Raw genomic sequence first — 71,799 nt, forward strand, 5'->3', positions numbered from 1 at the left:
CCGTCCCCGTGGCCGCATCCGGTAACCGGAAACCTCTCAAGCTCATTCATCTGTACTAATCAACAATTCGTTCAAATGACTCCACAACACCAGTCACGCCAAAAATTCGCTTACCCTCCCCCGCGGATGGGTACCGGTTCCGGAAAGACAATGATCCCCGGTGTCCGTGTTCGTAAAATCATCCCTGAAAGTGGCATCCTTTCCCAGGGGTTTCCGGGTGGAACGCCACACAATGGCCCTCGAGAGAATGGGGTCTCGGCTCCGTTCGAGCTTGCCAACTGGAATGTTTGCCAGAAACCAAGTGGCCCAAGAACGACGCGAGAGCAAAAGCTACCTTTTGGGCTTACCGACTCATCCTACCGACGCGTGTACATCATATGCTGCCAGTCGCGGGTTTCCGGCATGCCGTCGCACGGTTGCGAACAACCGAGAACTGTCAGTCAGCCACCGGCCCCGCAGGACATTTACATAAACTGTGCTCCGTCTTACGGGGTTTTATCTTTTAATTAATATGCAATCATAAATTCCGAAAAACCGCTCGGCCTCGGTCGGCACCCAGCCTCAAGTCGTTGCCGCTGCCAGCGTCGTTTGTTTTATGCTGGCTGCGCACTGTCGGATGTTCCGGTGCGCTTCCGGTGTTCCGGTCCCCGCCTGCAGCACAAGACTCTGGGCGCTGCCGAAATCGTCTTCGGTTGCTGAGTTTTCCGGATCCGGTTTGCCCGCTAGCTTGCCTGTGTGTGTGTGTGTGTGTGTCTGTGTGTCGGAAACACTTGACGCTCGGGCTGGCGTGGGCTGAGATTCCGGAACGTCGAACGGAACGAGCGAAAGAGGGCCGCCGGCGGAAGGTGCTTCGGTTAGGTTAAGCTGACGCAAGACAAGACATTTGCCGACTGTAAGTGCTGTGTTTATGAATTTTTCACCCCGCCCCCAGGCTCCCGCCTCCCTCAAGCGGTTGCCGGGATCCGGATCCGATCCTCGAGGACGACACCGCAGTAGTTGGTTTCACTTCCTTCACCTGCGGGTGACTGCGTTTTCTTTGTTCTGCCGAAACGGATCTCGCTCGAACCGGCACATGGGTGTGTGTGCGTGCGGGGTGTGTGTGTGCCCGGCCGATCATTACGTCCCATTACGTTCGCATCCTGCTGTTTAGCCATTTTCTCATCGCCGGCCACCAGCAGCCTGCGTCAGCAGTCAGCTCTTGGGGCGGTCTTGTGAACCGAAGATGGGTTTTCGGATCCACAAGACATCGTCCGTGGCTCGAATCCTTTCGCAGGCAGGCAGGCAGGCAGGCAGGTGGCGGTCGGATGTTGTGATGCTTCAAGTGGCCTGATCCTTCGCCGTTGCGGGAGTCGCCACCGAGCGTGTTGGGAAACGTTGGGAAAACAGTCAGTCAGTCAGTCAGTCAGTCAGCCAACCAGCCGTTCATGTCCTTGCTGCCACCTAGACGGTTCTCGTGGTTATGCTCACAGATGATTTATGCTGCCCGTGGGTGGGAGCGCCCTCAGATCGCAGCAGGATGGCCCGTGGAAGGCATTTCTGGTTTTGGGACTCAAATATTGTGATTCTTACCCGGCTTAGCGGCTGCGGGAGCGAAAGGATCTAGTAGGTAAGGCACCGCAAGGCACTCCGCGGATCCCCTGGCGGGTCATTGGCACTCGAGGGCGGTGGTGTGCTTGATCCACCTTCGGTCGATTAGAATTTCAATTTCCCCACACGGGAAAGGTTACATGTTGACCAACATACATCAACCTTCCCACCCGCTCTGAGTTCTGACTTCCAAAGCCTACGCAACCGGGCGAGTCCCCGAGCGCGATGTAAAGCCACCCCATACTCGCCCACTACCGGCCCCCCACCCGGGGGGGATTGTCAAGAGTACCGTTCCGAGGTCGAAAGTCCTTGCGGGGACTTTGGCTCCGGTTGGTGGTTAGGAGGCACGGTTGAATGATTTAATGTTTTCAAAATATTTGCTCACCCTGTGAAACCCTCGGTTGGCGCAATTTCACCGCGGGCAGGCTGTGGTGTGGCCGGGGGGCCCTACACATTTATTACTTCCCCCAATACCCGCCACGACCCCGCCACGGTGCGTCACGACGATGTGGGACATTAAACTTAATTTTAAAGCACAAAACAAATTCATACATCCCGACCGGCCTGCCTGCCTCCTGGCGCTCTTCTGGTGCTTTTATGATTTATGCTGAGCCACACACACACACACGCGCGCGCGCGCGGGCCGTTTACGGGGTGAGACTCAATTCTGGTGACAACGCTGGTGCCAGACGGAGAGCGAGAGAGAGACCGGGAGCGAGTGAGGTGATGAATTGTTTGGGGCTGTTTTTGTGTGTTGTGTTGTCCCGACCAAGCCGACCTCCGTCACATACCCGGGGGCCGTTAAGTGGCGTAATACCACTTAACTGATGATGTGAGAGATGGAATTACAAGCAAATCAGTATCAACAGTTTGCCCGGGGTCTCCGGCGGGTGGTTCCGTGTCGGGCGGGGCATAACACCCTGGCTTCCCGAACCGGGCCGAACCCGGTTTTATGTTTTTCACCGAGAAGACGCACGCGCGCGCATGTGATGTGTTAATCTCGATGTTGAGGTTTCGCCGTGCGCCGTGCCGTTGTTTGTTTTTCCGCCCCGTGTGTTTGTTTGTTTCCACAGCCGCTGGGTGGGAAAACAGATTGAGATGCTTAATGTTTCGGGCGTTCGGGCGTTGTTTTTATGCGGCTCACCCGGCCGGCCCATTATGTTGGGCCTTAAACGAAACAAAACGAATCGAAAAAATGTGACAACCGAAGCTTTCGGGATGTCATTCGACCCGCGCATCGGTGTCGCAATCTACGGCGGTGTTTTTTCCCCATTTCCATCGCTGGCACAAAGAAACTCGGTGGAAAATAAATCAAATCAATCGCGCTGAGTGATGGAAAAGTAATTACTGGCGATTGTGACGATTTCGGTGCCCGGCACGCGCCCCTGTCACCGCAAATCATTCTCAATCGGTTAAGGAGTGGGAGCCAGACCCGGACCGTACCGATCCTTTTCCACCGAAGTTAATATGTTGAGGCAAAAAAATGGGGCCACCCCGTAAGAAAACCCAGGAGGTTTCGACCCTCTCGGGGCCTCGGGTGCCTCTCAGAAGTTATTCCGATCCCGTTTCGCCGGCCGCAATCAGTTCAACAGTTTACTTTCGCTCACCAAAACCCGGCCACCGGTAGCCGGGGTGGGTGGTGGTCCTTTTTGTCCCACCGCTCGGATCCCGCAGGGAGCAATTTTCTTCGAGCCCGGCCCACGTTGGAAACCGTTTCATTACCGGACCCGGGACGGACCTAACGCCATGCTCACTGCTCGAAATATCCTCGAGCACTTAGAGCCCGGCACGCCGGCACTTGAAAGTTTACAAAAGGAAAACCAAACCTTACTGTGGGCTCGAAAAGTTGATCGAAAACCGCAGTCGATGAATGGCACGGTGTCCTTTCACAAATCTCCGCAGCCAAAATTCTGACGACGACGACGACGACGAGGATCGGGGGGTTGAAGGAAAAACAAAGCACAGCGAGGGGCGAAATTTGTTTCCATCTTTTCCGAGTGTTGCTTCACGTCACGTTTGCGCACACGTCGGCTAGGCCCCCCGCAAAACCCCTGACGGGCCCCTGGGCGTTGGGCGTCCAATTAAGTGGGACCTCCGGTGGGCCACGACTTCCGGCGTGGGACGGGTGGGTCCCCGAAGAAAAAGGGTCCCCGAGGACCCCGGTGGCGGCGGACCAGGGGGTACTAAGTGGAAGAACTTTCCGTCCCCGGGTCCCCGGGCAAAGGCAATCGCCGCCGGGGACGAAATAAATCAAATAAGATTATAATACAAATCAGTTTAAAGGCGAGAAAAAGATTGCCGAACCGCCCCCTCCCCCGAAAAACACTGACGGCGGCATCGGGGGTGTCTGTCAAGTGTGACCCCGGAAATTGGATTAGAGTTTTATTGGAAAATTGATTTTGCCTGCTCCGGGTGGCGCCCCGATTCATTGGGTTAAATGGAGACGCCTGGTGGTTCGGTGAATCTTTCACTGTTTTCTCCCAATTTTCCGAAGTTTTTTTTTCTTGTTTGACGATGGCAGTCCCCGTTTATTTTTTGTTTCCGTTTTCGACTCCCCACATCATTCACGCTGTGCTCCATTGAGAAACATTTTATAGAGACCAGTCCGTTTTCGTTTCTTTTTATTGTTGGGTCCGCCACAGTGCCGATATTCATTCAGTGGCCCTTCGCCGAAGATTGATTGAGTGTTGCCAATCGGGAGCAGTCAGGGCCCGCCGAAAGCGATTTCCCTTCAACGCCGGGCCGACCGGCAGGGAGACAAAAATAAGTAATACATACATCACCGGACGGAACGAACCACACACAAAAACGGAGTGTATTTTTCGTACGATTCTCTACGGCCCACCCGCCCCACGGGTCGAATGCAAACATCGAACGGCCGTGCGGCGGACCGAACGTCCACCGAAAACACCGGTTCCTCTGGAAACAAACACGGACGGACCGGAGGAAATTCGTTGCTCGGGGTGGGCGACACGACTCATTTGATTGATTTCTCCGGTGGCCTCCAAGAAAACGGCCCCCAACCCAAACCCCAAACCCAAACGACTGCAGACAGCGTGAATAGTAATAAATATTCATAATAAGCATGACTTGACATTGACTTTGACGGGGGACACACAATAAGCGGAAGTTGATGAAATTCGAGGGAAATTCGATAGAACGCACAGCAAAAACCAACACCGTGTTTTGTGGGTGGCATTGGGCGCCGTTTTCCGTATTCGGGAGCCTGGCCCCCGGTGGCAACCAATCGATCGGCGGAAGTAGGCAATTTTTTGCCCCACCGACCGGTAGATGATTCGGACGAAAAGTGGATGATGATGAGTTATTTTTGTTTTGTGTTTTTTTCTTCCATTGCTTATGGTTTCCCTTTTTGGTTGTTTCGCCAACAACAACAACCCGGGCGGCCACCGGGCGGTGATAGTAATTGAAATTCGCTCCGTAAATTCAAATGCTTACGTACTGAGCGAAATAAGGACCTATAAGAGCTACGCTACGCGGCCATAATCGAATTCACTTCCATTCAACCATTGATCGGCCGGCGGTACTTTGCTCGGAAAATATTATTTGCAAAAAAAGGCACCCGGTGAGTCTGTTTGCAATGCTAAGCTCGGCGCAGTCCGTCCGTGTCCGGGCGCTGAGGCCGAGGCAGTATGAAAAGAAAATATTTGTTTTAAGCTCCGCCGTTCGGTTTGATGTTTGAAGATGCGATCAAATTTTGTTTCGCTTCTTTGTTGGAAAAATAATCTTCTCCGCCATTCTGGGACTTCAACTGAACAATGGCGCACCTGAAATTATCATCATTCCGATCCGATCCGATTCATTAAATACTGCGAAATGGGACACAGGGTTCGGGGTGCTTCGAGCAAACTTTCAACGGTCAGTTCTCGTTAGGATAACTTTGCCAGAAAAGGATGAAGTTGGTTCAATGCGTCGAATCTTTGTGACTTTCAACGAGAAGCTTAAGGTCTGTTCTATTTTCCTCACAGAAACAGCAACGATCGATGTAAGCTTTTAAGGGAAACAAAGTATCGGAAAAGTCGCTTTTTCCGGTTGAGAATGGTGTCGGTCGCCAAGTGGAGCGAAAGGACAAATGTTACTGTCTGTCGGCTTATTGGAATAGTTTTACCACCGAGGGAGCGTGGTGTGACCAACCTTGACTCGGTTGAGTGTCCCCGGTTTGGCCCATTCGACGGCGTCACCGTGGAGTGTCTACACGTGGAAAATATGTTAATAATTATGGACCCACGACACGTAATGCGATAATTTTAATCCGCTTATGCACCGCCCGCATGCTCTGCGTCATCGTTCTTGATCCCGAGCCGGTGGCCGGAGCTCATCCAGAACGGCGTCGAGTAGAGCACCGCAAATCGACGCCCTGGGAACGGCTCAAGAACGTGGCCCCCGGAGGACCAGCTGGCCGGTGACAGTAGCAGCGGAAGGAAGTGAACAATTTCACTAAACTCGCCGGCTCCTTACATAATTCTTACGAATCACTCCACAGGACCCTTGCCATCTGGACCTTGCCCGTCGTCCTGTTCTTGACCAACCGTACACTCACTGAAAACTATCCCCGTCATCGCCGACCAGTCGCCCCGTGTAGCCCGAAGTCGTTACCATAATTCTGATTTGCGTCCTTCAAGCCACGGCCGTCGGTATTTTATCGGTAGCCGCAATCTTTCTCTCCGCTCTGGGGGTTTCCGCCCACTTTCTGCCCCAAGCATCGCCCGCATCACGGCAACTGACCCACCGTTTGCGCCCGCTCACCGTACCGGCCAGATCAGCGGCATGATACCGTAATTTCTGTTCCATAATTCATGGCAGTTTTCTTGCCTTTGTCCTGCGCCCGTTCCCGCTGCCGGCAATTATGCTTCGCTGCGCGTCAAAGCGTGGCGTCTCCCGTGGCGGTGGTGATCCCCCCCCCCGTTGGGTGGGCGAGTGAAATGATTGGATCGAAATGATGCGAAATAAATGGATATGATTTGTTTGGCAACCACCCCGGGCCGGCCGGGAATTGGCGGAAAAATAATGACGGCCACGCGGGCGTGGGTCGACGGGGACGGAGACGTAAATTTGGGAAATTATTGGGCAATTTCGGTGAAAAATCAACACAACACCACACAACCGGTAGGCCGCGGGTGGCGTTGGCCTTCGATTCGTCGGTTTCGTTTGGCCCACCGTTTTGGTCGCCGGATTATGTCATCAGCGCGAAACGGAATCTCTCGGAAGGCCAACCTTGGGGCGGTTTACTGCTACCGACAGTGACACGTGTCACTATCGTTAGCCCGGGGGGCACCAAAAAGGATCGAAATGCACGTAACGTTGGTGCGGGACGAAACACTGTGAACCCGTGGCCGTGTAATACGATCGATGATTTTTGGGACGATTTGAAGGAAGCACAGATTTTTGGGAAGAAATGAAGTGAAAGTAGCACCAATAGTGCTAAAAAATAGGCTGAAGAGGCTTGTAGTCGATTAATCATAATTCAAAAGGAACGTTGGCATTCAAAACTTATTTTGCCCCTGAATGTAGGCAAACCTTCACTCACCAAAGTTCGCGCGTTTCCTTGCAACCATAATGGATCATTATCATCGCCGACAGATGCGTTTCCTGCGTGTTGTTGCGTAAATTTTATCACCGTTAAACAGAGCGTTCCATACGAAGCAACATTGTTGTGCCCTCGGTGGTGCGTTGGCCAACGGCATCCTTCACCCTTCACCCGGAAATAACTCCGCCACATTCCGGTAGGGCCATCGCGCCGACGAAAGTTTGTGGAATTGTGTGAAAATAAGGAGGGAACTTCGCGTAAAACCAACCGAAAGCCACACACAAAACGCCACAGCGCCACAGTACGGGAGGTGATAAAAAGTTTCGGTCCTTGCTTGCCCCCCGGAGGCACCAGACAGGCCGCGACGAACGGGTCGGGTAGTTGGGTGGGCGACTTTTTGCCGCCCCACCGGGGAGCCATTAAAGTCTTTGCTAGTTGCAAAATTAATTCCACCCATTCCACCGGTCCGGTCCGGTTGCTGCCGGCCAAAACTAATGAAATGTGTTCGCGTTGCTGATTTTATTTCTTTCGTTTACTTTCTTCCAGACCGAACCGGAGTGTGGCCGAACAACGCAGTTGGCACTACGCCGGGCAGCAGCAAAAAATTAAACTCCAGTTCCAGTAACTACGGCCACTCGCCTTCAAGCAAACAAACTACACCAGAAACGAAACGAAACGGCCCGCAAGAAAGCAATCGGCCAGGCGGCCAGAAAAACAGGAGCAATAATCGTAATCAACCACTTAAAACGAACCGTCCGCCGGGGCTGCTGACCTTTTGATATCTCTTTTTCGGAGCTCGGAACGCTCGGAACGTTTTTTATTCCACAAGTTGTTCCGTTCCAAGAAGCAGACTCGGTGGAAAACTCTCGCCAAGCTCGCTCTTGAAAATGGTGAAACGGAAAATTGCGCGTTTTCGTTTCCATTCAAATAAAGAGCAAAGCACCACTAAACTCTTCTTATCACCACCGGGTTGGGTGTGTGTGTTTCTGGCCAGCGAATTAGGTATTCTTGGCTGACCTATAAAATATGAAAACCCACCGCTGCCGTCACAAACGTTCGATTGCTCCTGGTGGCCGTCGCCGTCCCTTTCCCGTGCGTGCGTGCGTGCGTGCGTGCATGCTTGCGGTAACATTTTCGGGGGCCCTCTGCCCTCTCTCCTTCTCGAGGCCGTTCGAGTCGGCCCCCGGGGCAAGGAATGTAGAAGTCGTCGTAGAAAAGTTTTCCCCAAGGGCTCGCGTCGCGCCCTTTCGGCTCGCGGCGCTTTTCTTTGTTCGCCTCAAACGCCCTACTTTCCGTGGCCGGCGGCTCGCCGCGGCCAATCCGACGATGGGTTTTTAATTTTTAATCGACACCGCTTACGGTGCGTGCGTGTCGACTGTTTGCTGGGCTGGGTGAAAATTGTTATTTCGTAAACAATGCCACAAAGTTTTGCCGCTTTCCGAGAACCAAATGAGGACGCCCGAAAACTTTGGTAGGCTTCGTAGGTGGTGCGTGTTTTGTTTTTCGGGTGGAAAAGTTCGGAAGACGTCGAACGAAGTGACAAAAGAAAGTGAACTCGAAACAGATGCACACTCACCGCGACCTGCCGGAAGTGTGACAATTTCACTGAAATATTGTTAAATATTTACAACCGCGAGAAGGAGAGTGGACCGGGAGTGCCTGGGAACCGCCACACTTGGGAATGGTGTGATGGCCAGCGAAGTGATGTGCAATTGTAACCTATTTCTGTTCTTCCAACAGCCAACAACAGTCAGTGTTCGATAAACAAAGCGATCGGTCGGGTGCTGATAGCGCCAATAGCGTCGTACAAAAGAAGGATAATAAAACGCGAATAAAGTGCAGTGCTCGAGTGTGTGCGTGTGCGTGCGTGTTGGTATGTGTATCCGGCAGTAGTGCCCCCGTGTGTGTCCGTGTGCAGCAACATTCAGTGTTCGGATGCGGTCAGCGGATCACTCTGCACCGTTTCAATGTTGATTACATGAAACATAATGGATATCCTGGGACACTTACAATGGACCTCCATAGGCTGTTGAAGGTCTTCCCGGGCATAGCGTTAACATGGGTCTGCTTCCTGGTGGCGGTGTGCTGCGTTAGGCTGACGGAGGCGCGTATCGGTAAGTATCGGGCGTACGCCGCTCCATCTCGATTTGCTCCGACCATCGACAGTACCAATGTACCATCATTATGCGTGTAAACATAAGCCGCAGCCGCAGTTCAATGGGAGTCGTTAAAACATGGCCGTTCGAGGGCTTCTCCTCTAGTCGGTCGCACGGATAATAACCGCCAAATGGGTGCGGATGCGATGGGACGGCATCGATTTGCCTGCGATTGGAATCGATTGCTAAAAAATGCATCTACAAAACCCCTCCCGGGGGTCACTGCAATCAAAGCTCTGCTCGCGAGAGGCTTAAGGAGGTGCATCGAAATAGGGTTCATTAAAAATGTATTCGCATCGAATCGAATGATTTCGCACAGGAGATGGTGTGTGTTTTGTCGTCGCAAAGCCCACCGAAAGCACAATAGGAAAAGTTGGCCCCGACCGGCATCGACGACGACGATGGCGATCAATCGACTGGCATAAATCATTGATGGGCGCCGGGCCCCGGGCCCCCATCGGTGGTGGTGGCCGACAATTTTCCACTTTTCCTGGCCCGGGCGCGGCAAAAACATTATTCTGTCATCAGCGCGCGGTCGCCGTCGCGCTGATACCATTCCCGGTGGCTTTTTGATTTGTTCCCGTGGGATCGGCAGCATCTGAAAAGCGGTAAACATCCCCCGGGCACCGCAGCATCATCATATTTCCGCAGCACACACACACGAACGCCGGCTGATGTTTTCTCATCCATATTGCAGATGTCCTGGCCTGGTGGCTTGGCCTGGCCTGGGCTGAGAGGCTGTGGCTGATGGTGTCCTCTGTCACCGAGTGAGCGTTGTCGGCGTTGCGCTAATTCTGCTTCATAAATATTAAAGCGAAAAATTTCCCAACCATCCTTGCTCGGTGTGCGGCTTCTCCGGCGTAGGGAGGACGCCCGTGCTTCCGGCGTCTTTATGCAAAAGCGGGCTACACACCCCTTTGCGGGCCGCGAACATAAACCACAAACAACGTGATGGTTGCCGCATATCCGTTCTTTTCATAATTCTTTCTCTCTCGCTCTCTCTCGCTCTGGCATCGATTTTGCAACGAGCAGCAGTTTATTCCAAATAACGGCCACATAACAGCATCCAGCGCAACAAGGCAAAACGGCCGTTTGCCGTTTAGCGAGCGGCAACCGCGGAAGGATTGCGCAGTATTTATGAGAAGCGGAAATTAATTGTATTCGTCGCATAACTATTTGTCGAATAATGGCCGCTAGTTCCGGGCCTGGGCGGGTCGGGCCGGGAATAATAATTTCCATCTCTAATCGATTGCGAGATTGCTCCGGGATTGCTCCGGGATGCTAGAGCGAAGTGGAGAGACAACCGGGGCGAGCGCGCGCGAGAGAGAGAGACAGAGACCGGAAGTTAGAAAAGTCCCTTTCCCGGGTCGCGTTTCGTAATTTGTTCGCCTGTTTCGTCGAAACAGGCCGGGATCCGGGAAGCCCGTGTCGAGCCCGTGATGGAAGCCCAGCCCGGGAACACGTCAGCCGGACGGCGGCTTCGTGCTCAGTCATCGTTGGGCGGCGGCCGCGGAATGTTTCCATGAATTAATTTCCCTTCCGCGTGGAGGCCACTCGGAAGGAGTCAACGGAATCAATAGGCCGTTCAGATTCGATTGGCGCGGCTCACGGGCGGGCAACGGGGCCGGGGCTGTCGTGCCTCCATTTCCGTGCGCTATTTATCTCAACGACGTGATGACGATGAACAATTTCCCACATTTTCCATGTTTCGCGTAGGCCGCGGCGGCCGGGGGGTTTTTCTTTGGCCTCCTCGTTGCGTACCACGGGCATGCTTTTTCATACGTTCGGCTTTTCCGGCTTTTCTTGCCCATCGTCGTCGCCGTGATTAGGGCTCAATCGTTTTACTATGAAATTTTACGATAATTTCGCGATAAATGATTATGTGCGTACGTGCACAGAAATCGTTACAAAGTTCACCCGGGATTGACGCACGGGGTTTAAGTGGAGCCCAAATCATGGTTGCGCCAACTGGTGTCGTTTGGCCGGTTTATTGAAAATCAGAAAGTCAGCAGTGTATTTACCGTGGACCTTTCATTTTACGAGCAGTCGCATGCACTATTCCCATCAATCCAGCGCTAAGTTGGCTTAGTACCTTGTTTGGTTTACAGGAGGTTCCTTTACGTTTGAGACCCTTTTCGGTACACCTCGGTCGTCAATTGTTGCAATTAATTAATGTTTTAAAGTCATGAAGTCAAGGTCCTAGTTGACGTCATTCGCATCAGAACTGAGATTCTGACATTGGTAGTACAGTTTGTCTATCAAATCCAATAACATTTTAATTGGCTCTCGGATTCTCGGAGTCCTACTGCTGAACCTTAACCTGGCGTGACGTTTGGGAATGTTTGGCCTCGTCTAACAGTACACAGGATATTCGTTCCAGCTAATCCATACCACAAAAATAAACAATTTCTTGAGGAGGGATAATCTGTTCCCGCGAGGAGATTGACTGTACGTAAACAGCTCCACAAAAAGTGACCATCCGCAGACAGTGTCATCTGACTGACGGATGCGTTCAAATATGATTGATCCGTTGTTTGTTGCTTCCCGTTTTCCCGAACAGCTGGTTCGCTCGCTGCTCATTGATTTCGATGTCAAACAAACTGACAGCACTGCTGGAGGAGCCCATTTGTGACGCCATGTTGACAACGACATTGATTTTGCCGTGCTGCGTGATCCGTCAATGATTAATGGGCACCAAATGTAGGTCATGTGTCTATCGGCCCCTGGAGCTTGAATTTTTAAAGCCCGCTAAATTCATGGTCAGCACGTCGTGCTATGTGTCACTTTTGGGATACTGATTGCTTGCCATTCACAGCGAACGGAGGGGCACATTCGGACCTGCCAATTCCACCAACCCACCATTTTCTGGCGCTTGATTCGATGCAGCGACATGCAATCGGGCATCGGTCCTGCTAGATTCGCGCCGATGACAAACGGATCGATGTGATCATTTTCAGCCGAAACTATCGCATGACACCGTCAACCGAGCTTCGGACGCCGTGAATTTTCCTACGAACATCGTTTTTCGACGCGCCGTGCAACGGCCTTGTTTGAGAATGTATTATAGATTTTTAGATTTTTTTACGATCGGCCCGTGAACATGATTTTCGCAATGTTTCAAATCCACGCGACACACACAGTCAGCCCGTGGCACCGACGACAACGGTCGAGGATTATTTTGGGAAATCCTGGAAATGTTCGGCAGAAGAAGCAGAAGAACCTTGAAAAGCGCTCACAACACAAGCCGATCCGATCGGTGTCCTCTTTTCCTTCACCAACCGCGACTGTTTTGCATTTGTTTCGTGACAAAAATCGGTAAAATCGGTGATTATCGCCCGTCGTCGCCCGAGCTGTCAATTGCCGAGAGTGTCCAGCCCAACGTGCAGCGCTTGGTCCGGTCCCGAAATCGGCTTTCGTTGGCACCGTTTTCCAGCACGCGATTTGATTCATCCGACAAGGGACCCCACACGCATCGCGTTCCCATTTTCCAGGCCACTCGAGAAAGCATTACTTTTTTACCGCCCCATAATGGGGAAATCGTACCCGGCCCGGCTCGGTCTCGGGACAATCGTAAATTGTTTGACAGTTTGGCCAGACGACGCTGTCAAAACCGGTGAGCGGTGGGTGCGAAAGGTGGACCCGCGAATTCGCGTGATTCGGTTAAAAATAAATCATATTTTCGGCCCGGATATAAATGGATTTATTTTGTTCTTTCCCTGCTCCTTTTTGGGGGGGGATGCACTTTTCGGCACTGGCCACGGTCACCGGGCTGCCGGGTGCCTGATTGAGGTGTGAAAAATGATTTTCCAATGTTGCCCAATAGTGTTTCGGGAGGACAATAAAGAGGAGCGCCGATATTGCCGAAAAACAGTGGCGGACTGTGATTGATAACCTTGATTGATTACCGTGCGCATATATGCTAAGACCATAAAATGCAGATAATAGGATTAATATTTCAAACGTAAACCCGTTTCCGGTTCCGGTTCGAGGGGCTGGCTCAAGAACTGATGATGACAAATGGGCGACGTGTCTCGCAATTAAATTCGCTTTAAGGACAAAAGTTGGTGGGTAAAAACTCTCCTTTATTTCGTCACGGAAATACGATGCATGCAGTTGAGTGACTCGGATGGATTCGCCACGGATCACCGAGTCCCTGATTCGGGAGTCATCTCGAAAGCTCGGTTCCGAAAGCGAACCGTCTGATGACAGAGCTTTGTTTTATTGTGGCTCAGTGGAGGGTTCATCAATACAGTCGGATTGGGCGAAGACATAGGCCCTAGGCCATCGCAACATGCAGTTCCACGCCCGACAGTGGCTTCCCGTGGACCAAACGGCACCCTCAACGAACTAAACAAATACGAAAGATCCGAGGAACTCCCACCGGGGGCCCTGTGGTGCCGATATGGTAATGCGAAGGCTCAGCCTCAGTGGTATTGGCCCTCACACAAACACAGAACACGAATCGACCCGCAAACAAACCCGCAAAACAATAAAAAACCGAAACTAGTGGTACGAGCAGAAACCGAAAACGCTTCGGTTACGGCGGTCCATGGCGGCCTAAGTGGAGAGCCATCGGGACACCGACGACGACGACGACGACGACGATGGGCCCCGGGGAGCGGTTGTTTGTTCGCCGCCGACAGACTGGGGCGGGGGGAGCAGGAAACTGATTTAAATAACAATCTGCCCCATTGAACGACCTCTGCAATTTGCAGGGAAAATGAGTGTACCACCGGCACACTCGGAAAACACGGCCGGCAGGCAAACAAAATGGCCCCCAAAAATGCCTCGCATTGCTAGGGCATGTGGAAAACCGGTGCTTCCTCGCTGTCTCCCGACTGCGCCGACGGGGACCTCTGGGAATGTGTAAGTACCAGCGGGCGCAAGGGGAGACGGATGTCTCGAAGAGAGACGGTGACAGCAAGCGGCAAATCGATGATTTTCTGGACTCGTTTGCGTTCGTTTGTGACGGGAATGTGGGGAATTGTTTCTTGGGGAATTCTTCCTGTGACCTGTCGTACCGTGCAACGACGCGGCAGATTGTTCCTATTCAAGACGGTCACCAGCATTGCGGGAATGGCCCTCAGGAAGAAAAATAGCTTCGACAGTCCCAGTGGGTGCTTCCGGTTCGCTGTTCCCGGCCCCGGTACGATTATTGGATCAGCACAGGACTTACGAGACGTACCTGTGTGTGTGTGTGTGTTCGGCTGACTGTTTGTTGTTTGTTGCTGTGGGCGGCACACAGGCGGTGCCCCAAGTGCCGGCCATTCCAACAACTCAAACGACATCATCAAATTCTCATTTAGTAACCACAGCGTCCCAGCGTTCCCCGGCGGACTCCATCCGTGGCGCCGTACTGACAGAGAAAAATTATCCAGCAACGACCAGTGGACCAATAGTTGTGCCCACTCGAGGCCATCGCCTCGTTCCGGTCCATTATTGTCGCATCAGCTCGCAAGTCGGCCGGAGCCGGAGCGTGCCGTGGAGCCGACTTCGGAATAGACTTCGGCTGCTCTTCTTAAGCCACTAAGTGTCACTTGATACTCGATCAAACTAATAAACGGCCAGCCGCTCGGAGTCGTCCCGCTTCCAGTGGGCGAAGAAGTAGAGCCCAGGGCCTGGCTCTGGTGCTGATAATCCTCCATCATCTGGTTCGGAGAAATGCCCAAAATCTATCACCGAGTGAGAAGAAACTCAACTCCAAGCACTCGCCGAGTAATCCTCTCGGGCGAACCAGAGACACCAGACTCCGGTGGCCAACACTTGGCCGACGGGCGAACACGATTGATGTGCGCTTCTTAATTTATTCAAATTTGATTCTCTAATGTCGTTATTATTCAAATGCCCCGTTATTTATAGGCCCGAGCTCCGAGGGCCCTGCAACTCCGTCATTCTCCGGTATTCCCGGGTTGACGGTTCGTGTCGGTCGCTCTCGAAAGTCGGCCCACGCCGAGTCCTTGCGGGGCCTTGTTGGTACGGGCGTCGGCAGGGAAGCGACTTCGAGTGAGCCTCTGAATTTATGAGACCCGATTATTAATTGCGTAATTTGTTGGCTTCGATCGACATGCCTCTCGGCTGGGGCGCGCTGAGCAGAGTCGTGGCCCGTCGTTCCTATCGCACTGGGTTGATCTAAATCGTGACGGAATGCCCATAACTTTTGGCCCACAGACGCGCCCACGAACCCGAGCCGAGAAGACGAGACGAGAAGACAGAGGCGGCCTGCCAACGTGACCATCTCCCAAAAAGGCGGCCTTGGGCTTCCAGCCACGATAATTGGCGAACAACGGAAGGCAACGGCGAAAATGTTGCCAGCCGAAAAAAAAAAAAAAACAGAACACCACCGATGACATCGTCGACGATGACGACGATAATGATTCCCGACGGCCGACTGTGGCCCGGCGAAGCATGAAAAATGTTGGCATCATTTGAGGGTTGGAATTTGACAGCCATTTCCGAGAACACGCCGCGTACACGAGCGGAAACACTGTGCGAGCGAGCGGAAGTGATGGAGCCGTAGACGGGGACAAATATTTGGCGAATGGCAGGGCAAGAAAATGGCGGCGACTGGCAGTCGAACACACAGTCGGCTGTTTGATTGTCTGTTCCGGGCGACAGTGACATCCGGAGATTGTTGTTAAAGACTCACTTTAAACGCGAAAGATAGCGGAAGAAAGCTCAATCCATCCACTGGCCAAATATCCTTCAATCCACTTCTGAGACGGCATCCGGCAGCGGACGGAATGCAAAAGCTACTAACATGGCGCAACCGAGGGCATCGTACCGGAACACAGCGTTTACTGGCACCGCGCTGCAGCATAAAAAGCATTCATCAACTGGCGATGAACTGGACGGGGACAAAAAATGCCGGCAGCAGCAGCAGGAGCCCGAAGCCAGGCAAAGCGTTCCCTCAGGAACATGCGCCCTTAGGTCTGCCGCTGTCGTATCAATTAAATTGAGCATGAAAAGCCTGGCCACCTTCCTGGGCTGTAATGCTTACTGTGGGGCGTTTGGTGGGGTGCACTTTCCACCCTGGGAGCGTTTTCTCGGCCATCGGGAAAATGTGTGCCATTTCCTCATTACTCCGGCTCCGGAATGGTGTCCGTTCAAGGCCATTAGACTCGTCCGCTCCCTACAACTACACGACGGGAAGGCGCACACACACACACACTCTAGCACAGCGCCGCACAAATCCGTGACGGGTGTGGTGAGAAAACTCACCACTGAAGAGGATGAAAATTGGCTGTCCTGGCCTGGACAAAAAACAAAGCAAATTGGAGCAGAGCTCGAACAGAAGAAGAACAGAGAAATGGATGTTGGACTCTAAAATCTCTGCAGTCACTTTTCACCGGCGAACCTGGCGGATTGGTGGGGCCTTTGTGGTGTGAAGGCCTCGTTTTTGCGTTTCAATTTTTTATGCTCACTCTCTTCACACACATGGATATGGGCCAGTCTGGTATGCTGCTACGGGAACGGATATGTCTGGTGGATCCGCAGCGACCGGGCGCAGCGAGCAAGTCCGCCTAAAACCGGAAAGGATATGGGAAGCGAACATTCCGTCCGAGGCCGGCTTTCTGGTGCAGTGAAGCATCGCCAGCTAGCTGAGCCGATGCCAAGAAAGTCCTGGAGGCCCGATTTGATGGCACCCGAAAACCTTTTTGTGACTGGCTCGAGACAAAACTCAAGACCATACATGGCACGGTTTCGGGTGGCTGTAGACTTGAGAGAGAGTTCCGCCCGGACTCCGGAAGGCCCCACTCACTGTGGGCCGGCCGGAAACCGTGCAGGACAATTCTGTGGCATTAATTCGAGGTCAACGAGGAAACGATTGCCGCAGTGATTTATTCCGGATTCCGGCCCCACCCCCCCATTACAACCGGGAACCGCACACGCTTCGGGCTTTCGGGTTGAACTTTATGCGAATAATTGCGAACAGCAATTGAACTTCCAGCACACCCATTCCGGCAGGGGACCGCTTTCTCCGCTGTGCCGGTCTCGTTCCGAAATGGCTAAATTACTCCCAAGTTAGATTATTTTCGGTCAGCAAAGTTTATTGGACAAATTAGCCCACGGCCATAATTTACTGCTGCAATGGTTGGGCCGCCCGGTGCATACCGGTTGCCCCACCCAAGGGGGGACCGCCCGGAAATGTGGTCTTTCGGAAAATATATGTGTCCCCGCTACCCGTGCCCGGGGTGCGCCCTTGTCGTCCGTTGGCCGAAAATTGGGGGTTAAATTTTCGTCACAAACTGTGGATTATTTGAGCCAAATTAAGTTGGTCTTCGGTTCCAACTTCCTTTCACGGTCGCAAACGGCACCGACGGACCGATCTACTCGGAAGGTTTTTACGAGAAAAAATGGAGTATTAACACTTCCACAGGGGTGGTCCATGGTGAAACAACAAGCTGGCCGGTCCCGAGCGGATCGGTTCCATAAACTCAACTTTCAACATTTGGCCCAGCACGCTACCTGATATGGTAGCCGCCCGGGCCATATCAGATCTCAAAGATTAGACAGAGTGTGAGCGTGTGAGGGAGAGAGAGAGAGGGCGAGAGCGCACGAGAGAGCCATAAATAAGGACCTTAACTAAACGAAATGGTTGCATGAAACATCCTTCTACCTGGTCGTCGGGTATCAATCCATTACTCTCGCTTGCTTTCGACCAGCCACGATGTTGGTGCCACGAGCAAGACGATGCCATGGCCGTGTCCTACTACGCTCCATGTCCGCTTTTGCGCTCACCTGTGTGTGTGTGTGTGTGTGTGGAAATCCTATTCCGACATAACCAAGTTGCCGTTACCGTAAGCTCGTTACCGGTAGTCGGGTGTAGCATGTTCCGGTGAAGGGGCCCTGATGAAAAGTTGCCATTTTTACATACACCTCCTTTATTTATAGCCCTACATGTCACCGTGCGTGGGTCAGAGCCACAGCCAAGGATGCATTCTGTGCATCCAACGTTAACAGGTACCATGGGTATCACGCGATTCTCACGGTATTATCCGGGCGAGATCACGGGCGACCGTGAAGAAGCCGGGCCAAACTGTCAATTCAGAGCACCCCACGAAGAGCACCCCTTATTGCGCAAAGTCTCGCCATCTAAGCCCCTTCTTAGCGTTCGATCTTGTAACCGGCAACCCGGCGGAGAGATGAAGACAGTAATGATGGCCATGACGCCTGGCGATGATGATGATGGTGCGAAGCATCAGCCGGTTGACTTTCGCCAATTCGACGCCCATTTTACGACCGAAGACGCGAACACAAGGGTATTAAAGCGCCAATGTATTCATCAGGCGCTGCTGATGCGGCTGGTGGTGTCCTTTTTTGGGAGGGCACCACGGCCACGGGTCACACGGGTGTTGGAGTTTGATGAAAAAGTTATCTCTTTCACGGTGGATCAGCCCTTACACGGCAGCAAGCAATATCTGGACCTGTTTTTGCTGGTTCCTTTGCATTGTTTCATTAACCCAAACGAGTAATAATGGGTTCGCTCCGAAGACCGGTGTCTTCGCAAGTCCCACTGGTTCGCCAGGTTCGTAGCTTAAATTGAAAACGAAATGCAAACTACAAGCAGTGTCAGTGAAGGCGCTTACTTGGCAGCTTCTGCCTTCCTGCCTACAGTAATTATGGGACACAGTTCCTCACCAGCTGCGCCAGCCCACGAACCCCGAATGCCTCGTAAAAGCTGTCACTTTCTTCGCCTCGAAAAAGTGTGTCTCCTGCACTCGGTTCGACGCTTCCGAGGCTCGGTGTGAAGAAATAAACAGGATAATTAAAGGCCCTCCGGCGGGATTAGTTTTACGGCGTGCGCGCGTTCGTCCTGCTGAGACGCGTGATGGTAATCTCTCTCTCTCGCTGTCTCGCTGTCGGTCGGCCCAGCCTCTGGCCAGCGGTGATTACGACCTCGTTGACTGCCCCCCGCGATGGGTGGCTGGTTTATGTTTGCCGGAAGGCGCTACTATCACACGCCACACACACCATGCTGATGATGGCCCTTCCTTGTGTCGGGGCGAAACGTGATGATTTTTAATCTAAACTCCGGAAGCCACAGGCTGGCAGGCTGGAAGGTGCTCCCGTTCGTCCGTGTGCCTCGCCCGCAGTTGTTTAAATCAATGGAAAACTTTCGCCCCAACGAGTGTGCCACGTGGGGCACGTGTCAACTCACACTTCGCATTAGTGGAATTCGATTCGAAACGGAAACCGTTGGAAAACTGTGAAGATGAAAGTAAACCTCGGTCTTCTCGGGAAAACCCCGGGAGGCCAGCAAGTGTTCATTAGAACGTGTTTCGGGCTCGGATTGATGGCAGGGCGTGGCAGACCGTTACATGGCGCACCGAGCGCTCCGGCATGTATGCGTCTCGGGGTTTCTGCGAAATCCGAGCATCCGTTCCCCGACCCCAACCCAAATCGGTGGGCGCACATCGACCGCCGCAAGATTCCAGCGACTTCCGGTGGGTGCGTGCGCGCGCGCCAGTAATTCAATTAGACGGTGCGTAGGGCACAAAAACCCGCAACGGAAATGGTGACTCCACTTTCGGGCGGCGTAAGCGATATCCTTCACACGATGCGTCTCGTGCTCCGGGTTCAAAGAAAAGAAGCAAGCAAACCACTGGCGCCACCGTGCGGTGGGGGATTGAATTAGATTAATAAACGCCAAAGTTCAGCGCGCATTTAATATCGGCCGCCAGCCCCCCCTCGGGTGTCTCTCGTTCTGCGGCCGGAAGTTCGGCGAATCAGTCGGCGGGTGGGCGTCCGGGAATCGGGCTAGGATGGGCGCGGCACGGTTCGGTTCCACTACGTTTGCTTTTTCCGTGTGCGTGTGTGTGTTGTCTCTTTGTTTATTAGAAGGCCAGGCCGAGGGTGGATGATCCTTTTCGCACACCGTCGACTTCTGAAGATTCGTGGTGTTAGAACAAATGAATTTCTCTGACTCTTCAACACACGACGGCCATCATTAGAGGGTGGTTCCGGGTGCGGTCCGCAAGCCAGCGTGCCCCCGAAAAAAAACATCAAACAGCTTGAAGAAAGGCGATACTTTTCTTCGCGCGCCATCATTGCGCCATTGTTTGGGCTCGGCGCGCTAATGAAACCCGGTGCTTCGGTGTGTGTGTTTGTGCAGTACAACCTGGATTTCCGGGTGTGCAAACAAAGCACCAGGCAGGCGGCACCAGCCCGAAACGGGACTCGTTATCGGGTGATCCTTGGCGCTTGTGATTTGAATGATGATTGCAATGTGCTCGGGAAGATGGCTTCAAGAGAGAGAGAGAGACAACGAACAGATTGATCGTTCGCCTCGACAAACGGGGTGACAATAAACATTACAATAAAAGTACCCGAGATAAGCCTGAGAAGCGCGCCGATTTCACCCGCCCAGCTTTCTGGCGAACGCGGCCAAAAGTTTGTAAACACCGATTTTGACGTTTAGCGAAAGGTGTTTCATTTGACGGCAACTTTTGCGACCGGCTTTTTGGCTCCTCGTTATCGGTTGGCGCTGGATGAAAGAGTTTGTGACGAGGCAACAGGGCGGAAGCCATCGCTCGCACACTTTGCCCGTTAATATTTAATGCTGGGAATGGGACGGCAACCAAAACAAAGGAAGACCTCCTTCTCTTCGACCTCATTCGCGAGCCCGTGATCCCGTATCCTGATCGATTTGTGCGTTCAACCGGTACGTCGTGTGGCTTAATTTGCAACCATCAGCAGCAAACGTGCGAAACTTTACGCACTTGCGTTTCATTTGCGTACCAAACAAGGGACCCTCGGAACGAACCGCCTACAGCGCTACAATGGGGCGGATGCCAAGGAAAAAAACCACTCAAAAACATTCCGTCGTGTCGTCCCGGTCTCCACTTGGCTTCACTTCCGCCCAATCCGAAGCACCGGTTTGTGTGGAGATAAAGTAACGACGACTAGCACGCGACACCCCGTGTGCGAAAGGAAAACAAGGACCCGGCCCCATAATCTATGGCGCCCCCGTATCGGTGGCAGCCATAACCGGGGGGAGGATCTATTGGATGTACGGGACCCATATAAGTAACAGCAAATCACTCCATAAACATCGCCGTAGACGGCGACCGTCTCCAGCGTCGTCCTCGTCGTCGCTTGCTGCTCCTGTCAGTTGGAAGTGGGAAAGTTTCTCTCCTCTTCACGACAAACACAGAGACGCAGAGCGAAAAGTGTTGAATGCGATTCCGGTTCTGGAAATTTCGGATGAGCAAAAAAACTGAGCGCCCCCCCCCACTCCGGCCGGATTGTGTTGTGTTGTTGTGTGCCCCGTTTCGCCCGCTGCCGCAAAAATCGATCCACAAATTGGTATAGTCTTTATTTACATTTCACCTTGTCCACCCCGACCGGTGGCGGGCGGCGGGAATCGATCGCTAGTCGGTGTGTGTGTGTGTGTCAGTGAGAAAAGCGGAAAATGTTCAGGATAAACGATGCTGGAGAACGGGGGGACTGAGTGCACGATGTGTGTGACACTGTGGGTTGTCCTTCCTTTTTTTCTGTCCACGTCAACCACATCCCGGACCTCGTGCGCCACACTAGACTCGCTCGATTCAGGGCTTGGGGATGGGCAAAGAAAACGTCCTTTTCCGCGACATCCTGAGCGAATGACGATGGCCTCAGACACAGCGTACCACTCGGAGTGCGCTCAGAGTTTTTTTAACACATGGGTTGAAAAGTCTCGGGCCCGATACGTATCACTTATTTAGTTAGTACTAACCTTCAAAAGGAAGCTGTAAAATTTTTATAATATTCTTCTCATAAGTTTGTGAGTTGTGGTGCTAAGAGTGACACTACTTTTGTTATTTTCAAAACAATGGATCAAAAACAATTTCGTGTTTCAATTTCACACTATTTCTGGATGGGAAAAAATACCGTTCAAGTGAAGCAATGGTTTGAAAAAATTTATAAGGACACCGGTAAGAAATTTCGCTCGAATGAAACTGAGACCAAAAGGCAAAAGATAAATCGTTCAACAAAAGTTCTATTAAAATGTTAAAGCGGCGCTGGAATAACTGTGTGATTACGTTGATGAAATGAAGCCTATACAGAATAAAAAATACGTGTTTCTTATTAGCCCCGTGACTTTTCAACCCATGTATTATTTCCAACCATCCTGCCACGAGTCCTGCCGCTGGAAACTTAACGGTCCGACAATCCCGTGTTCGGTAGTCGCCGATTCCGATACCACTTTGGGAGCGAGGAGCTTTTCCCGGGAAGTTTTCCCGGGTTGCAAACTCAACTCGACCTTCGCCGTCGCTGTTGCGTTTGTCCCTGCCCTGCCTTCGCTTTCCCGTGAACGCTACTTCTCAACTTCGTGTCCTTCGCATCTACTACGATATTCTTCCACCATCCTTCAGCGCGATCCTGATCGTGGGAGCCTCGGAATCGAATTTACTCCCCACCGGAATGCTGTTATCAGTGGATATGGCGAACCAATTATTGTGCGCTCGCCCCAACGCAAGGCAACGCGATCCGCAGTGGAGCGTTTCGAGAAGGATAACAATCGACCGTTGAAGTTGCGCCGAGCTCTTGTTGCATCACTTGGGCCCGGGAGGAAAACCGAGAGCCTTTCGCTCACGACCTTCTGCGATGCTCGTTTCCCTTAGCTACCCATACCTTTCGAGTTCCGCTCACAGCTTCATGATTTCGGTTTGCCTCTTCTCGGCCTTGTTTGTTTACTCCTTTTTTTTGCGCGGGCAACATAAATAACGAAACAGCGAACGGAAAACAGCCCACGCCCGGAAAGTGAATAAATAAGATTCTCGTTCGGTCCAGGACCAATCCGTAGGAAGCCAGCCGCTGAATTGCGTGTGCCCCGTCGAGGGAGTTTGCGATTTTCCTTTTCCGATTTCAATATTTACAATCACCGTGCCGTCCCTTCGCCCGCCCTACACGCTCTCACTTACCGACCTTCTTTTCTGTTCCGCTTTGCAGGCTACTTCTGGCACATTACGGACTTACATCTGGATACGTACTACACCACCAAGGGCGACATTTTTCGCAGTAAGTATTTTTGCCCAGAAAATCCTTTCACCAGAACGAAACCTCCCGCCGTCCTGTTCCGATAACAATGGTGCCGTAAAACGGTTCCTTTTCGGGCGTCGCTCCATCACAATGCCACTTGTGCCGAGCACTCGAGCGTGTGCGTATGTGTGTGTGTGTGTGTGCAAGGGCTGGCCACATACCACGTGATATGCAGATTTCGCTGGCCCGTCGCAGCCCAGAGTGGTTACGAACGTGGCCCCGCATTTTGGCACCAGACAGTGGGATTTCTCGCGGTAAGTGGTTCCTTTTCAGTCCCGGGTCCCCAGGGGAGCCCTCAGTCCCTCCCGAGGCATGCCGTCCGACCATGAAAGCATATCGTGTTCCGCATCGTCGGCGGCGTGTACCGCATTTCCGGTGTGCCCCAAGTGGAGTGCGGGAGGATGCACTTGAAACCGTGAGACCGAGGACGTGAGAAAGACAGACGGAAAATGGTATAAATACCCAGCAACCCAAACCGTACGAAATGGCAGCGAAAGTCTGCTCGATGCCCCGTGGGTTTAATGTTGATCGACGCCGGAGGGTGCCTTATGCCAATTTCTTACTTACAGAACATTATTTATTCTACAAGTAACAGGCTGTTGTTATTTTAATTGCAGTCTTAGAATGTGGACTTTTGAATCTGCTTTAAGATGCTCACTAGAAAGATGGCTGTCTTAAGAATCGAAGCGTTGCTTAGCAAAGGCGTGTCCCACTGATGCAAAAATGTAGTACTCGGAAAGAGCCAAGCTTAGTGAGTTAGCCACAGGTAAAAGTAATTCCCAACGAAATGGTTTAATCGTTTCCCTGACCTATTTTTATCCTGTATGTAACGCCTTTTATGGTATTATGGGCGTTACTCATCCAAAACTTCCTTCAAATGGCTCAGTTGATGTTAATGTTATTCAAAAAACTAATCCTTTTTTCATGGGCCTGTTAATCCGATAGAGAAATGACTTTCTTTTGTGCCTAGCGAGCATCATTAAACATGCGATTTTTCGAATTTCGAGTGATAACAAATAGGAATCTAATAACCGACGTCCGGACAAGAAATATATGTCCTCTACTTGAACAAATAGAAACTCCTTTACGCCAACCGGAGATCAAACAGTAATAATGAGATATACCTAAGACCTCTTTATCTGTGCTTGAAGCATTCATATGACCGCTACCATCGGCCTTAATTAAATCATTCACACTCTTTGCGATGTTGCTCGCAGTCCCATGCTTCTCAAGGAAGATTTATGAGCACCCAAAAATTAAGCATTCCCAATCTTAATCCCCGGTCCGATGTGTCCGGTTACCACAATTCCCAAACGCGTCCTGTTGAACGCGAATACGTTTCCGGTTTCCGGCAATGAAAAGCAACAAAAAAAAAACATTAGAACCATCGGTAGTGTGCTCTCGCCTGGTTGCAGACTGGTTGCTAAATAAAATAATCATTATCTATAACTACTTCCGGCACGGAACGCTGGAGGGCACGAAGCACATAAGATTACTGCACCGAACTGCAACTGCTCGCCACCCGGTCGGTGAACACCCGGCGGTTATCTTTCCCAAAAACCCGTTTTCCCCGTGCCGTGCCGGGTCCTCCGGGACGGAAAAGTTGTTTTCCCCGCTTCGCCAGGGCGCGAGATATACTCCTTCGCAGCTGTGGCCCCAACCATTCGCAGGCCATTCCGGCATTTTGGTGGACGGCTGGCGGGGTTTTTTGGACGGAAGTGAAACGTATCCCTGTTTTTTTGCCTCCACGGGGAGTAGAATCGGATGGGTGCTGGTTCGCTTAAAACCCCTCCGGAAAGTTAGTTTCATTTATTCCACTCACAACTGGCAACGGCCGGTGCTAATCCTTCGGCATTGTCCTTCGAGCGGACGCTCCATTTTCCTCCGCAGTTGCTGCCGCGTCATGCTGCTTCGTCGGCCAAGCGTCCAGGCAGGAGAAAACAAAAAACTAGTTCTTCATTTCCACGCTCAGCTCTTTCGGCGAGACACACAGACAGAAAAATGACGCAAAAACTCGTACTAACTCTGTGATTATGCTGATCCGCAGGTTGCTGGCTTACCGAACATCACTCGAACACGGCCAACGCCAAACGGCCGGGACCGTACGGGGATTACATGTGCGACAGTCCATGGAGCCTGCTGGAGTCCGCCACGCAAGCCATGAAATCCAAGCAAGGTGATAACGTCGAGTTCGTCCTGTGGACCGGGTAAGTGCCAACTCAAGTTCGTATTCCACTCCCGTGCCCGGGCGTGCCCATCAACCCTCTTCCACTCTCTCCCTATCTCTCTCTCTGTCCGCGTCACTTTCTCGAGATGTCCACCGAGTTTCGTGGAAAATCGACATTTTTTCCAACCAACGATTCCGAGGCAACGAGATGGACGAGTTTTTCGTTCTCCGTTTTTACTTTTTTTTTTCCTTGGCTCTGCTATTGGTTGGTTCAATTGCGACGAAGGACACCCGGTAAATAGGAAAACCGTTCATCAGGATACGGGTGACGCGCCAGGGCGCCACGAAGGATGTACTCGCTCGCTGGATTCGTATGACAAACGAGCAGTACGCGAGAGAAAGAGAGCCCGGAGTTTTCCCGGACACGCCGGGAAAACTTTAGTGCGCTTGATTTATCGACAGTCGGTACAATTTATGATGTCTTGCAAGGAGCAAAAGGACCGCACGGCATGTGTGTGTGTGAGTGCTGAGAACGGCCAGCCGGGAAAAAAACCTGGCAGCTCCTGGTTCGGTTCGCTTGTTTGGTCGTTCGGGATTTCGGGTGCCGTTCATTTTTTCCGATTCACACACTTTGCCGGACACCTACCCGGGCTTCCCAGGACCTTCTTTATCGCGTCGGAGAGTACGAGAGGGAACGCAAGCCACTCGGAAGGTACGCGCGCCCTTCGACCTGCAGTGTTATTAATATTCTCCTGCAATCGCTATAAAATCTCGACGGGCATAAATCAAACTCGTTCCGAAGCGCCACGGCCACGGTTTTTCCGGAGGTCACCTCAGAGGCCAATGGAAAATTCGATTTTTCTCCGGGCTTTTTTCTTCTTTCCCCCGCTCCAAAGCCGCCCACCAGCACCGGCCGGGCTTCCGTTCCGTTCGTGTAAGCGATTTCCCGAGATCGCGCCCCGCACGTCGAGCGCGATCGCTTTGCGACGACCGGCTTGGATTTCCGGCTTTTATTGTTCCCGCCCACGCCCCATCGAGGCGCTTTCTGTTCGCTGAGTGTGCACACAGTGACTACTGTCGAACCGGGAAAATCGCGTACCGGCGATGCTTTTTTCATGCGTCATCTAGAATTTTGAATATTTGATCAGGAATTATGTAATGCGCCGCGCCGGTACGCGATGTGCATGACAAAGCGAGACACTTCAAACGACACTTTTCTGTGTGTGTGCTGTGGGGCAATTTTCCCATTCCCAGGAAGTTTATCAAGCCCTTTGTTTATGCCTCGCACGTTGACATCACGCTGGCGATCCGAAAATGCTTTGCTTCCTTCGCACGCGACCACGCACGTTAGTGTCGTCGTCGTTGTCGTCGTCGTCGTCGTTAGTGATGCGTGCGAAGGACATCGCGTGCAAAGGACCTCGAGGGGCCCGATTGAAAACCCGGAGCCGTCTCAGCGAAATGCAAAGCACACGTCGCTGTAACTCGCGCCCGGCCGGGCTGGCTTTCCGAAAGCCTCTAAGCTTCTACAACGAGCAACAACGAAACAGAAAAACAAGCGTCCTCTCGAAAAAAAAACGGCACAAACGATTGGCAGCAGCGAGAAGTGCACGAAGCGTAAGTAATGGGACACACACACACACACAGAGCACAGAGTGGAAAGCGCTTGGGAGCGCTCGGCTTGATCCGCTTTCGGTAGTCGCTCCGAACCCCGTCCGACCGGAAGAAGGTTCGTGGAAGGATCGACTACCGAAATGTGGACCGGGCCGACACGGGCCGAATCGAATTATCGGCCGTCCGTGACAGGCGGCAACAGCGATTCCGGTTCCACAGTGACAAATGTTGATTTTTTGGCCGAAACGGGCAGCGCTACGGATCCGAGAGCGGATTATCACTTCAGCTGCCGGGTTGTTGTTTGGATTGCCCGAATACGCCGAATTTTGCTACCGGAATGCTAATCATACGACCCACCTGGGGGGGGAGATCGGGAGTGGAGTATCGTTGGCCGCATTGCATTGTGACTTTTACATAACAACTCTGTTACAATAAGTGCGTTCCTTGCCGAAGAACGAAGCTTTTCTCTAATCAACCTACTGACTCCTCCGGCCGGTGCCGGTTGATGAGCCCAGCACACCCTAACGATAGACAGAGAGGGACAGAGAGAGCGAGAGTAGTGTTTGCCGGGAAAAGTATGATTAGTTCTGCTGCCATTAGGAGCAGTTTGCAGTAGATTGCAATCGCACTCTCGGGAATGTCGGGTCGTGTGTGTGCCGTTGAGCCATTTCAAACTCCTCGAGTGCGCGCTGATGCTGAGCGCCTTAAGTGTGCCCCGGCAAATAAATATTCGATGAACGTGGGGCCCGAGCACTTCACCACTTTCCAATAGCTGTCTTCCACAACGGCCCGCAACATCGGTGTGTGTGTGTGTGTGGAAATAAATCCTGAGTGTGTACTCCATTTTTGATAGGCAATTTTCTTTCCGTACCGTCAATCCCGGAACACAGCACCGGCGGCGGCGGGTACATTCTCACATACCTGAGCCTCCCATTCACCCGGAAGCACTCACGTTCGGTGCTCCTGAGCCAACATAAAAAAATAGGAGGGCTCCGGAATCCGTCGGAGGCCCGGAGCATGTGTATTGTATCATTTCGTGGGGAGAAAGCAAACCTCTTAGCCTTAGTGTATCGGTCGATGGCTGGCTGGCTGGCTGGGAAGTGTGACGTAGCAGGAGCAGCTTCCTTAACGCGCGCGCTCACCAGGCAGTGCCGACTCCGGGTGAAATTCAATTAATATTCAATGATTTTCGGCTCCCTTTCGGGAAGGCGGCTCGGTCGGTCCGTGTGGGTGCTGGGCACGTGTGTCTTGTAAGACGTTCATTCCTTCTCCCCCCCGAACACTAAATGAAAAAACCTTTAATTTGTTCAAAAATAAACCACTGGTAATACTGGTAACTGGTTGTGAGCTGGGCGTCGGGTGGGAAAATCACATCCTGTTGGGGCGGTGCACAGATAAACACGCACCGGGCGCTCGGCAGATCGCCCGTTGCGGTCATATCCTGCTTGCCGCCTGATTGGATGGGTACCGCTCCTGCCGCCGTGGGTAATTACATATTTATTTCTACGAGATTATCTCCCGGTGGCCGGCCACCGCCGGATTGCCTCCGCTCTAAGGATCCGGAGCTCGTTCTTGGCGTTCGCTCCCGGGAAGCAATGGCGCTGCAATGGAATCATAAAAGCGAATGAATGAACACCTTGATCCTTTCCGACTCGACGCTCACAACTGCACAAAAGCACACGGCACACACACACCTACTCGGTCCACTTGGTACCGGCCTTAGTCCTTATGCGCTCGGCACATGCACGGCATCTCGGGGAGGATAATGCCGTGCTTGACACAAAGATTTTCCGTGCCGTTCCCGGTCGTGCCCAGAACCAGTGGGGGGGGGGGGGGGCCTCTTCACTCTCTCGAGAAGTGCGGTGCCCAAGAATGGTGGCGTGTCTAGACCGACACGCACACCCCGATGCGCTGTCTTAGAAAATATAGGCCCTCGGGCCCCGTGGCTTAGCTCTTTCGCTGTCGGGTCCCTCCCGGCTCTCTGTCCCGGCTAAGGAGCTTTTCCTTTTCAAATCTGTAAAGTGTCTTCCCACCTGAAGAAACGTCTCACTTACGTCCGCTCTTTTTGCGCTGCGCTTCTCCGGCGATAAGTGCTGCTGCTTAAGACATCAAGTGGAACCGACTCCGCTTCGACCGACTTTCTCGACACGCGCGTTTGGCTCACCCAAGGGGTCGCAACCCGGGTACCCGGGAAGATTTAGACACCGACACCCCACCTAGCCTACAGGAACGGCTTGTGCACGGCTTAGGAAGGCACTTCTCCCAGGAGCACAGGACCCTGCGCCGGTGAAGGGACACCCTCCAGAACGCTGGCCTTCCGATGGCAGCTCGGAGGCTGTGGAATTTTGCGATCATCGGCACCACCATCCTGATAAGAGGCCGTTGGATGGGTTAATTAAAACATTTTAATTACGTTCACCCGTTTATGTGGTCGCCGCCGCTGTCTCGAAAGTATCAGTGAAGGTTATTTTGAGGAGGAATAGGGATTTTGATGTCCACGCACCCGAAGGGTCGCCGGTGCGTGGAAAAACGTCCTGTCAACGTCCTGTCCTGCCCGTAAGCGTTGCACCACATCGCAAGCAATTTCCTTGCCCAGTACCAATTTTCCTTGACACTCGGGTTTGGCAATGCAAACACGGAGCCAATAAGGGTCGACAACGACAACGAATTGGGTCACCGCTTAAGCTTGCCACGACCGTAACCCCTTCCCGTTAACCGGGATGTTTTCAATCCCGCCCTGTCCAATCACCTTAATGGAGCAGTTTTCATTAAAAGTCCGCCAAATTTATCGAGCGTCCGCTCGTTGTGCCCTTGCACGCCAATACCTGTCACGGTCAGTAATGCTGTCAAATTAAAAACCATTGAAGCACACGTTAGTGCAGTGCCGAGGGCCAAGGGGTTTTCCAAGCGCCGGAGCAAATAGTTGCAAATGGCACCTGAAATGGGAAAATCCCCGCCCCCCCCACCGCGGGTGAAGAAAATTGGATCCGGCCACTCGTGTCTCCCGAGCAGCAGCAGCATGGGAAAACCGAGCGAGTTTTCCACCGATTTCCTACGCTCGCTCCAGCTAATGGCCACTGATAGCACCACTATCGGTGCCGCGCGGGAACTCGGGTCTGTAAGCGGTCAGTGGTTCGTAAAAGTTTCTTAATTTCTCACTACTTTCCCCCCCATCCTCCCCCCGGACCAAGTGTCCACCGTTCGCTCGGTCCGGTGTCGAGAACTTTGGTGTGTGGTGTGCGCGCTCCGCAGTTCGGAAGGAAATCTTGGTAAATGAAATCATTTCTTTCCCGTTCGATTCGATTTCTGGCCCTGTCAGGCGCCATAACGGTGGCCACGGCTGGGGTCAGTTGCCGGGAATCACCGCTTCGAAGCAGCAGTGCAGTGTTTACATTGCGTTCGAAAACTGGCAGCTTCGGTTGCGGTCGAGCGTTTTTGAAGGGCTACCGTTAGGGTTCTAATTAAATGGCCAATTAAGTGCAAAATTCATTCACTTATCAAACCATTTATGGGCTCTGTTTTGGGTGGGGCGTTAGCTGAGTGCCGGCAAATAGGTGACGTTAAGAAACCAAGTCGATACTCACTTTGGGAATAGTTTTTTGAGCGCAGCTTTTTTTCGACTTTAATATTTTGGCCAGTTTTTTCGAAGAACTTCAATGTCGGGTCGAAGTTTCGGCAACTTTGTGGGTCAGTTTCTATTTAATTTGTTCGCAAGTACAAAACCCCTTGATTGTATCCACATTTAATTTAAATGCATAAATGATTGGCGAACGAGAACGTCTTGTTCGGAGATCGCCCGTTAATGCTACCCCTCGAGTGTCCTTAGCATTTAATTTTTCAATCATTCGGCAACCATCCTCGATGGTGTGGCCGATTGTCGCCACGAGTGTCATCCAGGCGACTGTTGGCATTTAATTCAAATTTCACTAATTCATCTGCTCCGTGGCAAACGGAATTTTGGTGCCGATTTCGTTGTACGTCGACAGGAGGCACCATCGTCCGGGCCTGGCGAAAGTGTCGCGATTGTCGGGGCGCAAATCGATCGCCGGTCGCCGTCGTTTCCGTGGACCGTTTCCCTCCGATTGGCGCATAATTTCATGCGCCTGGCGCCTGGCGGAAGCGAAGGAAATGGGTTCGAAACTAATTACATTATTTGGTTCGAATTTCCTCCATTAGTAACCCGGGGTACACATTCCAGCTCATTTCACCTTATTTCGAGCCCGCGTTTCTGACGATTGAGCTTATTGAGCAGAGGCAGAAGAACGTTGTTACCGGCCCATTATTTTGGAGATAAAGCTCAGATAAAGGACGCCGAAAGAGAATCGACCCTTCGGGGCGCGCATTACAAACCAGAAACCATAAAATTACCTCGCACCCTAGTTGAGGGTGCGAGGCAGCAAACGGAAACGGAAGAGTCTTCAGTGACCCGACGGTGAAAGTCCTAGCACACCAACCTGATGCCGTGTCGGTGGAGCTTCGGTTTTGATGAATAAAACATTCCGTTCGCTGCTGGACACAAAGCTCTGACCCGCATGCGGATCAGGCAAACAAACAAAAAAAAAGAAACAGGAAAAGTAAAACATGCCCCCCCGGCCCACCCCGGTGGTCAGCCTGCGAAATGTACGGGAAAGCAACCCCGGCCCGGCGAGGGGTCGGAACGATACCCGGGACGATACAAGTGAGGCAATGAAAATTTCATTCGATTCGAATTTTCTCGATCATTGCCTCCGTCGTGCCGTGCCGCCACCCGGGGGGAAAATGCTAAATTTGCCATCTCATCTCACCAGCAGCTGGCCCTCCGAGTCCTTGGACGTCCCCGACACCGCGCACACCTCGAGCGGTACAAAAGTACACAAACATTAATTTAGAAGCTTTAGCGTTGCGGCATTTTTGACGTGGAAAATACCATCCGCACGCCGGTTCGATCCGATTTGCCGATTTTGGCCCCGCCCCGCCCCGGGTCGGTTGGGGCCGGTAGAAAGGGGTTCGACGGGACGACGGTCGGTACACGGTTTCAGCGGACTATGTGGACGATGTTTTCGGGCGGATTGGCCTTTGCCGGGCGCCAAATACCGACAAATTAAATTGATTGCGTTTCCGAGAGGGACGATGACTGGCCGTTTGTGTGGCCGAGGGTATTGTAAAACAATTTGGCTGTGGCTGTGGGGTGGTACAAGCTGTTCCGATTGTAAACGATGTACCGGAACCAGCTTGGATGGCTATTTATAGCCGCGCTTAGTTTGGTTCTTAGAATACCTAGATATTTCCTCCTTTTTTATTTATTTATTTATACATTTATTTATTTATTTATTTATTTATTTATTTATTTATTTATTTATTTATTTATTTATTTATTTATTTATTTATTTACCCCCGCTGATAGAGCAGTCGGTAGTGCTCTTCGCTGTCACGCAGCTGGCCTGGGTTTCGAATCCCGGGACCGGTTGTAACTCAACCGGCCATGGTTTCGATTCCCGATACCGGCGTGATAGGGGGGTTGGCGCGGGGCTAACAATCCCGCCCGTAAAAATTAAATGTTACAGAGAGCACCAGAGATTAACATTGTCTGTCTCTGGTTGCAGGCCAAGACCGCGCAGCGGTTGTAGCGCCAAAAATGATGATGATGATTTATTTATTTATTTATTTATTTATTTATTTATTTCTTTATTTATTTATTCCTTTTTTTTATTTATTTATTTATTTATTAATTTACTTATTTATTAATTAATTTATTTATTTATTCCCAAGATTGAACTTTTTCTTAAAACTCCGTTCCATGTCGCTGGCGGTACCAATTTAAATTACTTTCGAACCATTGACGTGTCCGAATCGAGACCAACCAATAATGGAGATGCTTGGTAAGCATCTAGTCACCGGACCTGGTGTCGTCAGCCAAGCACTCAAGGAACATCGGCCAACATCAAACCCTCGAGAGGCGATCCGAGCTCAATTTTACCGTCGGTACTGAAATTGCGTTGCAAGAATCCTGTTGACTGGTAGTCGGGAGGAACACATTTTACCAATCAATTCCCAACACCGCCACCGCCACCGCACCGGCACTGTGTCTCGGGTTCGAAAATGGTGGTTGATTTTTCCCAAAATAAAAGGACCGAACTCACTATCTCGGCCTTCGCTGGAAACCCCTTTTTACCGGTTCTATTTTGAGGCCATCGGACCGGCGCTAGAAAGCTAATTCTGGAGTGTCACTACGAGGATATTTATGGAAGCGGCGGGCGATTGAATCTTCGGTCGATTGGCCATCGGCTGGCTGCCCCTTTCCTGTGAGTGTACCTTCGGCCCCACAGTGAAATCATTTTAAAACCCACAACCAGCGCAGTAGTCCCGTGCCCGAAGCCGATTTGAAGGAACCCCTGTCAGCTGGGTTCGATAATTTAAAATTACACACTCACAGCTTCCCCGGCGGCCACCGTCGACGGTGCGAAGCTTAAGTGGACCGCAGTCCGGTGGCCGAAGGGCCAGAAGGGCCTTTCGCTTCATCCATCTACACGACAGATCGAATTTATCTCGCCAGGACATCGCCACCGACGACCATCGCCCGGTGAATCTCATTTCCATATTTACCTATCGGCAGGTCGTTCCGGTCGCGGCACTCTCGGTGTGGGTTCCCTTAAGGATTAGGGGGAAGATGCCGGACGCGGTGCCGAAACTGGAAGCCGCAAGGCGTGTGCAGGCAAATGCAGCCTTCGTGACAATTTTTCACGACTCTTGGCACGTTCATACCTAACTTGATCCCGAAAAACGGAACGCTCCGTGGATCGCCGGTGTGGAAGCTGTGAATGTGCGGCGTTGCCCAGGTTTTCCGAACAAGCCTCGCGGATATCGGTGGTCAGGATAAAGGGTCAAAGCCGACCGGTGTTCGGGAGCGCCTCGAGAATGAGATCGCAGCCCAAGATTGGGTGAAAGGAGCGCCAGCGTAAGCAAAAGCGTTGCAAAAAAGGTCGCTTTTTTCCTTTTCCTTTGTTGCCACTTCCCAGGCCGGTGAATGATTTGAATAAATTTTGCGCCTCACCGCCCAACCGGAAGGCCCACCGCCCACCGGCAATGGCCGCGCATTTATTTCAATCGCGAGACGGCGAACCGGACCGTCTACGTGGGGCTGCGGTGGGCCACCTGCCGGGGTGAGATCTATCATGCGACTCAAGGTCGGGAACACCATGTAATGGGCGGCATTCAAGCGGCAAACCGCGCCCTCAGCCCCCCAGGGCTTAAGTTCGCATTTGGATGCATAAATTTCGCAACCCCGGTTCCGGCACGAGCGTTGAAGGTGATTTTTCTTTAATTTAAACATCCTCTTTCTCGGCCGTTGAACGGCAGAGACTAAGTAGGGATGATTTTCTATGATCTTCTGACACCGACGCCATTTTGTGAGGAGCGCCAAACGAAAGTGGGCACTCGTCAATTCATTAGCTTCATCCAGTCCGCGCCGTGGTAAAGAAGGCGGTTAGATGGCAGCTCACTTTTATTTCAGCTAATTTCTGAGCTTCTTGCAAAGCTTCTTATTAATCCGTAATACGACACACAGATGGGGCTATTTCTGCAACATACACCAAGGATCAATAACTAAGCAACTAACTAGTAACTAGCAAAGTTTTCAGAAAGCAGTGTGTTTTGAAACTTATGGGAAATCGGTGATCACCGATATAAGTTAACCTAAGCATATCGTAAGTTTGATCTTTCGATACGATTGTAACTATCACATGTCAAGAAGAACTTTTAAACTTTTTAACTCATGTATTACCAATGAACCAGTTAATTGGGATATCTCTATCATTGCGATTTTCTTATCCTGCTGCAGATGTTGAACCTCACCAGCCGCACAAATAGTGGACCGAAAGTTCGTTTTTTTTTTAATTTAATCCTCTCACTTTTAAAACATGATAACATTATTATTCGGACCCAAACTCTGGGCGCTTCGGCCAAGTCCAGATTTTCCAGTCCGGTTGTTCGCCGAATACATATTTTCTTATCCTTGAGTGGACATTTTTGCTAGCTCGAATAAAGCAAGTCGTTACGAGTCGCAAAACATCGGTCGCAATTATTGTCACAGCTTGATCTAATTTAGTGTATTTCTTACGAAGTGACTAACTTTTCTTCGGCTTTCTCTTCCCCGAATCCCTTAGCGATGGGCTGTCACACTCGGCCAAACGGATGCACGACAGCAAACGGCTGGACGTGCTGCGCAACATCACCGAGCTGATGAGCCGCACGTTTCCGTCGCAGTTTGTGTTTCCGGTGCTCGGCCACGAGGATGGTAGTGCGAACTTCGAACAGCTCGGTGACCTCTGGCGCCACTGGTTGCCACTCGAGGCGCTGCAAACGTTCGAGAAAGGTACGTAGCGTGGCTCGTTGTGCATCAACCGCTCTCACAGGACCGGTATTAAAATGGGGTCTGGGGTCTCGTCCGTCTCCTGCAGGTGGTTACTACACAATCGAGCAGACCAAGAGTCGGCTGAGGATCATAGCTTTAAACACCAACTACATGCGGCACGACCCGAAGTACTCGCAGTCGCACTCGTCGGCGGTAAAGCAGCGCCCGGACGGTTCCTACCACTATCCGGCCGGTGGCCACTACGCTGACCACCACGGCATCGGCAAGCACTACCACGGCCGCGACGGCAGCGCCTCCTCCGGCTACCTGTACAGCGACCGGCGGAGCGGCTACGGCAGCAGTAGCAACGTGCCCGACGGTGGCCTCGTCGGCCACGCCAGTGCATTATCGGGATCAAGCAGCCACGAGTCGGAGAAGCAGTGGGAATGGCTGGAGGAGGTTCTAGCGAAATCGAGTAGAAATAAGGAAACTGTAAGTACCAGCCATGTTTTTCCACCCGGACCGAAATGGAGTGCCGGAGTGTTTGATTCCAAAAGTTCGAAAGTTGGCCAAACCAAAAATGTGTCAACGGTCCCCCGAAAAAGGCAGAAGCATCATTTTTATGGATTGTGGAGTTTTTTACCCCGAGCTTCAGCATCAGGGCCGTCCTGCGCTGACCCTTTTCGGCGTGGGCTTTTCGAAAGAAAGAAAAACAAATGCCGGTGGCGCAATAAAAAGCCGAAGTCCTGCCCGCCGAACACACAGATACCACGGCCGTGGGCGCGGGCGTCGAAACGCCTACAAAAAGCATCGAAACGCGTGGCGAGTCCCAAGTTTTTTTGTGCAAAAGCATAAAACGAACACCATCCCACCCAAAACTTAAAAAAATAGAACCGAAAACAGAGAGCAGATAAAACATTGTGTAATACGAACGACTGAAAACAATTTGCTGTTTGTTGTTTGGCGTGACCCTGCGCGACTCCTGTCCTGCGGGGTCGCGGGGTGGCAACACGAACACGAAACTACACCGGGCCAACCCAACCGGGCAACGGCGTTGCCGTGAAACTTGTGCACTCTTGAAAACTGTTGCCCGAAACCGTGACGCAAACGAACACAGAAAAAAGTAATGGCGAAAAGAAAACTTCAAAACGATCCTTTAATGAAACTACGACCAAAGCCATCCAATAACGTGACGGCGGAACTGCGAAGTTCATCGCCAAGCGGGGCCAAGTCCGGACCGGACCCGGGGCCAGGGGAGAGGAGAGAAGCACGGCCTGCAATCCGGCGCCTGCAACACAGTGATCCTTACACTGACACTCTGTCCTGTCGGGATGCTTTTCGCACTTTTCTTTGGATCGCGGTGCCGCGGGATGGTTCGTTTACAGGATTGTTTTCTTCGTCCTGTCCTGCCCGGGACACCATTTGTTACACTGTGTGCTGTTTCATAACCGGTGTGCGCCATCGGGCTGCATCGCGAAGGATTGAACGAAGCACGGGAAGCAAAAATTAAAATTAATTAAAAAACTCGCATAACAAAGTTCGACCCCACCCGGCGGGCGGGCGGTCGGGTGCGGGTTTTGTGTAATCTCGACCGCTCCGGTCCGGTCCGGTCGCTTGGCCGCTGAATCGATGGAGCCTGGCATTGTGCCTGGCCGGTAATCCATCCATTCCATCCAGTCGTGCAACATTAAGAAATTTCACCGACAACAACCGAAACAACACCGACCATCATTTTCTTCCAGTTTAATGCGAATCCTCCGATGGGGGGTGCCTAGGGCCACCACCGCCCCCCCCTGGATGGCGATTTAAAACGACGGCAACCGCGTGGCAAGAGCCAGTCTCAATCCCATTAAATGCCGGTCCTTCGGTTAGAATGCCAAAGTGCACGGGCAAAGAGTGAGCAGAGCAGCAGAGAGCAAACATCCGCCTCGTTCGCGTTCGCCCCGACGAAACACACACACATTTTTGGCCGCCCAATCTCGGCCATTATCCACACGGTTGTTAATCTCTTGGTTAATGAAGTTTTGGGAATTTCGCTTCGACGCGCCGTTGTTTTTTTCCTCCCTCTGTCGGTGTTTGGTCGTAACTGGACCATTTTTTGGGGTTTAATTTAGGTGGATTTTTTTTGGTTCATCCCGCCCGTTATGTTTGTCTGCCGAGCGCGAGCCAGACGAGCGATTTCGAGCGGGTGCCTCCGGCAACCGGTTCTTAATCTCTCTGTAGAAGGAGCCCGCCCAACCGTTCGAAACTTTCTTATCCAGCGCACACGCGGCGGGTTTAATGAGATTGTCTCAGGACGTCGGTACACGTGCGCGCGCGCCCGCCGTGGCAAGATGTTAAGGATAGGCGGCGGTCGGTGGATAAGTTTGCCCATTTTTTGTGGCGCACTCTGAGGCGGGCATTTTTTTTGCGGGTCCCACCCAAAAGCAGACGCGGGCCGTTTATCTGTTGGAGCCACCAGGAGCCAAGGGCCCTACTGGGGTTAAATAATCGGTTAATAAAAGACTGCTTGCCGGGTTTAAGTTTAATAGTTCGCAACTTAAGCCCGCAAGGTGTTAACAGGTCGTGGCCGTGGCATTAATTATGCTTCGTGCCCGGGCCAGGTACCATTAATTGACACCGGCCAGCTTAGCATTCGCGTGCTGTTGGAATCGAGTTGCGTGAGATGTCCTTCAATCCTCACCCATAAACGGTGATAAGCGCACGCGGCCCCAGAACAGGATTAATCTGATCCGCCGTGAATCCGACCGCAGGTGCTGATTAAACATAAAACGCTCACGTGCGCGTGTGTGTGTGGTCATGGGGAAAAGTTTGTCGCGGATGCGGATGTGTGCGTCGCTCGGTATGTCAAAATATTTGCCCGGCGGTCGCAATAGTGTTTGGCCCGTAATTGGGCTTTGATCTTACGGGCTCAACCCAGGAGCCTCACATGGCCCGGACTGGGTGTTGTCATACGCGAAACAAACACACCACATCCCCTACACCCCGTCACCAGGCAGCCGTTGGTTTTGGGGCGTGCTCAGCGAATTTGGGGCGGCTGTAATTCGGAACGCCGGAACGCTACGCAAACAGATTGTTACGGACCCCGGTGTGTGTGTGCACACACACAGTGTACACAGTGTACGATAATTACTTGACACCCCGCGGTCCCCCGTGACCGTGGCCAACAATGGTAACCGCGCCGGTTGGAACACCTGATCCACGTAATTTGCGAACGGCTTCGAGTGAAATATTTCACACCTTTCGGACACTCCTCACGAGTAGCAGTGGCCTCCTGAATGGGTAAACATCGTTTGGTACCGTTTTAAGCGCTCAAGGCTGCCAATTGGTGGGTGGGTCCAATTGTCCGGACCGACCATAAATCTCGCGCCCAATATTCATTTACTGTCCCGAGGGCGGGCGCGGTTTCGCGGGAACGTCGAACAGGCTCGCGGATGACGGATGACGGCCACCACCGTGTCTTATCGTTCGTGATTTCGTTCCCTTCGGGGAAATCGTAAGCGAAAAATATGCCACCCACCCTGGAGGGAAAAAAGGTCACGCGCGATCATTATTATCTCGGGGCGCGCGAAACTTTTCACTTGAAATATTCGCCATTTGATTATCCATAATTAGCGTCAGACGGGCGGAATCGCCGGGCTGTGCGATTCGAAAGCACTCGCCGGGCACCATTCGGGCGCAAATATACCGTCGCAGGAGGGGGGAGGGGTGGAGGGGGGGGAGTGCTGCTGCCGGGCGTTCTGCTATTTATCAGTGTCCTGCTTAAACTTGCGCAACATGGATCGACGCTGGTGGGGCAGTGGGGCCGCCACCGTCAGTATTTATGAGACAGCAAGCAAAACTTTGTCAACCTTCGGGACCAGGCTGCCTCGCCGTCCCGGTCCCGGTCCCGGTAGATAAAGGACCGACCGGATGACCGGACCATTTTTTAGGCCACCCCGAACAGGCGCTTCGAGCGAAAAGGCGAAAAGTTTCGCTGCTACGGGATTTAAACACTCGTTCGCCTGTTGTTCGGCTGCCCTCGGTTCGCCGAGCAGGGGGCCGTGGCCGGGGAAAACTGTTTTCCCGGCTCGCCCAGGAATTAACGCCAAGGGCCCGGGCCATCAAGTGGAGCTTAAGTCGAGTCAACGATTAGATTACCGCTCGCTGGCTGACTGACTAAATGACTATCGAAATTTGCTCCGACACCAGCCATAGGTCGTTATCGATTCAAAATGAAAAGTTTTGGACTCGCTGGCTGGGCTTGGAACAACATCAACCAGCATGGCTTGGATGGGCGCGAAATTAAAATGATCCAGTGGCTGGTAGCTTGTCCGGTGCAGCTGATAAAATTAAAACTAAATTAAAAATCGATTAACGCCACCGATTAATGGCACCGGGACGCGCGTTTCTTTCGTTTGTTCCACGAAACCCGCCGGTGAGCCGTTTAAGAAAAGTTGCTCCTGGCGCCGCGCATTTCGCGAACTTACGAGTCACGAGTTATGGTTTCGATTTATCGTGGTCCACCCAGTGGCCCGTTGGGTGAGTGTGGTGAGTTAATGAATTTCTGCAATCTGCTCCATCGATCAGGACCTGGCATTATAAATCGAGTGGCTTAGCGTAGCCGGAAACCGGGCCAGATCCAGAGTAATCTGTGAATGAGCTTTAAGACTCCGGCCGGAGCCAGTGGCCGGCCGGAGAAGTAATGCCTCAATCGTGACTTCGTGCGACACAGTAATGGGAGCATAATGTGCGGCCTTTCTATGAAATGGCCACCAACCCGGGCGGGACCGGGCATATTTTCACAACTTTGTAGCAAACCATCCAATAGCGTCTGGCGCAAACAGCAGAACCGGATAAATCAATAATCTCGTGCGGCTTTAGTGCTGCTGCTGCTGCCACTGTTGCCGCTTATCGTTCCGTATTGATTTCAGCTTCCGGTGGGTCGGAAACGTGAGCCTTTTTTATGCCCGCAGCCAGTGGGTGCAGCGCTCGGTGCGGCTCTGCGTTGCCTTCGCTTCAAACGGATACGATGCCCGAGAAACACCGGGCTCTGGGCTCCGGAAATGGAGCACAGAAAGATGTTCTTCGCCGGCCCGCCCCGAGCCGAAGAAGCCTACGGCAGGCAGGCAGACATCAGCAGTTTCCGGCTCACCCCAGAAAAAAGGCTTCGGTTTCGAGGATGTTGCCGGCCCTTGGCAGGATGCAGCAGCAGCAACCCCAGCAACTCGAGGCGCCGAATCATCATCATAACCATCAACCGGCCAGTGGCCGGTGGTATGCAATTTGAGGCCGAGATTTAGGACATGATGTGAATGGCCAAGCAGCGGACGCTGGCCCACCGGGCCACCGCTTAATCCTCCATTTATTCTACTCGATTAGTGGAACCGGTTCACCGTCGGCCGTTGTGTAGTAAATGTGCGATGCGCTGGTCGAAAGAATTCTCTGCACATCGTACACCGTAAGACAGATTTCTGTCGGTAATCGAACCGGAAACTGATTTACGACCGGCCGATGCTGGCCATCGCCTGATTGAATCCATTCCGAGATCTGTGGTGAACGAAAGGCTCCTTGATGTTTCTGATCCCCGTGCTGACGGCTGACGGACGGCAGGACGGAAAGGGGGGCCGGTTAGGATAACAGGTCTTATGACATTATCCATCAAGCTTCGAAAAGTAATCGTGTCTTAAAATTCAATCCTCACCAGACCGAACTGCTGGCCCGCTTCTATGGGATATTTGTGAGCGATCAATAGTTGTAATATGCTTCGGTGATTTTTTTGGCCTCGGCTCTCGCTGAAGGCGATTGAATAATTGAGTTAACATTCCCAACACACCGGCACACACCGGTGTCGGTGACGAAGAAACCGACGGGATTGCCGAATGCGCTCTCTCCAAAGAATTTACATCCTCGACGCATTAACAATTCAGTGACCGCCAGTTACCGTTCGGCAAACGAGGTTCCGGTGTCCGCTGTCTGTCGCCTTTCTCGCCCCCCCGGGGAGACGGAGACCGAGAAAAATCAATAAACTTCAAATCTGGCCCCGACAAATGACACGAGTCGTCCTGCGGGTGCACGTGATGCTGCTGTTGTTCCGGTGGCGAAGAAAGAACCGAGGCATCCCGAGGAAAGCGGCGATGGAAGCTCCGGTGTGGGCCCAACATAAGGTGGGCGCATTAAATATTGCCACCGGATGACTCGACCGATTCCCGGGCCCAGCCGGCCGGCGGCGATCTGTATAATTCATCATCGAACCGAAGCGAACCGGAGCGAATCCATTAGTCATTCCGCCATGTTATCGAAGGTCCTGTGAGTGAGAAGAGAGAGCGCCGTCCGGGGGCTGGCGGGGTAAAGTTTTCCTCAAAGTCATCGAATTTATTGGAACCAATTTCGGAGCGGCTTGTTCGGAAGGATTTGTTGTTGTTCCACCCACCTCCACAAACCAACCGGATCCGGACCGCCGCCCGGGAACTGTGGTTTTATAGCCATTTTATGACAATCAATATCTACCGGCTCCGAGTTTCGGTTCATTTATTTCACCACTTTTCGGGCCGGCCGGCCGGCGTCTTCGGGTGGCTCCGCTTACCTGATCCGATTCCAATCAATCTGTCGGCTCCGAGCGGCGCGGTGGGTCAACCGAATTGCGGGTGCGGTCAACCGATAAGACCACTTTCGGCCAGGCTCTCTTCGGGCCCGGAGCGTGTCTTTTAAGGTCCCCCTTCCGACGGGGCGAATTACGGGATGTGTTACGTTTTATGGGTCATAATTGAATTTTAGATACGCCGCTGATCGATACTCGATGCCGTTTCATTGTGGGCTCCGTTCCTCTCTCGTTGGCAGGTATATATCGTAGGACACATACCACCAGGCTCGGACGAGCGCCACATTGGCCACATGATGCCGTTCGGGCACTCCAGCTTCACCGAGAAGAACAACGCGCGCTACTTGCGGCTCGTCAAGCGCTACTCGTCGATCATCCAGGGACAGTTCTTCGGCCATCTGCATTCAGACTCCTTCCGGGTAGTGTACAATGAAGTGGGTAAGTGTCCCGTTCCACCGCGGTCAACGGTGGGGCCACGATACCTAATCCGGTTCCCTAACCTTCCGACAGGAAAACCCGTCTCCTGGATGATGATTGCACCCTCGATAAGTCCCCGGAGAAGCGGCGAGTCCAACAATCCCGCCATGCGACTGTACAAATTCGACACCGATACAGGGCAGGTACGTGTCCTCCGACTCTCCCTTTACCTCTGTTGCCTTATCCCGGTGCTTCCCGGAAGAATTGAGCCACTAATTGGATCGGTCGTGCGATGTCCCACAGGTCTTAGACTACACGCAGTACTACCTAGACTTAGAGCAGGCCAACAAGCTGGAGGAAGCCGTGTGGCAGCCCGAGTACAACCTCACCACCTACTACTACGGGCTGAGCGACGTGTCGTCCGTCGCCCTGCACAACCTGGCCGATCGGTTCAACAACGCGGACGACGCGCAGTTTATGAAGTAAGTCACCCGTGCCCTTTCGGTGACCTTTGCAGCCGCCAGAATAATTCCGTGAATTCCACCCGATTCGGAGCCAGATAAATAACACTTTCGGCCTTACAGAGATCTGCCCGAGATATGCCGGAAGCGACCTGCCGGATAACGGGTGTCCCCAAATTTCGTGGGTATCGTCTCCCGAAATCCTGGCCCACTGCGCACTATTTTCCCCCTAATCCCAGTTACGATGGCCGGAGGATTTCTTATCACCAAAACACTCGTGATTTGCGGGAATCGCGGCCTGAAAGGATGCGATTTTTTTGCGCTCAGGGTCGCGCGAACGAGCCATGACCGAGGATCCTCTCGCGAGGTCCATTTGGTCTTACGCTGGTTGCAGGGGCCGCGAAGCCAAATCACCGAAAACATCCATAATGCCGATCCCGGGGGCCCTCCAAAATCGCGACCTGCCAACCGAACGATCTAAGCCATAGATTACGCGGAGAAGTTAGTTCGCAGTTTTTCTGTTTTCGTTCGCTACCCGCCACCGCCGCCTACTTCGACGATGTAACTTCCGGCAGTCTGAAGATCCGACGTGAGACGTGAGGGTTTAGCGAAGAACGGAGAACGCCGCCGTTCCATCGACGGGGCCCCGGAACCGGAAGGGTCTGCGCCTACGAAGACGAATGGGACCGGGATTCTGTGGATGATCCCGGGATTCAGGTTTCCAGCTACACGAGCCTTGGGACGGCCCGGCGAACCGAAAAGCGAACCCAAGACATCTCGCCAACGAAAGCTCCGCTCGAACGGAAGATCGCCTTCGCCACACGCATTCCATTATCTATTTCATGCGTGCATGAAACTGCGTATGTGTTGGTTCGGGGGGCCCCCTCTCGGGTCCTACTCTCTCGTCTCACCCTCAATTCCGACGACCGCACTCCAGCTCCAGCAGCCACCACTATCGGCATTCCATTTTCTTGCGGGATTTTCGCTCACCACATAACACCACACTCGACCCACAAACACCGACCCGGCACTAACGTGTGTCTACGTGTGTATGTGTGTGTATGTGCACACGATTGTGTGGTCCTATAAGAGAGCAATTTTGGGATTTGTTATGGTTTATTCAGATTCAAATCTCCTTTCGGTGGCGATGGTGGCACCAGCAGCAGCAGCAGTCTCGGAACGAGTCTCGGAGATCTTCTTCCGATGCTCGGCAGATGGGCTAAAGGGGCCCCAGGGGAGCGGGGAAAGTAATCTAGCATTTTATTTATACCATTCATCCTGACCCTACACATATCATCCCGGGAGTGGGGCCGGTCGGCGAGTATGCATGCTCGTGACGGAAGACACCCCGGAATTGGGTCCCATCATCGGTTATCCTCTTCTCCGTGATTGAAGTCCACCGACCACCCTTTTCAGGAAGCGGCCGAAGGACTCAGGCTCGTGCTGGGCTGGGCTGGGTGGCTATCCAACCCTAACATGCGCCAACCATGTCATCGGGAAGGATACGGCACACGGTTCGGTTCGGGAAAAGCAACGCCCACCGAACGAGGGGGGAACGGGGAGTGTTGACCGGAAAATCCGCATCAAAACCGGCTGGTACCGGTGGTACCGAGTGTGGATGACACCGACCCACCCGGCCGATGAATGGATTCCGAGCTCTTTTCCCGGGGCGGATACCGGAAGTGGGCGACGGGACTGACAGTTCACCGGAACGCCCGGGCACCGGGAGTGGGGATGGTGGAAGTAACAATAATCTTTCTTGTGTGCAATCAGAAAACTTTCCAGTGCCCCAAAAGCCGGCGTCCGTGAGCTGTGTTGTCATTTGCAAGCTCCGGGGCTCCGGAATCCTTCCGTCCGCCGGCCAATGAATCACCCTTTTAAATTCCTTTCCCCTTTTTGTCGGCTCCGGGAGTCCGCGTTGGTTAACAGCAGTTCGGTTTCAATCACAGTGTGGCCAAGAGGCCTTGGTAAGACTCTTGGTCCTTCGCAGAGTTTGCCGGAAGTCGCCTGGCAAGCCCGACGAGTGGATCCCGGCGCCTTATCACGCTTTCGTGCCGTTATCGCACGAAACTGTCACACACCGCACCGCACCGCACACAGGCGGGATGCTGGAATGTGCTAGTTTCCCTGCTGGATGGACCAACAACCACCCCCCCCGTCCCGAACCGGGCCGGAAGTTTTGCCGGAAGTTCTTGCCACCGGCTTGCCGGCTTCCCGGTCTCTTTTTGAAGGGTTTTTCTTCCAGGCGACTGACTGAGAACATCTTCGTGACAGTCTAATCCTCTTTGGCCAGAGCCAGAGAAGAGTAAAAAACCAAGAACCGAAAGCTATCTCACACTATTTCTTATTCATGAGCTCCGGGGCCATCGCTTCCGGTGGTAGTCGCGAAAAATCCCGGCCCCGCGGATGGCAGCCATCGGAGTCACATCGGATGGGTGCAAGGCAAAACGCTATCCTTTCCGGGAATGGAGTGCACCCGATAAAGTGCGGGGAAATATGTGTGTGTGTGTGCGGACACTGCGGACAGACCTTGCGGGTGATCCTTGCAAGGCACGGCGGGACGGTCTTGGGGCGGAAGTAACTCATAACTGAAAGCCGAACCCATGAACCCATTTTCTGCAGCACTGATGTTCAATTACCCTTGAAATAAGATTTTTTCGTGTCCGTGCCGTCCGTGTCGTCCGGCCACTCGTCGTCCTCTGCGCTGCGGTGGAGAATGTGATCCAAAGTCAGAGTGTAGACTTTGACCCCTCGTGGACCCCCCAGCTTATTTCCGGCACGAGACCTATCGAGAAACTCTTTTAACTAGTTTTTGGGGTTCTTCTAGCATTTTACCGTATCATTGCACTCAACCGTATCTCAACCTTCCTCTCCTCCACCAAGGTACTACCGGGCCAACTCGGTGCGCCACGCAACCGGCACCTGCGAGGGGGTCTGCCTGCTCAACCACTACTGTGCCATAACGCGGTTGGACTACCGTGACTTCCAAATCTGTCTGGAGACGGCGGCCAAAGCGCTGGCATCGAAAAACGGTGCCCCGACGGGGTTGCCGCGCCCAACGACCGGCCGGCTGCTTCTGGCCGCGGGGCCGGCCTTGCTGATCCTGCTGCTGACCTGCTGCGCTGGGGGCCTGCCGGTGGACAGGACCCCGCACAGTACCCTGCTGGTGGACACGCTCATCAACTTCATTTCCTGCGCTTCGTCCATTGCTTCTGCTGCCGTGCTGGCGGCACTGGCAGCCACGTCGAAGGCGGTGGCCGTACCACTCGGGAGTGCCCTCATCTGTCTGCTTGCGCTACGCCCCGGAACCAGCGAAGGCGTAGGCCATTCGCAGGACCACGGTGCGGCCATCGGTGAGTCCGATACGCGAGCCCGAACCGTTTAGAGGATAGCCGAAGATAGCCCCCGGCCAAGACGGAATCAACGAGGATCAACCCACAGGCAGGACTCAAAACCGACATAGGTATCTCCTCTTAAAAAAGCCCCACAAACCCCCCTCTTCTGCAGGAAGCTCTATTGCGCTGCCGCTGAGCGCTGCGAGCGATGGTTAAACCGATTAGTTAAAGTGGACAAAATAGTAACCCGCAAATCAATGAATGTGATACATAACCATCAAGCCAAACCCGCTGTTTGGCCAACGCCGTTTGGCATTTTGATTTGTTTGCGCCGATCGGTTAGTCCTCTAGCTCCCCGGGGAGGACCTGCAAGTGCTCAGGCTGCGAGCGAGTAAGACACCTAGTACATGTAACCCGCTCAGCGGAGCAGCACTAAATGTACGACGAAAAGCTATACGGAGGACGGATGGAGGACGAATTTACGCTTTTCCGGTCCGGGTTTACTGTGTTGTGTTAAGTGTGCCGAGTGCCGGGCCCAAAGCCGCTCGGGTGCTTCATCGCTCATCTGTTTAATTACATTGCGACGTGGAGCATCTTTTTGCCATTCAAAACATGCGGTGCATATATTTTAGTCGAAGCCAAATTTTTCTAGCACTTTGCGCGCAACACAACTTGCTGCCGAACGCCGCAAGGCCGATTCATCCTCCTCGTCGTCAACATTCGTGGTGGTCGCAGTGTCCGTCGCAGTGTGTGTAAAGATACCTTCATACTCAGAGTGTACGCGAGCTCGCAAGGGAAATCCGCGATCGAAGGCGAAATGTTTTGAGTCAGGAATTCAAACCGTATTTTAAAAACTCATTAGCAAATAGTTTTAAAACCCCAGCGTGAAAGCGTGCGAGAAACGGACAGAGAGAGAGCAGGAAGTGCATTCGAGGGAAAGTGAAAAAAGCGTAAAGAAAAGAAAAACATGGAGATATTAACACAGGCCACAAAAAAACCAACGTAAGAAGCAGCGTGCAGGGCGAGAGAAAGCATTTCGTTGATGAGTAACAACACAACCGAACAAACAAGAAGGAAACGGAGAAAAACGGAACAGAAATCTAACGAGCACGACGGAGCGAAGAAAATATATACATTACGAAATGATTCTAACCATTGAAAATTCAAACCACACACACACGCAACGGTAATGGACACAAATGAATGAAAATAAACTGTACATGTTTTTAAATAAAAAGAGAAATGAGAAATAAACGTCAAGCTCCACAGAGACAACGGGATGTTTTTGCTTCTGCCGCCTGCCTGAATTCTTTTATTTGTTCCTTCGTTTTCCGCTTGTGTTTCGCTTTGAAAGTAGTTTCCACCGTGTTCCGAACCAAATCCGGGCGCCACAAATCATCTCACACTGGCCTGGTGAGCGTTCGCTTTGTTGACCGTTCGACTTTGTTTGAACGGGACAGCAACCGGATTTTTAGTATCCCCCCACAGCGATAAGACCCGAAGGCCCGGCGGCCTGGCCAATGTTGCAGAAAATCCGTTTTACAAACACGATTAAGCTACTTACACACCGAGCACAGGGATGAGAGTATTACCATCGCCAGCGCCATATGTACGAGCCTCGACGCCCTGTAAGGTACCAGTTTCCGCTCCACTCCCGCGTACTCCATTGATAATCGCTTAGCAACGCAGCCGACGCCCTCCCAAACCGGAACTGCCACCGGTTATGCGAATCCACTGAGTGAACTAATCAATTTTAATCACCATTCGCGCTACGAGCGCGCTACATCCGGCAGGAGTTTAAACACGCCGGGTTTCGTTTTCTTTTCTCGCTCTCCGGCCCCGGCTCACTCAAGACGGGGTGGTGCATAAAGACTTCCGGTGAGGCGATGGGAAGTAAAAGTTTTCCACTCGTCCTGATGACAGTCGGCGCTTCGCTGCTCCGTTTGCGGAGCGATTTTCCAAACTAATCCCACACGCGGCCCACCGGAATCCGTGGCAACGCCCGGATCCACCCTACCTACCCTGGTTTTAGGACCCTTTTTGCCTGCGACATTGTCACATCGCTAAGCTCGCTGGCTAATGCACTGCGACCGCGCTGCAGTGCACTCGACGATGATGGTCGGGTTGCATACCTTGCGGCGTTTAATTATCTTGAGTTTTGGTGCCGCAAAAGTTCGCGCATAGTTTCGGACCAATTTTCATTCGTTACCCTTTTGGGCTCGCGCCAAACGTCACCAAACTTGCGTCACCGAACGACCGAACGTCTTGTGAGAGACCGCCAGACCGCGGAATCGACTGTTCCGGGAAATGGGCGAACCGGCGACCGAACGCACATTACAAGCGCCAAAGTTTTCCCATAATCCCGCTCGATAACCTCGTCCTTCGGAATCGGTTCTCCGTCGGAGTTCGAGGGCCACCAAAGGTGGGTTAATGCTTTCTATGCTTTTGAGGTGGAAAATATGAGGAAAAACGGCGCGTTCTCGGTTTCACTAAACTCGTCCAATCGAACGCGTCTCCCACGACACTCAGATAACGCCGGAGGCAGCGCCTGCTCTTCTGATGATGACATAATGTTCGGGTGGGGTGAAAAAGCGAACTTTCTTCGCCCCCATTTAATTACTACACGGCGGGGCCCACGACCGTGTAAGAATCTGCGGCCGCCCATGGGAATTGCAGCGGGGCGGGGCAATAATCCCGCGTCTTTGTGTGCACAAGACGCGCGCCGTTCGCTCCAAATGCTTATTCCATATTGTGGCCCCCGGTCTTGCGGTGCGAAGCGACCGTGCGAGGGATCCTGGTGCGGCTGCGGCACCATTAACTCAACTGCAGCCGTTGGCACTTCATCGAGGAGATTATTAGTTTTCAGTTTGCCAGTGAACGAGCCACTTGCCATTATGCCGTAAATTGTGTGGCCCGAGCCCGAGCCCGGCCCGAGCATACTTTCTGGCCGGGCCGGATCGGTCTGGATTGAACCGAACGGACCGGGGGGGACGCGATAGTTTGCAGTTTAAGATCTCGAGCGATCGAGGAAGACGCGCTCGATTGGCGCCTGCACTGGTGGCTAATTGGAAGTTATTAAAATTATGAACTTTCCACGGGCGTCCCCTTTTTATCCTTCCTATTCCTTCGACGCCAACCGCTTGGCTTGCGTAGGAAAATATAATTCATTTCGACTTTGCCTCTGCACACTACTTGAGCGAGTTCAGTTTTATTAGCAACTTTCGAAAACTTTCCTAAACCTACGAGAACCTAAGGTTCATGGCTAGGTCCAACGAGTGTAAACTATTTCTTGAATAGGTTGTTTGAAAGATTTATTATTAGCGCCGTTGTGGCTGTTTATGCCTTAAGGAAACTGCACGGAATCACTTCAAATGCATCAAACGAGTGGGGCGGGCTTTTCAGAAAATTGTGCAAACTATTTGTGTTCGTTCGCCTCTCGGCTCGGCCACGGTAATCGATTCTGAAGCATCGCTTCTTTCGTAGCAGTAGTTTGAACGATCTTATCCCACTGGCCAGCACTGTTTCGAGCCACGGAGCTCTTTGGCCAACGCGTTTGATAAGCTTCCGCTCTTCATCAACCCATTTCTGTCGCCGTGGAAACATTTTATAAATCGATTAAAAATGCGAAGTTCCTGACGCTGCAAACTGACGGGCTCAATATGCAAGTTTCGTTTGGCCCGAAGCTTTTAAACTTGGCCACAAAAGTGGTTCAGAGCTGGCAATTTTTCTACGTCGTTACGTTGATAGAGACGATGCAGCTTAATGTTTCTGGGAGCAAAGTTTCATCATTCGTCGAGGTATTAACTTTTGTGGGATATGCCTTACCTTCGGAGCTACACTTGCGCAAATAATTATAAATTGCTCAAAGTAGTACAGCTTTGCCGGGTACCACAGCTATATTTGTCTATATGAACAAGAAATAATTATCAAATACTGTGTCGTGATTTGAGAACCTTTATGTTAGCACCAATGGTCAGCATAAACAGCACAACCCACCCACGACTTCCTTTTATAAAAATAAATATTTTTTTGTTGCATTTAAAAACGAACCAAATTCATAAGTTACATGAGCAACAAGCCTCATCTTTCTTAGTAGTGTCATAAATAATATTTAAGAAAATTAGCTCACCCAAAAAATGAGGTCCTTTTCTTCGATTCAGCCATGGACAAACCATGTTCAGCTTGGCCGCTGGCGCACTCCCGAAGCGCCCATTCCATTTCGTGTCTTCATCGGCAATAATCATTATCTTTATTCGTCGCTCAATGTACACATTTTCTCCCTTTGAGGATCCCTGTTCATCGTCGCTCCCGAAGGACGCCAAACGATAACGAACACTGGCTCGGCCACAGCCGTTTGCAGCCGGATCATCGTCACAAACATCTTAGCCGCATTTTCAACCAAACAAAACAAAAAAGTATACTTTGACATCAAGACCACAGAAGGCCGTGGATCTTGGATCCGATTCTGCCGTCGTGTCTCACTGCTGCAGCTTGCTTTCTTTTCTCAATTGCAATGCTGATTGCTACTCATTTCTTCATCCTTTTGCGGTGGCCGTCGGTATTTCACCGGAACCCCGGTGGGTCGGGACCGGGGATTCCTTCGCTCAGGATCCCCTATTCATCGCTCGGTTTACCGCAATGGAATGTTGCGTCAATGAAAATAAGAAAGTTATTTGCCACTTTAGCCGGCTTCGGTACACGTCTCGAGGACAAAGCGCCGGTCAGTGCCGTGGGGGAGGCCCGGACGGAAAGATACGTACCCTGCCCGCGCCCTCAGGACGCCGCCTCGAAAGGGATACTGCTCTTTCTTACCTTTGCCGGTCCGGTCCCGTTTACGGCGCACCGAAATGACGGACAGCATAATTTCGAAAGACGACTATTTTGGCATTTGATGACTGCAGATAAACGCTTACACCGACGGTCCCTGCTCTCTCTGGGCGGGGTTACCGGGTGTCTTACCTTGGAGATCCATCAAGACTGACAGCTGCCACGGCGCGGAACGATAAGACGTTATGCTGCGCCACTGCGACCGGGAACCCACCCGACGCTGGGAAGTGTTTATCGTTTGCAACGCATTCAGACAACGTCTTCGTCTGGAACTGGCCGTCGTCCGTCGTCGCACTTTTAATCCCCCTTTCCAGTTCGTAGTGGTGGGTTGGTTAAAATTTGCACTTCATTCTCCAGTTTGCCAACGATTGTCATTCGAGAACCGTTGATTTAAACATTATGCTACACGTCCGATTAAACCCACGGGGCGGCGAAAGGAATTCAAAGATCAGACCAGCGGACGCGAGTTTAATCGCTTCAAACGAAAGGCGACCGGCAAACCCATCGCCAAACATGGCCACGGCTAATGGGTTTTTGCGCAAAACAGTTTAAATAAAGTTATTGCCCTCTTCGTTTGATCCGGCCGGGCTGGCGAGCGGCGGGCGAAAGGATAATTTCCAATCAAATTAGGCTCGTTATCCGCGTACCCTTTTCGGGGCGGGCAAAAATTAAACCGACGATAATGTACTCGGCGGCCCGTGGCCCTGACCGAGAGTTATGCTTTGCGCGTCCCGTGAATCGCTATCCGCCGCCGTCGCCACCGCCACCAGAAGGGATGAAAGTTAATGGTGGAAAAAGAATTAGATTATCGAACCGAGCTCGGTGCCACATCGGAATGTATCGTTGGCGCGGGAGCTCGGGAAGGTTGATGACGATTCAACACTTTTCGTGAGCAGCGTTTTCGGCGGCGCTAGAGGTTGGAAAAATGGCCGTGGACGTGTCGCACTCATATATTTACTGGCGAAAATGCTCCCCGCGGGGCTCAGCGCGCGAGAAAAAGGTCCGGGCCGCGCGTAGGTGCAGCTCGTAAAAATCAACTTTAACGGCTCTCCGGATAATTTGTTCGGCGCGCGAGATCCCGCGCACCAGTCGAATGGAGTGCCTTTGGGGCAACCGGAAACAGCACGGCACACACCACGCTAAGTGTGTCGGGCGCGAGCGTGACCGGGAAAATTGAAAGTTGACGACAAGTTGCCCGGTGGGAAAATCGGAAGAGGCCCGGCGCGAACGGGGCCCCCGAAGTCCTTAGTGCCCCTATTTCCGCCAGCCAGCGCGGCTCCGGCAAAACTAAGAGAGGAAACCGAGGGGCCGAGGCGACTTAAAATTTGTATGTTTTCAATTTTCACCATCCACGAACCGACTGGCCTGGCCTGGTGGCCCTCGTGGTGGAACGGAAAACTTTAAGACACCACGTACCAGAGCGGAGCGTATAATGGCTGGCTTTCTGGCGCAGGCCAGCGCCCCTTCGGATAGGATCTGCGGGGGCACGATCCGGGCCCGCGGGGGGGTGCGGATTAAATCCATTTACAATGATAATAAAAATTTATTCTCCACCCGGCCACCATCCACAGCACCGTGCGGCCAGTTCCGTGCGGCTTTCGGGTGCGCTTCGGTAGCAAATTTTGCAATTTTCCTCCCGCGAATTTGAAGAATGCGAGCACCGTCAAGAAGGCGAACAGGCAACGAGGGCCGGCCGTGAAAAGCGTAGGCAGAAAGAAAATTGAAAAGCATTTGTCCCCGCAAAGCCGAGAGCCGCGCAATCCGAACGTGGGTTCCGACCGTTCGGAAAGAATGTTTTCTTAACGGTGCTCGCGGCCGATCCGATATTGGATCGATTTCGAGTTCGAAAGGCAAAAGGAAACGGCAGGAAAGTGAATCGGGAAAAACCGCCCAAGGGCCGAGCGCAGGTTTGGCTCTCGGTGTGAACGGGTTTTGCGGGATGAACGTTGAAATTCTGTCCGCGAAATCGGCGAAATAGTTGCGAACTGTGAACCTCCAGGGAAGGACTAATTCCAATTGTCTCTTGCGTAACATTACGAGTTTTAAATACGCAATACCTACACATGATATAGCCCCAAAGTTGGTGCCAATATTGACGGCTCCTTCGGGTCTAATCAATGCTAAAGTAGTAACTTATAGTAACTTGCCTTTTTAAATCATACGATACTCCAAACTTTATATCTGTTCCCGCGTGGCTAAAGTCGTAATTATTTCTAAAACTTGCTAATGGTCCTCTGTGTGGGGTGCATAATTTAAATCCGAGAGCTCCATTCGTGGTACAACATTTCAGTTACCGTAACAGTAATAACCGTTAGCTACCAATTCCTTGGACTCTCTAGTGGCTTCCCACCGAAGTTACCAGCACGCGAGGCTAAAAACAGTTAATGTTCTTAGAGCAAACAGTGCAGTAGCCAACAGTGTGCATCCAACAAGCTTAGAAAGTGTTCCATTACTAGCTGTGCAAGGGGTTTTTGTCCGAATTCCGAATCTCACGCTTATGGACAACTTTAATGACACGGGAAACGAAAAAAAAACGGCGAAACAACAGGGAAAACTCTCCAACAACAAAATCGCGTGCCACACACATTCGGCAGCGAAAAGCGCGCCCGTGCACACACACACACACACGGAGTGCTCGGAATGTTCCGGAAAGTTTTTTTTTCGCAACTTTCATGCACTGGCCACGTCCAAACCACAGCCGAGAGCGATGCGGTGGATTTAAGCCTGATGCGAAATGCATGAGAAAGTGTAATCCCCGCCGTTTTTTTGCTGTCCACCTTTCTGGGGAAGCATAAATAATACTTTCGATAAACTTGCACACGGGCGGGCGTGGTGCCTGCTTGTGAAACTTTCCTTCGCACTCCGATGCTCCGATGGGTTGGTGTATTATTTTGATAAATTTGCCAACTATTTGGATTAAAGATTTAGATGCAGAGTGCCAAAAAATATTGGGGGTTGCGTCCGAAATGCTACCGAGTCGCAAGGATAGCAGCTCGTCCGGCAGCTCGTCAGGAGGTGTGATACTGAATCGACACTTTCACACTTATCAACACTCAATTTTGTTTACCCTAATTCGCTAGCACGCCACTTTATTTACCGCAACGACGATGATCCACTTTGGGCCACCACTTGGGCATTTAAGTGGTGAAACTTCCCTTCATTTCCCTTTTTTTTTTCGCCGGAGAAATAGTTCACTTGTTAGAACTTCGAACGAATGTAAATCCCCCTGGCCACGGGGACCGAATGAATATTCCAGAATTGGAATGTGAACCCCAGACAGAGCGAGAGAGAGAGAGACGGTGCAAGGAATGCGGAAGCTCACTGGCACGAACTTAAAAAGGAAACAGCAGCGTGGTTCGTGTGGCCCGACCACATCGACATCGACTTGACGATGACGGTGTTGATGGCTGCCGGAGGGTTCCGGTTCCGGCGTCCCCCGGTTGGCAAGACGCCCCCGAAGACACACCGACGATGCTGATCACGGTGCTGCTGCTGATGGTGATGAGGTGATGAGATTGTGGTGAGTATTAACTACACCGCATAACATAATGCTTATGATTTTTATTTCACTTTGCGCTGCTGGCTGCCTTTCACCCTTCCGAGACTGTGTGTGTGTGTGTGTGTGGCAGCAACGGCCACCGAAGCCAACACGAGACGCTAGGAATGATGGAAAATAAAAAGTTTTCCCCAACGGCTGCACCGGGGAATCGTCGGTCGTTCCGATCCAGGCTTCCGGGTAGCGCCGGTGGCCCCGGCTCGCAGGAAGAAACCGAATCCGAAATGCACGATGCACGAACGGAACGGAGCTAAGGCAGAACCGAGGCAGCGGACCGACCGGCAGCGCGGCAGCAGTAAACTAAATAAATAAATGGAAAAATCTTCAGAAGATAAACCATCGCTTCCAGATATCCCTTACCATACCGGCCAGCAGCGGAGCAGCGATTCGGGCCCCCGGGAGCTCCTCATAATTCTCGATCATGCTGCTGCTGCTGCTGCTGGAAGGAAGCCCGGAGAGAGCTAGCGCATAAATTATGAGGTTGCTTTTTTGCTCCACTCACAATAAATATGTGGAGCGCGATAATGCCCAACAAGTGTAGCTTATCTTATCTGAACATACTCACATTCCGGCAACGTGACTTCTCATAAACACTGCAAGTAAACCAGCAAGTTGATGTAGGTGACTTTTATAGTAAAAGCTGCTGCTCATTCAGCCCATTGCACCCTACAAACTGTCAATAGCTGCATTTTAATGGACAACCCGTGCTCCTTTCTGCTCCATTAGCGGCTTATGTGTGATCCCATCGGGAGGAGAGAAGGAGAAAAAACCCTGGTCCACCCGAATGCAGTTGCTGGATGAATAATTTCCGCATTCGAGAGCACTTGACTTACGGTCCGGCGGTGGGCGGTGGCCCGAAAATGTGCTCATCGGACATTCCGCTCGACGGACCGTCACCATCATCATCAGCCGTCGCGCGTGTGACGAAGTGCACGCAAACATCCTGTGACGATGATGAACTGCGTTGCCGCAGCGTAGAGCACACGCGGTCAACCGAACGCCACACCCAGCTTAACGGTCCCAGCGCCGCGTGGGATTTTACATACGCTGTCCGCGCTGTGCAAATATAGTATTTCGCTCAATTGATTTCGTTAAACGTCGCAAATTATTCACTTTACGCTGAATAGGTCCGCCCTCAGCTCGGAAGGACTCGGCCTCACTCGCGGCCGGGTGGGACGGTCCCGTGACAATTGGCCACTCGCCGAAAGCGTTCCTGCGCTCAGCGCGCCCGGTTTTAGAAAGTCCGTTTAAATTGACCATTTTGTGCCCTGCACTCGGGGCCATGGGGCGTATTTGTTACATGTGCTTTTATGCTGCATGCGCCTTTTATGGCAGCAGAACGAACGCTTCTCTAAGGATCGCCTGTTGGCCTTTCAAAAAGGAACCTCTTCCGGAGGGTGACCGCATGTCCACGAAACGTTGCTCAGCGGTGCATGATTGGTTTCTTTCGCGCAAAACCAACCACAGCAAATCGAGCATAACGGGGGACAAGATATTAGTAGGTTGTTCAATAAGTGTTTTGTCTCGACATATTTTTATGGTTTGAAACACACTTTATTGTTCAGTATGGTCTCTTTGAACATCAAAAAACTTGTTCGAGCGAAACTCCAATTAATAAATTCCGTCAATGAAGTGAAAAACTAGAACGCTTTCAAAATACGTCTCCGCAGGTGTTATGACGTCATCATTTGATGAAAGACGCTTTCCGCGCACGATTTTTTTAGGTCTGAAAACAGATAGAAGTCGCCAGAGGCCAAATCTAGTGAAGACGGTGGAAATTCCAACAATTCGAACTTAAATTCATGGATTTTTGCCATTTTCAAAATGCTCTTGTGACGGGGTGGGTACATTTCCCTGATGAAAGAGGATGTTTTTCTTCTTCAATTCGGGTCTTTTTCACGAATTTTCTGTTTCAGTTGGTCTCAAATGTTACAACAACAATCTAAATTTATTGTTTTATCAATTCGCAAGTAATCCGATAGCAAAATTTCGTTTGCGTCCCAAAAACTGATGCTTACACTTTTTTAAGCAATTTCTAGACGAACTCATTTCGGAACCGAAGAAAAAGGTTCACACCACTCGTTAGTCTCTTATTTTGAATCAGAATCATGACGATAGACCCAAGTCTCATCCACAGTGATGATTCGAGGCAAAAAATCCGCTTTATCCTATCGAAAACGGTTTGAATGTTGTCAAGAATGATGCATTCGGCTGCGTTTTTAGCGAATGCGGAACCCAATACTACAGTCAACATATTTTTAGATACTAGGCCTTATACTAAATCTCTATAAGTGATTCGACGATTTTCCAATACGATATCCTGTATTGTTTTAGGAGTTGTTTCCGTTTTTCGACGTTTTTGACATGGTGCAGAGCCCAGCCCGCGCAAACCAGAACTTCATCCGCAGATACCAATAATAGCTAGCGCACCTAAGATTCCTACGATCCACTGGAATCTACTACTGTGCCAGAAGTATCCTCCAGCTCGAGAAGCGGAGTCGAATGCAGCGCCTAGAAGCCCGCGCATCGCAGAGAACAACCCATTCCATCTAGCCGTTACGAAATTCAACGAAGAAGCTGAATTGTTGTTACCAACGGCCAACAATACTGGGGGCAAAAGAGGACGCTCACCTTATGATCGTCCAGACATGCATCAGCTGAATTGTTGTTACCAACGGCCAACAATACTGGGGGCAAAAGAAGGACGCTCACCTTATATCGTCCGACATGCATCAGCTGAATTGTTGTTACCAACGGCCAACAAACTGGGGCAATAGAGGACGCTCACCTTACGATCGTCCAGACATTCATCAGCTGACTTGCTGTTACCAGCGGCTGACGCAGCCCCGACGACTCGGGTTGAACCACCCGTTAGTGGCGACAATGCGTGTGACGACATGGAGAATTGCGCAACCGCGACGTCAGCGACCGGCCAATCGATCACCGAGAACCGCCCGACCGACAAAACGCAACGCCACCATATGCGGAACTAAAACTGCAGCAAGGGAAGTCGTTGATCCCGCGACAGCCACTAAACACACGAAGACGTCAACCTGATGACACCGCCATACGGGGCCGTGGGCCCACAGCCGCCCGGCCAGGTGAGCCCGTTGCGACACACGGCGAAAACTTATGTGCAGCGTCGGCATTTTCGTCACCACCGGGCAAGTGCGCCGACCCAGGCGCGCCGATCGCAGCGCGCCGGCCAAGAACCCGAGGAACGAAGCGCATGGATCATATTGCAGTATCAGCTGCAAACAGCGACACGCCGACCGGCCGACCAAGAACGCGACGGACGGGAGGAGGGGTGACGTACAGCAGAAACTAGGTCACCGCGACGGTATGGAAAATGATGCAATCGCGACAATGACGAGCGGAGTGCGATGCAGCCGACCGCAGGTAAACCCGGAACCGACGGGGACAAGAACAAAACAACAACAGGGGCATTGACCAAATGGGAGCGACGCGATGGGAAATCGGTTTAGGTTAATTTTGTCGCACTAGATAGAGGCGTGGGAGCGAGAAGGGGATAATAACGTACGCGTGTACCGAAGGGGCGCCCCCCCCCAAAATAATTGTAAGTTTTATATATAAATAAAGAGAACGGCCACGCCGCTCGCTGATTGATTGTTAAGTTGAACCCTCGACGAGTGAGATCTTTTGTTCGAGTTCAGGTTCGCCAGTCCGCCCGATTTCAGAAGGTGAAATAGAAGTAAGTATTTTCCACTTCAGGGAAATATTGCGAGGATCGAGAGTCCTTACGGAAGGTCCTTCGCAATGGATCACCTTGAAGGCTACTACGACAGCGTTTAAACTCAGAAACCCCTCTTTAAACCCCCTAATTGAAGGTGAAGAGTCCTTACACACTTCCAACATTCGTTCATAATTTTCCTTTCCTTCAAACCCACTAAAAATAAAAATTCAATCACTGCACGATACTTGATTTTTTCCATTGTAAAAAATACTGTGACATGTCGATAGTAAATGGCTTCTACAAAAAAAAGTAAGTGACCGATTGAAATGAAACTTCACATACGTTCATATGAAGAGTGTACTAATATAACAAAAATAGGGTCACAGAGCCCTCTGGTATCGAGGCAAACAACTTATCGAACAACCCAGTATCATGCTCGGTGCGATGCGACCCCTGATAGCACTGGCTGGCTGGCTCGAGTAGTGCAAATAGTTTAATTAGAATACATTTCCGAAAAGTTGGGAAATCCCTCTTCACTCGATGATGTACTTAACTGAGCATAAAAGCTTCCGCTTCTCGGTCGGCCAAAATACAGTATGCTGATAGCACTCGGTGCTAAGTAAACTGCATCCCACTTCCCGCACCGGGTGCTGTGTGTGACAAAAAACACTCTCGCCAAAGCAAGCAAGCATATATCAATAAGAAATGAGAGCAGTTTGCTGCTACATACGCACCACGTACGGTTCCTGCCTTATCGACGTTTCGTGTACCCAGAGAAGCACAAACACACACACACACCCCGTTCGAGTTGAGGACACTTACGCACCACCCGGAACCGTCAGTGTGCGCGGTCCCAAACGACAGGTTCAACTAATTGTACACATAAAAGCTATCGAAACCCATCATCCCGATCCGAGGCGGGGGAGGGGGAGTGCGTTCCCTGGGCCCAGGGAAACACAACTTCAATTACCTTTGTTAGCCGAGCTCGAGTCGTCCTGGCGGCTAACGATCTAACGAGACAGATGCGGAAGCTGCCACAGCCACCGGTAGGCCGTGGCAGCTCAAGATGTTCCCAAGGCCCGGGGGGCTGGGCTTTCATCGCCACCCTCGACGACGAGCAGGACAAATGTCAATAAAAGCCCACCACCGATGTCAGCCTTTCCCAGCCAGGCTTGCGGCATGGAGGAAATTTGTCATAATTCTCGTTAAACATAGTTGCATTTCCGCCCCCCGATTACGATGCCCTTTCCGAGTGGGCTGCCAGATAATGGGCCAGATGACCGATGCGCCAACAGGACGCGTGTCTTGCAATTGTTTCTTATTCTTTGCGCCACCTCGTACCGAGCACCGTTTGTAATCCAGTGTGTTCGGTTCGCCACCAGTCGGCCTAAGGATGCAATTGCAGAATTACTGCTTGCGCTGCAGGACTGGCAAAAGGCACGGCCTCACGCACGCACGCACGGTCACTTGTCCAACCGTCCGCCATTGCTCCGTTACAATAGCAAATAATAGTGCCAGGCCAACGTCAAGTGGCGGCTGACATTCTGCAATCTGTGCACGGGTCTCCCGACAGGGTGACTTCCGGACTCTCGGACCCGGGGCGGCACGCGCGCGTCCTGCCACGTTGAGCCGGTACACCGCCCGGAAGTGTCAGATAAGCGATGCTGCCCTCCGACTCGATTTGCCCAACGTTGCGCCATAATAGGCTGTTAATGTTCGGTGTCCGAGAGCCGTCCCGGAGTGTCGCCCTCCAAGTGGCCAAGACGCACAGGGTCCTGTGAAGAGGGCGCGCTTGCGACACACGCACAACAGAGGCCGGGCCAGGGGCAAAGTGACAGACCGACAATGCATTGCCACTGCACCCACGTGTGGTCGTGTGTCCGTGTGGCTGTGTGGTTCGGCTGCGGACAAATGTTTGCCACCCGCTTGTTGTGGTCCACCACCCGAAGGACTCGGAGGACCTTCTGCGGACAGCATAAGTCCATTAAAAGCAAACGCTCCCGAGTGGACGCTTCTGCAACATAAATGGGGAGGTCTTAAAACGGGACCTGTCCATTTACATAAAACGATAGCCGATTTTCCAGAGCCGAGCCGTGACAAGGACACCGGGAAAAAGATGGTGGTGTCCTAGACCAAGAGAGTCCGGCACCGAAAATCTTGTCCTACCCGACCCGACATTATTAACATTTATGTTCTGTAGTCGTTTTTCGCCCCACATTCAACCCCAATCGCCTCCGGTGAAAAGGCCACCACGAAGGTACTCATTACCATTTCACGTTCATCAAAAACGCATAAGTGGTCCGTTACGGTCCGTGACCGCGAAGGCGAGGCGAAGGAAAAGCGCGTGACGTACGGCCCTCCTCGTCGCCCCAGGCCCAACTTCCGGGCCTCACATACGTGATTCGTAATCAATCTTCCCATCGTATCCAACGAGGTCACTCAACACAGGCCAACGGCCGTTGCCGGGGGTTAAATTATACGACGCGTTACGTGGCATGTCACCGTGCCATATAATTGAGTCATTTGAGATAACAAATGTTGTTAATGTACACTTGCAATTATTTCCCAGCCACGGCTTTAGTCCACCGGCTCGGCCTGGTAGTTGGTCCTCGGACGTCGGTGCGTAGCGGACACCCCTCACCCCTTGCTTCCTATTTCTATTGAAAGCGATTTTCCACAACGGCTGGTGTTTATTTTTCGTATCCTTCGCGTTACGTTTTCCAATTAGCAGCAAGCAACACGAAACACGGCCCCACACACACACGGATAAGCTGGCCGGGCGCATTTTGATGTAATCCCGGGTCGGGTTTTGGCGGCGTCCGTACAATTATTCTGTCGGGAGTTGCACAGCCCGCATGAGCTGACAGTGACACAGTTTCTGCGATTTTGTTCTAGAAAGGAAAAAACTAGGAAGGGCGGTTGTGCCTTGGGACCACTCACCGGAAACGTCACTCGCGCTGAGCTCTTCCGGTGAAAGTGTTCGCCGTGCCGCGATCCAGCCAGGAAGTCGCAGTCAACCGGCCCTACACGCTGGCTCGCCAGGACATCTTTGTGCGGTAATGTTGCCATCCCGACCTATTGTAAATTGTATTTTCTCCCTGGAAAATCCCGAAAAGTTTTTCGACAAACCCATCGCGAGCAACGAATTGTTTCGCGATCTCGTGTGTAGATTATCCTTTCGATCCCAATGCCCGACCCCGGCTGCTGCAAATGTTGGGTTCAAAACGTAATAGCGAACATAAAAGAGGCACGTTCGGGCAGCTTCGAAGGACCCCCCCCTAGGGCCAAACTGCCAAACGTTTGTTTCAGTAGATGCAAAAATTACGTTATTTCAGATTGGGTGAGCCGTCCACGTGCTCCCGGGACGCGTAGTGTGCAGCGAGTGGATTTTGGGGCCATTGGAAAAAACGGAACTGCACAGGGAGAATTGTTCCGCAAAGCTGTCAAGGCGACTATCTGCCGGCTGCAATAAAGCCGAGGACGTGCCCGATTTGCATTACATGCACCACCAGGGTGTGTCACGGTGCAGCCAGTTACACGACTCCATTTGGGCGAAATGGAACACCGGTTTTTTTGAGGAAACAATCGAATCACTGGTCGGAGCGGATATTTTACAAGTTACAAGTTACAAGTTACAAGTGAATTGACCTTTCCACTTGGTGTTGACTATGAGTGAGTGATTAAAGGGCAAACAGTTTTGCTAACGATATTGATTAAAGCCGGGCCGGGTAAGGTTATGTGGCCCAATCCCGGACCCTAATCCCGAATAAGTTGGGATGGCTTGAAACTATCATAAACACGAGTTGATGAGTGGCCAGCCAGCTGATGAAGTACATCGGTTGAAAACGCATAATCCACCCGGGACGCCATCGGTGAAAGGAGAGCCATTTATTCCCGCCAGCGGGAGCGAAGATGCCTCGGCCAGCCAACCGACCACTATCATCATCATCATCATCACCGCCATCCATTAGACAAATCCCGAAGGGAGCTTAAAGAAAACATGGACAACAACCGCAAAGTGCCTCCTCCTGAAACGAGGGCCCTGCCTTGGACGCACCGGAACAGGAAAGTTTGGCTCATTTGGGACGCTTGTTGGCAAGTTGCTGCTGCTAACGCCTCGCACGCCCGAGGCGTTTCGGAACAACGTTTCGGGCTCCGGGTGTAGTGTGAAGTTCCTAACCGAACAACCGACCTGAACTATTGCACCCGCGTGAAACCTGGGTCTTCGCCCCGGGAAGCCGGAAACTTCCGGTTTGGGAAACCTTTGGGGTCAGAGCGAGCGTGTGACACACGCGGTGTATGCAAGTGGTGCGGCAGTTCCACTTCAACGCCTCGCTGCGTTTACCTTTGGCCGCTCGCATCTGTGCTCGGTGAAGATATTAATAATCCGACGATAGAGATCGCGTTAAGTTTGGGGCGTTGAAATTTCTTCATTTCGTGTCCGTCTCCGGCGAGTGTGCAAACAGAGGACCTCTCTTCAGGCGTCGGCTTTTGACGAAGGTTTAAGGTGCATTCCGGAAAGCATAGCTTTAGGCGCTAACAAACGGATCGCGCTGGAAGCGTTTATTCAAGCGTTTCCTTGCTCGCTTCATTTTAAAACTGCGAAAAGAAAAACCCGTAACGCCTCGTCAGTTGACCACCGACATGTTTCACACTCCGTGGCGACCGTGGTACCGTAAATGTTATTTTATTCTCTTCCGCTCACGCACATACGCATGCCGCTCCGAGATCCTGGCCAGCCAGCGCGCGGGTAAATTTAACCGTCCCAGCGGGTGGCATGTTTTTGTAAGTTCATTTGAGCTGAAAAATTGAAACAGCGGAACGCGGAATGCGAAAATAATTTCTGTTTATGTTTCATTCCGCATAATCACGTGTCGCTGCACAGACCTTCGGTGGGCTGGCCGACCCTGACCAACCGGCCAACCGGCAGCCGGCCGGTTTTCCTCTTCCTTTTTTTACCAGCAACCTACCGACCGATGATGATTAAACATTCCGCGAGCTGGAAAAACATCGGAACTCATTTTCAATCTGCCAACGCCAACACGGTCCCGACCAAGAACCACCCCACGGCGGCTGGCCGGCACGGCTCGAGGATGCAATCATGTTTATTGTTATTATTAGTCGTAAAACGGTGACGATTACGCTTCATTATGGCCACTGTACGGGTTCGGGCGACCTTTATCGATTTTTTTGTGTTTCAAATTCGTTAAACCACCAAACAAAAACGCAAACGTGGTGTCCGTGTGGCCGAGCTTTACCGAAAGACCGCAGACGTTCGCGCTGAAACCGTCCCGCGACCGACAGTTTCGAAGGGACCGAACCATTTATCACAATATTTGTCCCTTTCGGCAGCGCCAAATGATGCGCACCGTCCCGTGACGAGTGCTGTAAGTAGAGTTTCGGTGTTGATTGAACCGCGAAATGAAACTCCCGAAACGAAGAGCAGCGCTGGCACCGTGCACTGGGTAATGGCTAATTCGAGAAGAAATTCGTTCGGTTTTGCTGTCATTTGTGCAAAATGTTTGAAACTGGAGCGTCTCTTCGATACGTTGACGTTAGTACTTCATTTCACGACACGTGTGTTACATACCCAACAAACTGTTTTCTATTTTAAGTTGTATAAAACATTCTTCTTTTTAAATTGTCCCCGTGACGTTTGCGCAAATCCTCCCGGGGATGCTTCATGCAATGTGTTTTCTTTTCCGTTCATTTGCGGCACACGGCACTTTATGGCATTCCCAGCCACCACTCCACGGTTTATATTGTTTTGCCGCTGCTCAGGGCATTGTTTTGTTTGTGTCACCCGGGACCGTGACCGTGCCAAATTCTGCGTACGTTAGCATAATAATAATCAGCGTATTATTATTTTCATTCGGCTGTACCATTAATTATGCAAATTTTAATTCGTTTTCAGATTTATTATTGTAGAAACGAAATGACAGACGGGCGGGCGAGCCAGTGACCGGTGGGCCCATTCCGCACCACTCTTCGGCTTCGACCGCCAACCAATCCGGTGTCTGGTTTGCTTTGGACAAACCCAATTGGCGTGGCGTGTGGAGCGAGCGGAGTGTAATGGCCACGGATTTGGTTCGTTTGTTTTGATGCCCGGCTGGATGCCGGTGTGAATTGGGCCGGAAAATCGTCCACATCATAGCGGAGCAGCGGGGGTCCTTCGGCCGCGAAATAGTGAACCAAATAAGCGCATAAATTGCGCGATCCGGGACCGGCGTGGCTCCGGTTCCGCAGCCGCGCGCACTATTTATTGTTGCATATTTTAGAAATCCGACCCGGCGGTGAGCTAAGGCACCGTAGTTCGGTTGCGGTCTGAGGCTGGCGCCAACGTGGCGAGGCACTGAATTGGTAGCGGAATTTAGATCTCGCACCCGTAACGGGCGACCGTTTTTCCGCTCGCATTCGGAGCAAGGTACCAGGCGCCTCCATCGGCGACGGAGGGATTAACGAAACAAGCACAACAAGATGATGATGCCGCTCATTGAACGTCAAACATTGCCACCCATTAGGTGGCAATTATGTTCCGAAGCGCACCCAAAGCCCAATCACAGGACGAGAAAAACTTGTAGCAAGAAAATCATCGTGCACGTTTTCTTTTTTCGGTGCCACCACTTTCGTTACACAAAGAATTATCCGTCCGTGCAGCAATGAAACGGCGCTTCTTTGTTGTTGATGTTACTTAAGTGCGCAATTATGAGCACTTTCGAAGTGCCAACAAACAACCGCCGGCGACGTTTAATTAGTGCCAGCACATCCTTCGCTTCGGTTTTCCCGGAAGATCCCGCCGGCCCTAGGGGAACGCGGGACTCGTGTTACAGCTCCTCAGCCGAGACATTATTTCCTTCTTACGCATGTCACCCTTATCAGCAGCCCGACCATCGGGATACCCGGACGACGACACTCACGGAATGATAATGACGGCTTACGGGACGTGAAGGATTCTTTGACGACAGAAAAACCATGGGGATGATGATAAAGGATCAAGCCGTTAGTCTGTCCACCGGTCTACCCGCCGGGTGCATTAGTGCGCGCCCACCCGACGCCCGGTTTCGAACACCCTTCACGGTTCCCAGCACCGGCACCCGGGTTGGAAGTATCAGTGCCTAAGTAAATATTTAACTTTTACGATGAAACAAAGCCAATTTCGAACACTGCACCCGGAGAGGTGCCGGCACCACCGGGAGACGACCGGTGGCGGAGCAAGCTCTTCCGATGTCGCCACCGGCTCCGATGTTGATGGGTTCGCCTTCGCTTCAAATCATCGTCATGGAAGCAAATCAGATTTTTCTCAAATAACCATCAACGGGAGCTCGGGAGCCCCGGCACGGCATCCAGACCCTGTGCAAACCCTTGCGAGCACAGTTTGCGTTAATTGAACTTTGACATAAAAATACATCGATGCGATTATGCTTGCCGTTACACACACACTACCACTCGAGGGCACTCAGCCAGCCGTCCCACGGCTCGGCGGGATGAAAAATGAGACGCGTGAGAATGGTTCCGTGCACGGGGTGCACGGAAAATTGCACTCCACATGCTCAAGGCAGCTCAAGAGAAAGATCGAACGAGAGAGAGTGAGGGAGAGAGAGTGAGAGTGTGGGTGCGGAAAAGCTCTTTCGCCAGAAATTTAGATCGTGGCCCGACGTCACGTGGCCCGGCTGAAAATAAACGGGAGTTTTCACCTTCGCACCGAACGTGCCCCGGTGCCCAGGATCCAGGTTCCAGCTAATGGCGTAATACGGTCGCTTTGATCGGGTTCGACTTTGCCGGTGAAAGGGGCCAGAGTTCAATCATGTTGACTGCAGGGGTCCAACCTTTTGTGCGACGTTTGCGCCAGTAGAGGGCGGGACAGGACCGTGCTAGGCAAACAGCGGACGCTGTTGACTCCTATTTTCTCTGGAACGAAGGTTAGGGATAAAGATGTACCCGCCAGAAGATATTAAAATGTTGCCACGTTTTGAATGTAAACATGCTTTTTTGTAGGCCTTAATGAAACCAGCAACATGTTTATGATCGATCGACTGAGTGAATAAAGCCGTAGAGACGCACCCATCACTAATTAAGCAAGTGCCATTGCGAAACACTTAATTGAAAGTAGTATATCAAAAGGACATTTACTATGTGGTCGATTTACACGTAACCCATAATTATCACTTAGCCACCTCTGTTCTCTGATAGCTGATAATTAAATCGATTTGTCGGGTTTGTCGGTTATGATTAAGAGATGGTCGGTTGAGATGCGTCGAAGAGAAAAAACAGAAAAAACCAGTAAAATATCGTTTGAATGGAGCCATTACTCAATTAAATATCAATTTTCTGAATAGACTCTCCAAAACGTTTCAACACAACATTCAATTAATGTTGTGCAACGCTCCCTACATCGCAACATCGCTGACACTGACCTAGGACACGCGCGATTGTAACTCCCTTGATTAGATAAGTTCTCCCCCAACCCTAACGCCGCCTTACTCCCGTCGGCTCCCGATCGGTCTAGGGGCGTTCACAAAATAAGGTTTCACTCTTCGGTTTCGGCGCGCGTCTATTTTTACATGATAATGAAACCATTACGTAGCGTGCCAGCCGACCTCTTTTCGTGTGTAGCGCGCGTGCAATTGCGTATCAGACGGAATGGAGCTATTTTAAACGGAGCGGAGTGCAGCCAAACGCCACGGCCAACTGACACACTGTGGCACAGTGGCACCGTCGACAGCTGTTTGGTGTGTCTGCATAAGAGATTGGCCTAAACATTAATTGCACCCAATGGACTGAATGGTGTGCTAAATTTTATTTCATCGAAACATTAAGAACTCGAGCAACACGCGCGCACACAGATGAACGTGTACGAACAGCGAAGGAATCGTCACTCTTGCTCTTCGCGCAACGATGGTCACTGTTTGGGTACGTCGCACTATGGGGAAAAGGCGATTATTTTAAGAAAAAATCGTGAAGGATGAGGAGGCGCCTGGTCTCTGGTTGCAGAATATTTACGCATTTGCAGGGCATTATCCATTGAAACATTTTGGTGCAATACTGATTGCATAACCTAGGCGTTTAGATTGTGCATTAAAAGATTTTAGTGTCATTCAAATTGCATAGCTCAGGCGTTTAAAACCCTTAAAATAACGGAAAAAGCTAATTGTATATACTTGAACGCTTGTATTACACATAAAAAGTTGAATATTCATCAAAACACATGCAAACAAAACAAAAACGTTGTAAAAAGTCCATAGATTCTTCCTAAAAACAAATATGTCCGCCTTTCCCATACAAATTCCCTTCTGTGCGTCGATGCTTGGGCGTCGCTAAATTTAAACTCTGAGTCTACGCCATGGTATGCACGGCATGGACGACCAGGGATGCTACTGACCGAGCCGTGGCAATTCGTAGCTCGGTATCGGTAAGTTCCGGCAGAGTCAGTAAGATGTGTTCACAGAGATGATTCCAACAGGGGTTGCTGGCCCAAACGACTTCAGAATAAGAGCTGCAAAGTTGCTGCTGCGATGATTATTACATTGCTCAAAATTGCTGACCAAAACGACTGTCCGGATTCAGATTTGGGGGGGGCCGAGAATTTCTTCCCCGTCGCCAGCTAACAGATCTCTCCGGACAGAATAAAGCGTTCCAGGATTGATTGGACCTAACTTGCAATGCTCGTGATGTGGTTTTATACCCAGAAACGCACCGTTTCCTCACAAGTTGAAGAGGAACAAACATTCGCAACCGAATAATCAATTCCACAAAATCACTACCGGCGTGTACCAGAGAGATCCATGCTGCGGCTGTGTCCAATTTCGATTCCAAGTCCAAAAACCCATCAATGGCCAAACTTGGCAACAAGCGCATCCAGCGCAACGATTCCGAATGGGCCCGGCTGGGAAAGCCCCAGCAGCCCCCGGATTAGAAAGATTCCACTAAACTCGGCCCGACTTTCACATCCCGACTGCCAGCAGTCGCAGGGCGAAACGATTTTTAGAAACGAGCTAGAGATATTTATTTCCCGAAATACTGGTCAGCGCCGCCGGTGGCCGAGCGGATATCCGACCCATCGACCGGCCGATGTCTAGTGATTATTTCCTGCGCGGCTGGCTGGTCCGTTCCAGAAAAACAATCGTAACTTTTCTCATTATCAAAACGCAGCGCCCCGGTCCCGGGTAAAATGTCTTCCATTTTCTCCGATTATGCAGTCCTCAGCGCTCTATCGACAATCGAGCGCGTTGCTGGTTGCCCCCGCGGCTTAGAGCCCCGTGATCCCCCGCGAAGACTCTCGCCTTGGCCGCCGGTAAGCTGTCGATATTTGGCAAATTCGCAGCAGCTGAACAAACAAACCTCCGGTGCCCGCTACAAGCGCGCTTCAACACGGTGCGAAAAGTTGCCCCGGACCGACGGCACTGGCACTTGTTTACAGTTTCGGGATGAAAATTGAGTTTTCCACTGTGCGCGGAAGACGCAGTAAGCAGGGTCCCTCTGGTCAATCGCCTTTTTGCCCGACGCTGTCCGATATTACACGATTCCGGTGGCTGATCGTTAACCAAACAAACAACACCCGGGCGGTGGTGGTGGTGGTTAGCGAAACTTACCCAAAAGTGGCCGCCCGGCCCGGCCCGATTATGGTGTCTTATTTTGGGGGATCCGGCTTTGCCTTGCCGGATTACCGGAATCGCTAGCTCGTCTCAGCTGCTTTGCGGAAAAATTGTATTTCGCGCTTTCGGAGTGGATTTTTCGGAGCTTCTCCAATCGGCCTCCAGGGCGGGCCGGCCCGGAAACGGATTATAAAAAGAAAATCCCCTTCCTTTCCGCGTCCATTGCTTTATGCGCCCCGACCAAGGTTGGCAGTGGCTGTCAAATTGCCACCAGCAATAGCATCCGGGAGAAACGAACGCGAAAAACACCTGTTGTGCTCGGGTTGGATCGGGTTGGATCGCCAACTATTTACGTTTTCCATCCTTCAACCCTGCCGGAAAATGGATGCCACCATAATATCCCGAATCAAACCCACCAGCCAGCCAGCTAGCCCGGCCGGTTGCGGTTAATGTTCATTTAAGGTTCTCCGCCTTTGGACCGTGGGTTCGGTGGAAAATTCACGAACATTTTACGCCATTTTGCACAGTACCGTACCACACACCACTTGGTTGACTTACGCCCACAACGAAACGGGGGGCCACCGGTCTGAAACCGGCGTGCGCGGTTAGGCGCGTGTCGCCCGTCGCCCGTCGCGTGCTCGCGTGAAATCGCTCAATGGAGACCGGCATTTGGACAGGTCGCTAAAAATAAACCTCCAACACTGGGTGCCGAATTCCGGACCAATGTTTTCATAGTTGTCGAGGGCCAGCGAGTTTGCGAAACAATTCGGTGAAACATTTCGTCTTCACCAATATTCGAATTGGGGTAGTTTTCTGTTGGATTTCTTGGTCCAAACTAACACGTCTTGGTTTTCATATTAACAGGATTCACTGTGATATGTACTAGGTCTAAGAGTTGAGAACCGGACTGTTTTTAACACTCAAAAAATGTTTATAAAATTTTAATGGGATTTTCTCTTTTATTCAAAGTATGTGCCATCGTTAGCTATACATTTCTCTTATCTCTCTGCTCAATCATGGATTCCCAGACAAAAGAGTTCTTCGTCTTTTTAAGTAAACTAATTAGTCATCCCATTTCGACTTCCTCGTAGAAAAACGAAGGGCTGCTAAGCCAATACGTGTCCCATCGATGAAAAAGAATGATATTCGGAAAGAACCAAGTCTGGTGAAAAAGGCGGGGAGGGATAGCAGCTCCCATCCAAGTGATTTGATAGTATCCTGAAACATTTTTGTTTTTTGGAGCGCCTGGTGCTTGATTCCACGGCCTACTAGGCGCCTCCATTGTAAAAAACTGGAACGGCTTTTTGGTCGTTTTCGATCAATGCATGGTTCAAATTGATCATTTGTTGTCAGTAGCGATCGGAATTATCGTTTTCATCAGGTTTTAGGAGCTTGTAAAACACCACACCTTTCTGTCCCATCAGAAAGTTGGTTTTTTGAAGTCCTTGGACGATTTTTTTTGTAAAGCCAAAATCGCCATTTTGGAATTTTTTAAGCCACTTGAAGCACTGCGATCTTCCAAACACAAGTCCCGACAAACATTTGATGCAATTTCGAAGCAGGTTTCTTCAAGCGGAGCAGAAAAAATTTCATTTTCAGGCACAAAAGTTAAGATGGTCTAACCCTTTCAAAGATCGGTTGCAAACTAAATTAATTTTTTTTTTACCTGAACTCATTTACCTGCTGTCAAAACAAGGTAATTATGAATGAACTGCTAAAATGGGAAGTCTCAATCGACAGGTACAGCCATCTTTTTAACAGTCCGGTTCTCAACTCTTAGACCTAGCAATTCTGCTTTGGGCAATCCAGGTTTGGTCTGCGTTAAAGTAGAAATTATCTAACAAACCTCTTTTTTTATTCGCAAATTAATGAAACGGAAAATTAACACGAAAACTACTTGAGTTGGTTCAATTTGCCCGAAATGGGCCGTAGAGTTCGAGCTCGTCAAATGCATATGCTCGTAACACTGGAACCGAGGTCAGCCACAGGTATTTAGATTTTTTGGAACAACTCCAACTTCCATCGGACAGAGTATCTGTTTTTGCAACTAACGTCTTCAGATCCTTTGTAACGAATCTTATCGATCGGCTCTAAATTTTAACGTCAAACATTTGTGATGTTTCCCCCTCTACCACCAAGCAACGCAAACAATCGTTCATCGTTTCGCTTGCTACCCACGAGCTTGCTACCCACCATCAACCGAAACAGCTGCACAGCGGGTTGGTTTGCGCAAAATTACGAACGTCTGCGGTGATCCATGTGGGGCGAAAAATATTGTAACGAGCGCAAAACCTCCCAACAACCAAACCCAGCCCCAGGATCGCTGGGAAAGCGGGATAGGGAGCACGATCACGATGCGAATATACCGCCCGATTGCGCTCTTCTCGGCGTAGCGAATGTGGACCTGCGCACGCGGCTCTGAGTTTGCATCATAACGTGAACCCCCAACAGCGGGTGGCAATGAACGATGATGATCGCGAGAAGGACGGCATGATCGTACGGGCGGGCGGGAGACCTCTCGGGAGGCGAACGTGGCTTAGAGTGAGAAGCGCGACCGCAGCTCGGGCGGTGATTTTGGGACGCCTCAGCCAAGGGTCCTGCACAGCCCCAGAGTCCGTCGCCAGAGTCGTTCCGTCGGAAGCGCTTGGACTCGGTGCTCCTATTCCGGTCCGTGCTAGGTGTCGCTTATCAAGCCGGTGCGTGTGAGTGTGTGTGTGTGTGTGAGTGATATTGGAATTCTGCAGCCAAAGTGCACTTTACCCCAAGCGAGTGTTGGATGGGCCAAGTTGTGCGCCAAGTGTGTGCCAAGGAGTGACAGCTGGCCGAACCGTGAAATATTTCACTTCCAGCCCGCCGAGTGGACCGCAAAGTGGATGTCGTTTTTTTCGCGTCTCCCGTCGAACATGCTCATGGCTTGTTA

General features: G+C 51.6%; 2 protein-coding genes across 3 annotated transcripts in view; both read left to right on the forward strand.

Annotated features, from left to right (window-relative positions):
• The first annotated feature begins 9,110 nt into the window (after positions 1–9,110).
• LOC128279074 (acid sphingomyelinase-like phosphodiesterase 3a) lies at positions 9,111–46,426 on the forward strand. The gene is made up of 10 exons (XM_053017796.1): positions 9,111–9,246; positions 23,221–23,289; positions 25,358–25,517; positions 35,230–35,438; positions 35,524–35,909; positions 42,237–42,435; positions 42,508–42,617; positions 42,718–42,896; positions 45,759–46,228; positions 46,383–46,426. Exons 1-10 carry the CDS (start codon positions 9,111–9,113, stop codon positions 46,424–46,426), a joined length of 1,962 nt encoding a protein of 653 aa, XP_052873756.1.
• Positions 46,427–71,498: 25,072 nt separating this feature from the next.
• The window catches only part of LOC128269381 (uncharacterized), a 92,529-nt gene continuing 92,228 nt past the window's right edge, over positions 71,499–71,799 (forward strand). Inside the window, exon 1 of one of the 2 annotated variants that reach the window (XM_053006829.1) lies at positions 71,499–71,575. The gene's annotated coding sequence lies outside the window, so the exon portion shown is untranslated. Of the gene's footprint in view, positions 71,582–71,799 lie in introns of both variants that reach the window. The other variant, XM_053006830.1, reaches the window with a different exon arrangement.

Source organism: Anopheles cruzii, chromosome 2 (assembly GCF_943734635.1).
Source record: "Anopheles cruzii chromosome 2, idAnoCruzAS_RS32_06, whole genome shotgun sequence".
NCBI lineage: Eukaryota > Metazoa > Arthropoda > Insecta > Diptera > Culicidae > Anopheles > Anopheles cruzii.

Excerpts from the sequence above, each read along its gene's own strand:
- LOC128279074 (XM_053017796.1), top strand. The coding sequence starts at position 9,111 with ATGAAACATAATGGATATCCTGGGACACTTACAATGGACCTCCATAGG. Across the intron at positions 9,247-23,220 it reads GCTGACGGAGGCGCGTATCG|GCTACTTCTGGCACATTACG; the intron begins GTAAGTATCGGG and ends TCCGCTTTGCAG. Across the intron at positions 35,910-42,236 it reads CGAGTAGAAATAAGGAAACT|GTATATATCGTAGGACACAT; the intron begins GTAAGTACCAGC and ends TCTCGTTGGCAG.